At 34.1% G+C, this 72,089-nt stretch overlaps 2 protein-coding genes, 1 long non-coding RNA gene and 1 other non-coding gene across 4 annotated transcripts in view; 3 read left to right on the forward strand and 1 right to left on the reverse strand.

Annotated features, from left to right (window-relative positions):
• Positions 1-8,561: 8,561 nt before the first annotated feature.
• Positions 8,562-8,668, reverse strand: LOC113002071 (small nucleolar RNA R71). Its single transcript, XR_003267599.1, has one exon. It is a non-coding gene; the product is annotated as a small nucleolar RNA R71 (small nucleolar RNA).
• A 16,664-nt stretch (positions 8,669-25,332) lies between these two features.
• On the forward strand, positions 25,333-32,143 carry LOC100818623 (glutamate receptor 2.9). Its single transcript, XM_003525958.4, has 5 exons — positions 25,333-25,583; positions 26,859-28,081; positions 29,351-29,663; positions 30,783-31,180; positions 31,639-32,143. The coding sequence occupies exons 1-5, from the start codon at positions 25,334-25,336 to the stop codon at positions 32,029-32,031; spliced, it is 2,577 nt and encodes an 858-aa protein (XP_003526006.1). The 5' UTR covers position 25,333; the 3' UTR covers positions 32,032-32,143.
• Positions 32,144-40,429: 8,286 nt separating this feature from the next.
• On the forward strand, positions 40,430-46,081 carry LOC100776939 (glutamate receptor 2.8). Its single transcript, XM_041016152.1, has 6 exons — positions 40,430-40,679; positions 41,533-42,740; positions 43,481-43,793; positions 44,269-44,666; positions 45,195-45,288; positions 45,432-46,081. The coding sequence occupies exons 1-6, from the start codon at positions 40,430-40,432 to the stop codon at positions 45,821-45,823; spliced, it is 2,655 nt and encodes an 884-aa protein (XP_040872086.1). The 3' UTR covers positions 45,824-46,081.
• A 23,145-nt stretch (positions 46,082-69,226) lies between these two features.
• Positions 69,227-72,089, forward strand: part of HGO3 (homogentisate 1,2-dioxygenase) — a 6,504-nt gene continuing 3,641 nt past the window's right edge. Inside the window, exons 1-5 of the long non-coding RNA NR_161266.1 lie at positions 69,227-69,305; positions 70,799-70,878; positions 71,356-71,523; positions 71,625-71,800; positions 71,932-72,001. This is a non-coding gene — a long non-coding RNA (homogentisate 1,2-dioxygenase). The remainder of the gene's footprint in view (positions 69,306-70,798; positions 70,879-71,355; positions 71,524-71,624; positions 71,801-71,931; positions 72,002-72,089) is intronic.

The following is a 72,089-nucleotide window of genomic DNA, read 5'->3' on the forward strand; positions in this document are numbered from 1 at the left end:
TCCAGGTCTAGTGCAGAGGATAAATACCGAGGGGTTGCCAATGTAGTTTCAGAGTCATGTTGGTTGCAAAATCTGCTTTTGGAGCTTCATTGTCCGATCCAGAAGGCTACATTGGTTTATTGTGATAATGTGAGTGCGATATATCTTGCGGGTAATCCGGTTCAACATCAATGCACTAAACACATTGAGATGGATATACATTTTGTTCATGAAAAGGTTTCTCGTGGTCAAGTTCGAGTTTTACATGTCCCGTCTCGTTATTAGATTGCAGACATATTTACCAAAGGACTTCCTTTGGTGTTATTTGAGGATTTTCGAGACAGTCTCAGTGTCCGTCGTCCTCCCACTTCGACTGCGGGGGTGTGTTAGAAGATATGATAATATATTCTGATGTTATATAGTTGTTATATCTATTAGATTTATCTTTAATCATATCTTTAGCTATTAGGTTTATTTTCAGTTTTATAGTTGTTATATCTATTAGATTTATCTTTAGCCATATCTTTAGCTTATATATCTTTAGCTTATAACCTTGGGAAAAATGTAAATTATATTAAATCCAAAATGATACAACAATAAATGGGGCATACCCCGCAGCTAGAGAAAATCAAAAACCTCCCTAATACAAGAAGGCCTATATCAAGATGCTAAAACAAATGCAACAGGTGCGCTTGTCTATACAAAAGAAACTTAATCTTGCTAATAACCTCTACTACAGAAAATTGATAATCTTCAAAAATCAGCTTGTTCCTAGACAGCCAGATGCAGTAGACTGTAATTGCTATAGCCAGGCAACGAAATTTTCCTTGAACACCTGATGTGGATCTACCCCTAATTAAAGAGTCAGTAATGCGCTGCAAAGAAGTGAAGCACCTGTGCAAAGGAGCCAAATCACGAATGTGAGCCCAAACTTGGAGAGATTTCCTGCAAGAAAAGAATAAATGAGCATTTGACTCAGCCTCATTTGAACATAAAGGGCAGAGGGAACCCTTGTTCAAAAAAGCAGCTTTGTCAAGAGTAAGCAGTCGGTTCCTTTTAGCAAGCCATAGAATGAAAGACATCTTTAGCTTGTAATCTTGTATATAAGCGAATGGTGCTTAATGAATTATTCAAGGAAACAATTTCTTTTAGGATGTTCAACACCTTTTCAACAACAACAACACAAATAAAGGAGATTTAATGACTATTATATTTATTTTTGTACAAACTTGAATGGATTTCAACAAGTAATAATCAACCTATATCTAGATATTCTTTAAACTACAGGCTCCCTAATGTGTTGCATTAAGGGGGTGGCATGACATCAAGGGCTGGGGGAAGCGGCCAAGTCTCTAGCCATGGAAAGTGATAAGTGTTCATTAGATCATTCATATGCTGACATTTTCTATTTACTATTTTTATAGGAATCCTTACACTGGGAAGAATTGCATCTTATCAATGGCAAGCATATACAGCAAGAGAAATGTTAATCTCAATATCACTAGATAAAAAATATAGGATTGAAATTTTTATTTTGGTTCAGGGCCATGTAATCAATCCCAAATGGTAGCATGGAGCGGATGGCACCAAAAACATCATAGTGGGTAGCAAGAAGGCTGTCATTCCAAGGATTATAAATAATTTATACAATATATATGAACAAAAAATAAAAATATAAAAACTTCAAACACAATTTGATTATTAAAAAAGAAAAAGGGAACACTAGGTATTGAGTGGCAGAACAGAGGGTAAAACAAAGGAATAAGAATTGCAAGCTGGATAGAGGTATGTGGACAGAGTAAGCGTGTATGGTAGAGGTTGAGTAACAGGGATCAATGGCAACAAGTGGGTGACAGTAAATGCCAGGAATGGCTCGAAATAATCAGTGGCGATCAGTGAGCTCAAGCTCATGAGAACAAGGAGATAAGAGGCTTTCTTCAAAGTGAATAATGATTGGAAATGAACTAAGGAGAATAAACAATTTTCTAATAAAAAACATATGTTGAGGAAATGATGAGACATTATATAATTAGGGTTAGAAGAGGTGAAAAATGAGGCTTTAGCCATCATGAGGCAATAATGCTGTAAACAACATTGGATGGACACTGTACATGATTGATAACATTGGTTTAGGGTGTTCTATATCTCGAGTACTCAAGATCTGCTAACATTAAATGTTGTCTAAATCAGGAAGTTGGATTCATCATTAGATTTAGCCATTACAATTTATTATATATGCTTTTTTTTTATTTAAGAGCATGATTTATGAGGCACTCTTTCTCTCTTCCTCCCAGTCTTGTGGAAATCATTCTTTTAGGCTCAACATTAATTTCAGGCCAAAATAGTAGCCAAGATGAATTGTCAAACAAGTTAATGTTCAGTTACCACAAACCTGATAATTTGCTATTATCCTCTCTCTATATTCTTTATGCTTTTGTGCTTGCCAAAATAACATAGAAACTATCATATAGTAAAATAATAAAAAGCCACAAGAGTGTGGTAATAATAATGATAACAAAGATTATTTTTTCAGAAATAATCACTTATTTTTTAAAAAAATTGTTAGACAGCTAGCAAAAGTATGCATTTTTTTTAAAAATAAGTTGAACCAAATATATAGTTATTAACAGAAATGGAAAATTTTCCAAAGGCACTTTAACATCCCAGTCCATAAATATAAGAAAAGGAAAGTTACTAAACCACTACAGCATGGAAATGTTATTAAAACTTCTCATTCTCAGAATCATCCTAACCTCAATAATATTCAAATTTTCATTTTGTTTTTCACTAACATAGAACTAGAAGAGTATCTAAAACATTGATTTCATCCCCAACATTGGAAATTTGGCAGGGTTTTACACTTCGTAAAGCCATGTCCAGCTCAATAACCAGACATGGATCATTCGGTGACACTAAAGAAAAAATTACAACCAAACTGTCACAGAATAACACAAATATTTTTACTCCCCCTGAAGCTGCCTGTCTCAAACTATTTCCAGCACACAAGAATTAGAATTCCAAGCCTAAGGAACCAATAGTTGTTAACAAAAAAAATATAGAGAATTTTTATAATCATGTGATTAATATAAGAAAAAATTAACCTGATTAGAGATATTTATAATAATTAAATAAGTAGTCCAATAAGGGAACCCAAATGAATAGAATAAGTAGTCCAATAAGGGAGACAATAAACCAGCCCATTTGCTTGTGAAATCTTAAAAGACTAATGCATAGGGTTAACTTTTACTTATGTAAAAAAAAAAGGCTCCATCCACAACGCTCACCCTCCTGTACATGTTTCTTTTCTTCCTCTATCGTAGCTCTCTATGTGGCGGCAAACTTCCAACGAGGAAGTGCACGCCCTGTGTGTACCTTGAGTTATATGATATTTACCTTTTCCAAGTACTGAACCATTATCCAATATGACTCCCTGTATGTTCCATCTAAAGCAATATGGTCACTCCCATTTTAAAGATCAATGTGGAAAAAATTCTAGTGTAGTCATTTGTTCTTTTATATTTTAATTTATTAGGCAATAACTTGGTATTATGATTTGATGCTTCAAAACCAGGTGGAACCTGACAGCTAGTGGACCAACACCAAATCCTCAAGGATCATACCACTGTGGATTGATCAAACTGAGTTGAACCATCATGCTCGCAAACTCTGGCCCTTATATCAATGGCAAGCAGAGGTATGTTGTCAATGGTGTCTCCTACAATGCACCACATACCCCATTGCAACTTGCTGACTACTTCAACATCCCAGGATTTTTGTAGGTTGGAAGCATTCCTACCTATCCTAATGGGGGCAATAATGCATATCTCCAACTACATCAACATTGACAACTTTCAAAGTCGTAAAAACCTACCAACGATCTACCTATATAGGTGTTGGGTATGAAAATACAAAATCATGTAATAAATAAATTGGTCTTAAACTCACTTCCCAATTTCATTGCAGAGACAAACAAGGTGGACCATAAAGGACCTTCGGCCAGTACCAATTGTTTGCAAACATTAACCAAGTTCACTACTTACAGCAAACGAGCCATACTAATAGTAAAAAACGTGTGCACACTCCATGAAGGTACAAGGTTATAGGAAAAAATTAAAAGGGGCATGCACACCTTCGATAGAAGGGCAGGGCATGCCGGGGCGTGCGCGGCACAGGAACCACCTTTGAGATTGTGCGGCTGACTTCGGCGGGGTGGCATGGCCACGATCTCATTGACGGCACACGGCGGAGGCAGCACGGCACACGATCTCACCTTTGAGCTTGTGAGCTTCGTCTTCGAATTCAAGAACGCGTAGGCTAATGCTCAAAGGCAGTCTAACAGTGCATGCAAACAACACACGAAATTAATATTATAAAACAAAAAACATTTACAAATTAAATTATACGTACAACTTATTTTTTTCTTATTTTTCTTAATTAACAATGACGGTTTGCTTCTATAACCCATCTTTAATGAAGTCTTCAATTTACAAAAGTGTCATCGCGTCCTACCTACAAAGACGGGTGTGAGAGACCGTCGTAGTTATATTTACATTAATTACACAAATGCCACCAAGTCACATTGTAAGACAATTCCCTAGAACACCTTCTTAGAATGTGCGTCGTAAAAAAAATGTTTTTTTTAGTAGTGTCTAGATTCAATTTGAGATCATTTATATTGTAAGATATAGTAGAATAAAATACTATTGAATGAAATGTGAAAATATTTCTTGAATATTAAATTTTAATTAACGATTTTTGCACAAAAAAAATGGAAGAATAAAATGAAAATAGATAAAAGTCACCTACAAAATTTGCTTAAGGCTAAAAAATATATAGGCACGGCCCTTGACCAAAGTCATGCAAAAGTAGACAATATAAGTTGATTTCATTAAAATAAAGTGTATGCTTAAAATGTGTATACAATAAAAGTAAAATACAAAAACTACTTCCATTTCAATTAATAATTTTTTAGTATTTAAAAAATTACAATGATGGACCTTCCAATTATAAATAAATATTAAAAAATTTATTCTAATTTTATTCCTTTCAATGTTGGGTCCAAGCACATAACAAGGTTCAAAACAAACACAAACATTAGAGAACTTATTTGAATTGCCCTTGCTACCACCCATTATAAAGCAGACTACAGAGTAACTTAATATGCTTTCCAGTCAAACAAACATAGTGTCATGTGCTCCCTGTCCTTCACGCATTATAAGGCATAGTTAACTTTTTTTGCTTCAAATTGAATGCACTATCTCTGTCTTGTAGGTTTTGCTTGGTTTCTACCAGTAAATTACTACAATTGTTCTAATGGATTGTTAAATTACTTCTCATCCTAATATATGTTTTATATTCTTCTCAAGCATTTCAATGCCAACAGGGAAAACCATATCTCTTCAATAATGTGTGATTAATTTCCAATTCCAATCCATTATTGACAAATGAGTATTGAATTTCAAGTTATGATGGCGATGTATAGTAACAAAATAGCCTTGTCACTTAAGTTCTTTAGTGTTTTCATAAGCATAATTTCATACTGTTAGAAATCTGCAAATTATGATGTTCATATCTTGCAAGTTAAACCAGTTAACCAAATTGCATTTTTACATTTATTTGTAATTGTTTTTATAGGAGTATCAGATTGAGGCATTTCAACCTTTTGTACTACATATATAGAATGACAACTCTACTTCCTTGTAGTATTGCTGATTTTATGAATATATGGAAGCCATGCATGAAATACAGGGAGCACATTCCTAGAAAGATAAAAAAACCTGGTTTGAAATGATTATATATTAACAGTTCAAATAATGGGTGGTAGCAAATTTTCCCAAATTTCATGTTTTATTGCTGTGAATTCTACAACTTTAGCAACGCTTGTCTAATCATTAAGCTGAAATTTTGGGAGAAAGAAACACACACGGCCATGGACACATTAACCATCATTAGAATAGAAAATTTAAAGATCGAACACAAAAGGGAACGAACCAACATCTACGCGGCTGATGTGCCATCATTTTCTTCTATTTTCTAAACCCTTTTTGCACCATTTTATTTATTGATTGGTCTTAATTGTCAATTAATTAGGCAGTTTTATTATTTGGGCTCATTTAGCTAATTTGATGTTTTTAATCTAATTTCAGGAATTAATGAAACATTGGGCTTAATCCGGATTTTGGTTGTGGACTTGAAGAGGGCAAATAAAGTAGCGCTTATCTTAGTTAATTTCTAATTAGGAAATTTCGCAATTTTATTTTATGTTGTTCAGTGTTTATTTCGTTTTGGGCCAGAGTATTGTAATAGGGCCCAGTGACTTTGAGTGACTCTTTTTAAATAGCTGCCTTGGGATTCGTGCAAGGCATTCTATTCTGTTATGCTATTCATTATTCAGAGCTTTGTTTTAGGGTTTTCGTTTCTCTGTTTTGATGCTTCTGAGTTCGTAATGCAATTTTACGTTTTCTGCTTCTAATTACAATTTCGTTCTTGCTTCTTCTTCTACTCTCATTTACGTTTCTGTTCCATTTTACATTTCTGTTCGTTTACGTTTCTGTTCATTTACGTTTCTGCTTCATGTTTCAATTGCGTTTTCTGTTTGAATCCATGGAAGGCTAGATTTTCTGGTGTTGTTTCCTTTTGAGGACGAAGCCCAACTCTCTTTGAGGTTTCGCTTGTAATGTGGTTTCCTGGCAGTTCTCCCTTCACCAGTATCCCAAATTCGTGAATATTAATCAATGCACGCTTCGTGTTCGATTAATTGCCTCTGAGCCTAACTTGCGTTCATGCTTAATGGACGAAGGGCTAACTGGTGTATGTGGTGCCTAATCACGTATTGAAAACCCTAAGTTGATTTTCGCTTAGTAAATTGAAATAGGGTTGGATTAAGTGGTTGACTGTTAGGGACGAATTCTCCATAACCCAGGATAAGAGAATGGCTTCTGAATCAGAGGAAACAACCCGTTTTTAATATTAGTAGTTTCGTATTCCAGTTTACTTGTTCTGCTCTTTAATCACAAAACAAACAAACCCCCCCCCCCCCCATCATTACTGTTACTGCAAGTATATTATGAACATTTGGCTTGTCACTGCTCGTTGGGAAACGACCTAGGATCACTTCCTAGTTACTGCATTTTCATGTTTATTTGATTCGGGTACGACCTCGATCAAATTTGGCGTCGTTGCTGGGGAGCAGTGCCCAAAGGTTCATAATAGATAGCTAGTGTTGTGTGTTTAATCCTTTCGTGTTTTATGTTTAATTGTTAGTATTGTGTTAGTATGTGTGTTAGTGTTGTTTAGTGTCCTGGTATTTTGTTTAATGTGTGTTCTGTTTCAGTTTTCCCATTAAGCGTTTCCCCTGTTTCAGTCTTGTGTGTTTTGCTGTGAAGATTGTGCTTGAAAATAGAGTAGTAGTAGAAATCAGCTTGCGGCAAAAACAGAGTAGTAGTAGAAATCAATTAGAGACGGATTTTAGCGACCACCCATGCTGAATTATTTGAGATTTTTTGTTTTAGTAGCTAGGGTTGTTATTTTTGGCTGAATTTTTTTGTGGTAACTTCTTTTAATCCATATTTTGTGGGGAAAATAGCTAGAGCCTTTAGTTTGGTCAGATTTGAAAGTTCCAAAAAACTAGCAAATTTTGTGTTTGTCAAAACTTCAAACGGCCATAACTTTTGCTCCGGTTATCAGAATCGCAATTATTATATATGCATTTGGGGTAGAAAAAAATTTCCTACGCCATGGCAGAAGTTTTTTATTTTTCAAGTTTTATTCACTTATTTTTCTTAACTTACCATTTTTAGCTTTCATAGTTAGACTTTGAATTTTTGTCTGAAATTTTTTGTGCTATCTTCTCATCATTTTATAAGGTTGCTCACAAAATTTCAAGTCATTTGGATGTCATTTGAGGGTAGCTGTAGTTCAAACCTACACCTTTATTTACATGACAAGGCAACTAGTTGTGTGCATGCTGAATGTAGTGTATGACTAGAGGCAATCCATCTGACTTACAACCCTTTGATCCTGAGATAGATAGGACATTTCATAGATTAGTTAGGCATCATTTTATACCTTTTGATCATTCTGAGCATTCCATTACTGGTGAATCTGTGCATTCTGTTATTGGTGATTTTGAACATCCTGATCTTGAGCATTATAATTTTGAGCATTCTGATTCTGAGCATTCTGATTTTGCACATTCTGAGAACATGGCACAACCTCCACCCCGTGAGAGGACTCTAAGGGAAATGGCTGCACCTGATTTCACCTACGAAAGCTTGTGCATCCAATACCCTGATGAGGATGTCCCATATGTTCTTAAAACTGGACTGATTCATTTGCTTCCAAAGTTTCATGGCCTTGCAGGTGAAGACCCGCACAAACATTTGAAAGAATTTCACATTGTCTGCTCCACCATGAAACCCCCAGATGTCCAAGAGGATCACATATTTCTGAAGGCTTTTCCTCATTCATTAGAGGGAGTGGCAAAGGACTGGCTGTATTACCTTGCTCCAAGGTCCATCACGAGTTGGGATGACCTTAAAAGAGTATTCTTAGAAAAAATTTTCCCTGCTTCCAGGACCACAGCCATCAGGAAGGATATCTCAGGTATTAGACAACTCAGTGGAGAGAGCCTGTATGAGTACTGGGAGAGATTTAAGAAACTATGTGCCAGTTGCCCCCACCATCAGATTTCAGAACAGCTTCTTCTCCAATATTTTTATGAAGGACTCAGTAATATGGAGAGAAGTATGATAGATGCTGCCAGTGGTGGAGCCCTTGGAGACATGACTCCTGCTGAAGCCAGAAATTTAATTGAGAAGATGGCTTCCAACTCCCAGCAGTTTAGCGCCAGAAATGATGCCATAGTCATTAGAGGAGTGCATGAGGTAGCTACAAACCTATCTGCATCATCTGAAACTAAGAAGCTTGAAGGCAAACTGGATGCATTGGTTAACTTGGTAACCCAGCTGGCCTTGAATCAGAAATCTGTACCTGTTGCAAGGGTTTGTGGTTTGTGCTCCTCTGTTGACCACCATACAGACCTTTGCCCTTCCATGCAGCAACCTGGAGCAATTGAGCAGCCTGAAGCTTATTGCTGCAAATATTTACAATAGACCTCCTCAACCTCAGCAGCAAAATCAACCACAGCAGAACAATTATGACCTTTCCAGCAACAGATACAACCCTGGATGGAGGAATCACCCTAACCTCAGATGGTCCAGCCCTCAGCAACAACAACAGCAGCCTGCTCCTTCCTTCCAAAATGCTGCTGGCCCAAGCAGACCATACATTCCTCCACCAATCCAACAACAACAACAACCCCAGAAACAACCAACAGTTGAGGCCCCTCCACAACCTTCCCTCGAAGAACTTGTGAGGCGAATGACTATGCAGAACATGCAGTTTCAACAAGAGACCAGAGCCTCCATTCAGAGCTTAACCAATCAGATGGGACAATTAGCTACCCAATTGAATCAACAACAGTCCCAGAATTCTGACAAGCTGCCTTCTCAAGCTGTCCAAAATCCCAAAAATGTCAGTGCCATTTCATTGAGGTCGGGAAAGCAGTGTCAAGGACCTCAACCCGTAGCACCTTCCTCATCTGCAAATGAACCTGCCAAACTTCACTCTATTCCAGAAAAAGGTGATGACAAAAATTTACCTAACAATTTCTGTGCAGGTGAATCTTCTTCCACAGGTAATTCTGATTTGCAGAAGCAGCACATTCCCCCTCTTCCATTCCCTCCAAGAGCAGTTTCCAACAAAAAAATGGAAGAGGCAGAGAAAGAGATCTTGGAAACGTTTAGAAAAGTAGAGGTAAACATACCTCTGTTGGATGCAATAAAGCAAATTCCAAGATATGCCAAATTCTTGAAGGAGCTGTGCACTAATAAGCGGAAGCTTAAAGGAAGTGAACGAATTAGCATGGGCAGAAATGTCTCCGCATTGATTGGTAAACTGATTTTGCCTGTTGATTTTTATATTTTGAATATGGAAGATGGATTTTCTCAAGGATCAGTTCCCATCATTCTAGGCAGACCCTTTATGAAAACTGCTAGAACTAAGATAGATGTTTATGCAGGCACACTGTCTATGGAATTTGGTGACATAACTGTTCATTTTAATTATCTGGATGCTATGAAATACCCATCTGAAGATCTTTCTGTATTTCGTGCTGAAATAATTGACCATGTTGTTGATGAATACATGACTGATCTTTATTGTAATTTGCATGCCTCTCACTCTTCATGCATTGAGTCTGAAATTGTACTTGATCATATGTCTGAATTTGATGCTGAGAGTGAATCTGAGAGTGATATTGATTGCATGCCTGGTGGTGGTGTTTTACCTCTTGAGATTGATTTTATAGAGTCAGATAGGACTAACCATGTTTCAGGAAGTACACATACCTCTGACTTTCTTTATGAGGTAAAGGCTGAGAAACCATCTCCTTCTACCACTGTCCAGCCGACCACACCAGAATTGAAGCCTCTGCCATCAAATTTAAAATACGCTTACTTGGATGATAGCAAGAGTTTTCCAGTGATTATATCTGCCTCCCTTGCTGATGAGCAAGAGGAGAAGTTGTTGTCAGTTCTCAAGAAGCATAAGAAGGCTATAGGCTGGACCCTGGCGGACATTCCTGGTATTAGCCCATCCACATGTATGCATCGAATAAATTTAGAGGATGGAGCTAAACCAGTAAGACAACCACAGAGAAGACTCAACCCGGTGATTCTTGATGTAGTAAAGAAGGAGATAACCAAGCTTTTGCAAGCTGGAATCATTTATCCTATCTCCGATAGCCAATGGGTGGGTCCCGTCCAGGTAGTCCCGAAGAAGACTGGCCTCACAGTGATCAGAAATGAGAAGGAGGAGTTGATTCCTACTCGAGTGCAGAACAGTTGGAGAGTCTGCATTGACTATAGGAGGCTGAACCAGGTTACCAAAAAGGACCATTTTCCCCTGCCATTCATTGACCAGATGCTTGAACGCCTGGCAGGTAAATCCCACTACTGTTTCCTTGATGGTTTTTCTGGTTATATGCAAATTACTATTGCTCCTGAGGATCAGGAAAAGACCACATTCACCTGCCCCTTCGGCACTTTTGCTTATAGGAGGATGCCTTTCGGCCTGTGCAATGCCCCTGGTATCTTCCAGCAGTGCATGATTAGTATTTTCAGTGATTTTTTAGAAAATTGCATAGAGGTGTTTATGGATGATTTCACTGTATATGGATCCTCTTTTGATGGTTGTTTGAATAGTTTGGAAAAAGTTTTGAATAGATGCATTGAAACTAACCTTGTTCTAAATTTTGAAAAATGTCATTTTATGGTTGAGCAAGGTATAGTTTTAGGCCACATTATTTCCAATAAGGGTATTGAAGTAGATCCTGCAAAAATTTCTGTTATTTCACAATTGCCTTACCCCTCTTGTGTGCGAGAGGTGCGATCTTTTCTTGGTCATGCAGGATTCTACAAGCGCTTTATAAGGGATTTTAGCAAAGTAGCCCTTCCACTGTCCAACTTGTTGCAAAAGGAGGTGGAGTTTGACTTTAATGACAGATGCAAAGAGGCTTTTGATTGCCTCAAAAGAGCGTTGACTACCACCCCCATCATCTAGGCACCTGATTGGACAGTCCCTTTTGAGCTTATGTGTGATGCATCAAATTATGCATTGGGGGCTGTCCTTGCTCAGAAAATTGATAAATTGCCCAGGGTGATATATTATGCTTCTAGGACTTTAGATGCTGCCCAAGCAAATTATACTACTACTGAGAAAGAGCTTCTAGCCATAGTTTTTGCTCTTGAAAAATTTCGATCTTATTTGCTTAGTACTCGCATTATTGTTTATACTGACCATGCAGCTCTAAAGTACTTGTTGAAGAAGGCTGATTCTAAGCCTAGGTTGATCCGATGGATGCTCTGGCTCCAAGAGTTTGACTTGGAGATCTGTGATAGGAGCGGAGCACAAAATCTAGTTGCTGATCATTTGAGTCGGATCGAACGTGTCTCTGATGCAGATTCACCTATTCGGGATGATTTCCCGGATGATCATTTGTATATATTGTATAGTATTTCTGACTCTCTTTCTACTCCCTGGTTTGCTAACATTGTCAATTATTTAGTTGCCTCTGTTTTTCCTCCTTTAGCATCTAAGGCCCAAAAAGATAAGATTAAAAGTGATGCTAAGCATTTTATTTGGGATGACCCCTACTTGTGGAAATTGTGCAGTGATCAGGTCATTTGACGGTGCATTCCAGATCATGAGACTGACTCAGTCCTGCAGTTCTGTCATTCTTCCGCACCGGGAGGTCATCTTGGTGTTCAAAGGACAGCTCGCAAAGTGCTTGATTGTGGTTTTTATTGGCCCACCATCTTTAAAGATGCGTGGAAGATCTACAGCACTTGTGAGCAGTGTCAGAGAGCAGGAAATACACTTACATGGCGACAACAAATGCCTCAGCAACCTATGCTATTCTGTGAGGTGTTTGATGTCTGGAGTATAGATTTCATGGGTCCTTTTCCTGTCTCTTTTGGTTATGTTTACATTCTCCTTGCAGTTGGTTATGTTTCAAAATGGGTGGAAGCCAAGCCCACTAGAACTAATGATGCTAAAGTTGTCGCAGACTTTGTCAGGTCTAATCTGTTTTGCAGGTTTGGAGTACCTAAAGCAATTGTTAGTGATCAAGGAACCCATTTTTGCAACAGGACAATGCATGCCCTGCTTAAAAAGTATGGGGTGGTACACAGGGTATCCACACCATACCACCCCCAAACTAATGGACAGGCAGAAATTTCTAACAGGGAAATCAAGAGAATTCTATAGAAGATTGTGCAGCCAAGCAGGAAAGATTGGAGTACCAGGCTTGATGATGCTCTCTGGGCACATCGGACTGCCTACAAAGCACCCATAGGAATGTCTCCTTATCGGGTTGTCTTTGGAAAGGCATGTCATCTTCCAGTGGAAATTGAGCACAAAGCATACTGGGCACTGAAGACTTGCAACTTCTCTATGGATCAAGCTGGCGAGGAAAGGAAGTTGCAACTGAGTGAGTTAGATGAAATCCGCCTAGAAGCCTACGAGAATGCCAAGTTCTACAAAGAAAAGACCAAGAAGTTCCATGATAGCATGATAGTTAAAAAAGACTTCGTGGTTGGGCAAAAAGTGTTATTGTATAATTCTAGGCTTGGACTCATGAGTGGTAAGTTGAGGTCTAAGTGGATTGGTCCTTTTGTTGTTACTAATGTTTTTCCTTATGGTACAGTTGAGATCAAAAGCGACTCCACAAACAAGAGCTTCAAGGTCAACGGACATCGACTTAAGCCATTCCTCACGAACCCTTCTTTAGTGGACGTAGTGGTGGAAGAGACTTCCTTACTCCACCCTACTCTTCCTCCACCATGACTTAGGGAGTTTTTCTTTTCCTATCCCCTTCTTTGCTTTTATTACACTTGTCCGATTCTCTTTGATGATTTAATTGTTTTTAATCTTTTAATTGTGCTACATTGAGGACAATGTGTTTTTTAAGTATGGGGGGGAGTGTTCTTTGGTTTTGCTAGTTTTGTTGGTTTTGTTAATTTGTTAGTTGTGTTAATTTGTTAATGTTGTTAGTTTCGTCGGATTTTTAGTTTAATATTTTGGGTCAATTTTGTGTGCACGTACGACTTTGCATGTTTTTCTTTGAATTATAGGATATGTTCAAGAAATGGGTAATTGTTTTGAAAATAAAAGTTCTTGACATTTTGTGACTTGAAATCCTTGATTCTTCTCTACATGTCATGATAGTTTTGAAAGCTCAATTTGAAAGTGATGATTTTACCTTTGTGAGAATTTGAGCCATCCATCATTATAATCATTTGGTGTGTTTTGCCCCATTGATTGCTTGCACAATAGCCTTGGCTTGATTCTTGTTGATGCGTCCTAATTCACATGCATATTTGGAAATGATTAAGGCAATTTTGTTCTTATAAGCTTCTAGCCAAATGGACTTACCTTGAATTAATTCCTTTGATAGCCCTTTTGAGCCTTGTTTCCCTTTCCTTGTTTTGAAGCTCACTACAAGCCTTAAGTGAAAAACCATGATATTACCATATCCTTAAGGAATTTTGGAGCTTTGGAATTGTTTTGGGAATAAGTGTGGGGGGTTTTTGTTTCATTGGACAACTTGTTTTGTTGGCTATGCTTCATGATGTATTTTGGGCCATACTTGATGTACATTGTATATTGGTTAAATGTTGGACATGTTGAATGAAATGTTGTTTCTCAAAGGCTAAAGAGTAAAAAAAAAAAAAGAGAAAAAAAAATTCGAAAAAAGAAAAAGAAAAGCAATAAAGTTGAGTGAATAAGATCTTAAATGGCACAAGAATGATGAAACTCTTGGTTCTACTCTTCATGTTTAATTTTTATCTTTACTTCTTTTTATTTTTTTCTTAATATGCACTTATTCCCCTTTGCTCCTCTATTCCTTTGGGATTTAGCCACTTATTCCATATTTCTCCATACCTTGTCCTTGGCCCCATTACAACCTTAAAAGACCTTTTGATCCTCATGTGCTTGTGTTTATGGGTTGATTGTCAATTTTAGAATTTTGCCAAGTTTATGTGGTGTTTGCTTTCATGGGTGCTTTGAGGGTAAATAGTAGCCTAGACACTTGAGAGATAGAGTGTATATCTTGTGAGGCTTTATCACTTTTCATTCTTGAGCTGATTAACTATTTTGCCATGATTGGGTTGCTTGGATGATTTTCATGAATGTCTTGACTTTTTGGATCTCCTTATGTTAGATGTTACCCATTCCTTTCATTCCCTGATGTTCATTGAGAAATATGTGAATGTTTTTGTTTGTCTCCCTCTCATATCCTTGGATTTTGTTCTTTGTTTCATTTTGCCCAGGAGTGCAAAAGGCTAAGTATGGGGGGTTTTGATGTGCCATCATTTTCTTCTATTTTCTAAACCCTTTTTGCACCATTTTAATTATTGATTGGTCTTAATTGTCAATTAATTAGGCAGTTTTATTATTTGGGCTCATTTAGCTAATTTGATGTTTTTAATCTAATTTCAGGAATTAATGAAACATTGGGCTTAATCCGGATTTTGGTTGTGGACTTGAAGAGGGAAAATAAAGCAGCGCTTATCTTAGTTAATTTCTAATTAGGAAATTTCGCAATTTTATTTTATGTTGTTCAGTGTTTATTTCGTTTTGGGCCAGAGTATTGTAATAGGGCCCAGTGACTTTGAGTGACTCTTTTTAAATAGCTGTCTTGGGATTCGTGCAGGGCATTCTATTCTGTTATGCTATTCATTATTCAGAGCTTTGTTTTAGGGTTTTCGTTTTTCTGTTTTGATGCTTCTGAGTTCGTACTGCAATTTTACGTTTTTCTGTTTTGCAATTTTATGAGAAGATATGAGAATTATAAAAGATTGAAAAATTATATAGCATCATTCGTTGCAGTTAGTTTTACAATGACTAGTTTTGTAATGGCTAGTTTTGCAACGATGACTTTTATGAATGACTAGTTCCATAATGAGACCAAGGTCAAGGTCAAGGACAGGTAATACATAACAACTAAATTTAAAATAAAAATACAACAATGACCTACATAACTAAAATTAACTAACAAAAGCCACAATAGCATAGACAACTGAAATTAAATAATAACAAAACCACATTGGCCTATTCATTCAAAATCCTCATTTCTGCCTAAGACAGTCACAATACTTTTCGTGGTCTTGGCATTGCTTCTCAGACATGCTAGTGTGTTGTTCACAAGGATTTCATACTCCATACGCCTTTCTTGTGCCTCATTTAACTCAATAAGTTTATCGTATTTGATGTTATTCTCCTTCATTGCACTTTCTATGCCAAACAAATCGAGATTGGGATTAAGGCTTGCAACTCCTTTTCCTTTGATCTTCCTTTTTGCTTCCTTTTGTCCTATTGGGCAGGATAGTGGTGATGTTGTGTCATATTCATCAGCTTCAATGGGCATCTCCAGGTTAGAAGATGAAGAGTATGCACCTAAAGCAAAAAGCTTGCTTCTTTTTTAAAAGTTATCCATAAATTTTACATGCCATTTTGGTTCATCTTTCAACAACAACCAAGCATGCTCAACTTCAATTTTTTTACTTGTATCCTACATGAAAATCTTACGTGCAAAATCCATAACATTCTTCTCTAAACTCCCACTTCTCTTTTGGCTGATTGCTTATTTGTAGTAGTCGATAAACTTCTGAATTATAGGGTGGATTGATTCCATTGAGGTTTTAATGATGTATCTCTCCCCTCTGAAAATTGGACATGCTTATGGTCGTTGTTATATGCCTCTTTAATTTTGGCCAATATTGGGCTAATAACAGGTTAACTCCTATGATTGCATCCTTTGACACATTAAGCCATGGTCGAATAAGAATTATGTCCTCTTGCACTGAGAATGGTTTACAACATTTTTTTCGAGTCAAATTTTCTCCTCCTTCATCTAGTTGAATAGTATATAGACCGATTGGTGATTTAGGTTCATTGTTAGGGGGCTTCACATTGGATGAAGGAGGCCTATAACACATGTTTGGGTTGGTTGGAGGTGGTGGATACATAAAAATGATGGATTTTAAGAATTTTTACCAGTAGGGGGCTCCTCATTGGATGAAGGTGGCCTATACCACATGTTGGGATTAGTTGGAAAAGGTGGATACATATAATGTTGGGGATTTTGAGAATTGCCACCGGTAGGGGGTGGTTGGTTTTGCAAAATATTGTAATAATATTAAAGATTAAGATCCATTCCAAAGATAATTTAGGGCTTAATATGAACAAGAAATAGAAGTAGGAGTTGAGTTGTAAAATGATATGAATTGAACCTACATTTATAGTGATTTTCACATGACGGTAATTTTTTTCCTTACTCTCAACGACACCAAGACATGACCATCAATACATGTTATACATCTTTTCATAGTTTCAAATGGTTGTTTGGATGGGCAATGTAACGGCCCACCTCATCACTACGATATCAAAAATTAAGAAACACAACATTTTTAGTTTTTAAGTGAAAACTCCTTTAATTTGATTATGAAAAACAAGGGTAAATTTTATTTTTCACAATATACATTCACTAAACAACGCACAAATACTTAAATAAATACACACACACACACACACATACATATATGTATATACTAAACCATTATAATTATTCACATGACATAAAGTAATTTAGTTTATACATGTATCTAAGCATGTGATTTACATGTCCAAATTAAAAAGAATCAAGGAACAAACAATAGAGGAGTTGATAACAAAACACATCTCTCTCCTAAAATAATCATAATGTCATCATGTCGGCTTGGCAGCTCTAACAAAAGAATCTCCCTCCTCATCATCCATTGTTGTTCCTCCGCTCCCATGAACAAAGGTTCGCAATCACCACAGGTACCAACCACATGATACAAAATTGCAAGGGCTAGTTTATCATAAAAAAATCAGCAAGCATTAGATGCCAATGATCAGTAGGAAAACAATAACAATAACCATAATCATTCTCAATAATCCATCGGTTCAACATACACTTAAAAAAATAGTCATCAATTTTTCCATAATTCAAATCAATCATGCTCATAATGAGGCATGCACCTGACTCAACTCTCAAATGTAATGTGGTACCATTCGTTTGTAAATAGCCTAAGTGTGCCCACATGATACTCCCACTTAGGAAAACTAGGTAGCAAGTGTCGAGATCACCTTGTCATGCACAGGACACTTCCCCCATGGTGATTAGTCTGAGTCCCAATGAAGTTCCAAACCAAGTGACATGCCCCCAAGTACAAGTATTTTTCCTCATGAAAAACTACAAGTACTTACTAACAAAGTTTATACTATTTCCATGCAATATGAAGTATGAAACATGAGCACCATCAATGCACTAACCATGGATAGTTAAAGATTCTAAGCAATCTCTTTCCTTCTCTAGGGATGCTTAAAATTCTTAAACCACTCTATTTCTCCCTTCAGGGATATCAAACTTGGTCAGTGCACCCCCCATGTACATACACAACATACATCCATCACAATGACATTATCATCCACACCAGTATCATTTCATATCAACATTATCATGAACATCAACATCATCTCAAATCAACATTATCATAAACATCAACATCATCTCAAATCAACATTATCATAAACATCAACATCATCTCATCTATATGTCATCAATATCATAAGTAATCACATTCCACATATATACATATAAATTTCATGTCTTGGATTCACATTTCCTTAATATTTAGACAACACCAGTCTCATACAACAACAAATATCATTCACAATTTCATTCCTTAATAACTAATATATCACATCCCATTAGACAAAAACTCAGTTTTTCTTGAAAATAGCATGCACAGGGACAAACATACATCCCTATAGTTGGGTTCCCTGACCCCAACTACGGCATCAAAAGCAATAAACCAAAAATAAACTTCTCTCACTTATTGATATCTCTCTGTCAACTCCTCTCCGTGTTGCTCGGAGGTCTCTCACGTTCACATCTGTCGGTCCAATCACAGAGTTCTATATACCAAATCGAAGATAGTTTAGTATAGATTTCAAGGAAAAAGTTAATATCAACATTTGGGATCAGATACCCATTGAAATTAAAAAGGGGCTAAGGGGTGTTTCGGGGTCTACATGAAAGAGACGTCATTTTGAAATTCTGATCACACCAATGTGATCAGGGTTTAGCGAAGGTCACAAAAACAACATCAATTTTATAAAAGGATAAATTTTACAATGTCTCATTTTCTAAGGTTTTCCAAAGGAAGTATAAAACATCCTATTACGATGCCCAAGTTAAAAGAGATACTGAGAGAAGCTCAAACTAACTAAGAGAAGGCAAGGAAGTCATGGTTGCCTCGAAGAAACCACAAAGGAAGGGTTGGGAGCTCTGTTCTCTACCAAATTCTTGAGGTGGATTCTGAAGATTCCACTCCGATTAAAGTGTTCCTCTCCATGTGGTGGTCCGGTAGCAAGCAACAACAGCTCGTGATGGCCATCGGTGGTTGTGGGTGGTGGTGGAGGAGGTGTTAGGGTTTTTGGATGTAAGTTGAGAAAGAGAGATGAAAATCGTATTTTTCATGTTGAAGAACATATTTATAATATGTAGATCTTGCTTAATGAGCTTGTCTCGCTAAGTGAAACTCCGCTTTTAGCACTTAACCAACATTTCGCGCCGAGAGAATTACCTCCTCGGGTTGGAATTGTGCTTAGTGTGCTTGTCTCACTAAACAAGTTGTCTAAAGGTGTTATTTGGAAAATCCCAATGATCAAAATGTCCAGACATTAGTCATGAACCTACAATTCAAGTTTGAAGGTGATCCAACGGTTAACGAGTCCGAGATCATGGTCTTACTGAAGCAGGTTTTTGGGTCGAACTTGACATCTCACGAATCCAACACAGGTCAAACAAACTCCACATAATCTAACATCCACACCAAGCAACCATACATAGATAATTCATACAACATCTGAGCTCATCCAAATTAATCAAATAATGCAAGGAATACATCTAACATCTATTTTCAATTATCAAAATTTCAGGGCGTTACAAACAACGATTAAAAATTAGGTCAATATTGAATGAATAATTTGTATCAAATGGATGAATAATCTATCAAGGGTTAAATGCTTTTCTTCAAGAAACATGTTTTCTCGGGTTACGTTGATTTTTTTAAAAAAAAACAAAACAAAAAACCCCTCTTTGATTAAATCGTCTCCTTCTCTTTTCTCTCTCCCTTTATCACCTCCTCATCCTCTTGTTTTCTCTCTTACTTCATACCTCTCCATCTCATTTTCTCCCTCTCTTCAGAGCTCTAATTTCCTCCAAATCTCCTCGCCTCCCTCTGTCACACACTCTATTTTTCACCCAAAATTCCATTTTCATCTCCCTTTCAGTGGTTTTCCTAGATTTGCGACGGAGGTTCAATGATGAGGTGAGGTGCGACGTGGTGTGTTAGAGGTGCGACGAAGGTGAGACGACAAGGAATTATGTGTTGACGTTGTTGCCGATGCTGAATGATATGTTGTGTTGATGTTCTTCTACTTCCATTTCTATTTTTCCCTCTCTTTTTTGGGCAGCTTGTTTATTGTACTTCTAAGTAAAAAATAATCTTTTTTTTTGTCTAGGAACGGTTTCTTGCTGAAGGAACGAATCATGTGATGATGGAACTTTGGATACCACGTAGGTTTTCCCCAATGGTGAAGAAACTACAATATATGATTTCTTCGCCCATAAAATCCTCCACGATACCGTTGATCGAGTTGCTCTAAAGATCTTGGCTCAAGGTCATTATCTTGGCCATTGGAACTTTACTACTTGATATTGTACACTTAGAGCATCTCCAACCGGATGTGCTATGTGGGTTTCTTAGCCTAGGGAACGATTTCTTCTGAGTTCTTCGGCGTTAGAGCAAAGTGACATGGCATAATCGGTTTTTTCAACGAATGGTGCATTCCTTATATCAGGAACCGTTTCTTACCAATAAAAAACCATTATTTTCATAGAATTTATACTCCCTAACCATTAACTAAATTGAGAGGATAAATTTGTAGAAATGAAGCAAAGGAAAAAGATGAACAGTTCCAACAAACCAAATTAAATAGATGAAGCATATGTAGAGATGAATTTTCACAAAAAAATTTGCATTTTTTCCAAACAAATCAAATCACCCAAATGCAATCTCAGCTCAGAATAAAATACAAATCAAATTAAAGAGTACGAACAATTATCATGAATGGAGTACTTCCTCCATCGTCACCGACGGTGGTTGGGCAAGAGAGCGGCAACGGTGGCTTAAGGAGTTGTCGTGGTTGTGAGGGAGCGTCACTGGTGGATTGAGGAGTGACGACGGTTGCACTAGGGAGTGGGGTTGTCGCGGTTGCGAGGGAGTAGCACTAGTTGCTCATGAGGTAGTCATGGTTGCACGAGGGAGTGACGTTGGTGGCTCATGGGGTGGCAAGGAAAGGTGGTTGCCAAACAAGAAGAAGGAAAAGGAAGAAGAAGAAGAAGGAAACAGAGGAAGAAAAAGAAGCCAAAGGAATAAAAAAATGACGGAGCTAGGGAGTGAAAATGGAAAAGGAAGAAGAAGGAATGGAAGATGTGGAGTTTTTTTTTATGAGGGTGGGTGATTTTTTTTGTTTTTGAAACAAACATGAAGTTGCAACGTTGGAAAAGGGGAAGGAAGGTTCTGGAATTGGGTGATGTTTTTTGTTTTTAAAGATGGTAGGTGGTGGGTGGAAAATAATAATTTTTTTTTAAAATATAAATTAATTATTTTATTTGAACAATAATTAAGTTATAATAAAAGATATATAAATGTGTGGATTTTTTAAATTTCTTGTTGTTTCTTAGCATTGGAGTAAAATTTTATATGAATTTCTTAGGAGTGACATGATACTGTGAAAATCACAAAAAATATTGCATGGACCACAAAAAGATGATTAAGAAACTCATATAAAAAATTTATATTAAAGATGTCCCTATTTCCGGGTTGGCTTGGATTCTCTCATGTAACATTGTTTTAATGTGAAATCCTAATCTTTAATAAAAAAAGATAAAAAAAATTTTAAATCTAAAAACAAGGAGGACATATGGTTTTGATGGTGAAAATTTTTACTTGTAAGAATATAGGTGAAAATCCTTGTGCGAGGATCCATTCTCCTCTAGTCCCAAAGTAAATTTACGAAACTGATGTAAATTTCCACATCATTATTAAATAAGTGATCTAGAAAATCCAATGTAGTATCCATCTTTGCAATATTGGATTTTGATCATTAGGAAATGACTTCTTAATTATTTATGTATTTATGCAGTAAAAAAAAATATTTAGGTATTTATTTGTAGTGAAACAAGCCAAAAACTAAAATCTAATCCGCAAAACTTTTAGAATTGAATTGGTTCAAATTTAATATTATTTTTAGTTTGACCCAAACCAAATTGTAAGTTATTTTTCATAACCAAATTAAATATATCTACTATATCATTATTATGAATTTTCAAAGTTCACAATAACAATTTTTTTAAAAACAATGACTAATAACAATTTAACGAGATACTTGTCAGTGTCGTGCATATATCTTCCCCGAAATTTCCATAATAAACCCGTCTCGAATTCTCAGGAACAAACCAAGAAAATATTAAAGGAAATGAATATAAAATAAAAGATTCTCAGTAGAAACTTTAGTACATTTTTGTTGTAAAATATTAAAGGAAAGGAATATAAAATAAAAGATTCTCAGTAGAAACTTTCAAAGTAGTACATTTTTGTTGTTTATCAGTGGACATGTATGTATATATTTATATGTTTATTGTTGTTGAAAGGGAAAGGGCCTAGCCCCGACCTATGTATATCTTACCATCACAACTAAATTTTAAACTCGTGCCATGTCCAAGTTCGTTAAAATTATATATATATATATATATATATATATATATATATATATATATATATATATATATAGAGAGAGAGAGAGAGAGAGAGAGAGAGAGAGAGAGAGAGAGAGAGAGAATTTTATACGTACATAAATAATATTTAATTTTAAATATTTTGTAGCATTTTAGATATATATTATATGATTACATTAAAATTAAGAAGTTTATATTAATTGTATTTTTAATTGAGTAAATGTTGTATACACAAATTAATTAGTGGTCTTGAGGCATATCAATTTCAATTAATTATATTTATTACATCAAAATATTAAATATGCACAGACAATGGACATACACAAATTAGTCCTAATACTTTTTTACTATACTTGTTTATCCTAATTAATAATTTTAGTGCTAATTTGTGTAAACATATGTACTTTAAAAAAGAATATATTATTTTTACATTTAACAGAATTATTTGAACATATTTATTAAACCAAAAAAATGAATAAAATAACAATTTAAAAAATTTAAACATAAAAATATTTTGTATCCTTAATAAATATATAATTTTTGTATTTACTTTCTAATAGACATTCGGACAAGATGAGATAATACAAAAATAACAAAAATGAAAGAGAAAAAACTAATCACATATGCTCGCGATACTAAACTTATCAAACATACCCATTGTTGAAATCATCAAAATAACAAATCAAATATTCCTGAGACAAAATGTGCTTAGTAATGAAACTTAAACCTAAAGAGACAAACAAAAAAGATTCCATTTGTTTTAAGGTAAAAAAAATTTGTGTGCAGCAAAATGAAAAAGATTTCAATGTTATCAAAATAGAGAATATAGAAATTATAAAAGAAAAAAAATATAAACGATGAGCATGAAAGGAAATGATCGTATCACTATGGAAGAAGACAAAAATTTGAGAATGCCATAGATGAAGCTTTAGTGATGCATTATTGAATAGAGAAAATAATGTAAACTTTGAAGAGTGTCGGATTTTAAATGGAGAGTATGAGTGTTACGCAATATTAAAGTTACTAATTGAATTTAAAAGTATCATATATATTGAATACCATCTAATGCAGTTTTTGTTTAAAGAATACCATCTAATACAAGTGTGATGAAAAACACTTTTTAGCGCACACCCCGATACTATTTATTAATTGCTTTCAAATTGTACATTCACAAACTTTCCATTATCCTACAACTATGAATTAAATTAAAATTAAAAAGTATTGAATTCTATTCCTTATCTATGTATGAACATACGTTTGTCTAGTACTCACAACAAAATAATTCAACTTACGTTCCTTTTAATAAGAAAAACATACGCAACAGTGTATATATATATATATATATATATTAGCATTAAAATGATTTAATTCAAATTAATACTTTTTTCAAAGAATGATTTAATTAATATTATATGTTATTAATCAAATTAATTAAATTAAAATATTTGATACAAAACCGAAATTGACAGCCTCTAATCTTGACTACTAACCCCAGTTTTTTCTTAATTGTGGTTACTAATATATATGAATCGGAAATTTTGAAATTTCACACTACATTTTAAAACATTGTTATTATTTTAAAAATTAATCATCAAAAAGAAAAAGTAAAATGTTATTTTATAAAATTAATACTATGCTATTTTTTTTATCTCATTATTTTTCTCTATTTTAATTTAATTAATAAATAAAAGATAATAATTATATAAATAGTAACATTATTTTAAAAAATATATAATCATAAGAAAAATAAAACATAAATAAAATAGATGAAATTTTTCACTAAGTTTTGAAAAATAATAATAATAATAATAATAATAAAGATTAATCATATAAGAAAGTAAAAGTAAAAAATATATATTGAAAAAAATAAATTTTAATTTTTTAATTAATACTGCATATGTCTTATTTTATTAGACTTCTCTATTTTTATTTAATAAATATATGGTTTTATTAAATTAATTTTTCATATTTTTTTAATACACTTACTATTGAATCATATAAATCATATGAACCACTCTAAAATTTATAGTTTCAATATGAAGGCTCTAAAATGTTAAAGGAAATTTTATATAATTAAATCAAATCAATGATTATTTAAAAGTTAAAGTTTTGGTTTAACGACTCTAAAAAGTTCAAGTAAAATCATACATTTAAATTTTGTATAATTGTTAGATTTTTTTCAAATGATACTTTGATTATTTGATTTTTTTAGTTATTAGATTATGAGTTTAATTTCTATAAATTATTAGTATAGAAAATTTTAAGCTATCAATTAATTAAAAATCCTTGTTAATAAATATGACTTTTAAAATAATACAAAAATCAACAAACTTAATTTGACAAAATTATTCTTTTGGTCCTTCTTATTAGAAAAATTGGACATATGGAAAAAATATTTTCTTAAATTGGACAGACTTAAATTGGCTAAATTTGATTCCACGTCAGTTGCATCTTGCATGTAGTTAAGATTTTGTCCTGAACCTTTTTGCTTAGCAAATCATAAGATCCAACGACTTCAACAAGTCTTATATCGACTGAAGTCAAATATTTGGATCATTCGACATCATTGATCTTGATTTAAAAATAAAATAAAACCCTATGGTCTCAAAAAAACAAAATTATATTTGTAATGCAGACTATTCCTATACATCGCTGTTTCTAATTACTTATATCAAATTTCTTGGAAACTTTTGCTTGAATCTTGGACTTTGACCCTTTAAAACTAAAAGTAGCATATGGTCAAGGAGAATATACTAGCTAACTAGTATGAAAGATTGACTTGGACCAAAAGAGAAAGCACGCGTTCTTGATTTGAAAAGTGTTCCTTAAGCAATTCAGTATTTGTATTTATATATAATGCAAGAGTGCCTGCACTAGAAATATTCTACAATAGTAAAAATGCACAAGTTCTCTTTTTTGCTTTGGTTTAGTAACATTCATGTAATTATACTTGGGATCACTGCAGCTAATGAGAGTTCTGAGGTTGAGGGCATAATAGGAGCTATTTTAGATAGTAGTTCCCGCATTGGCCAAGAGCATTCAGTGGCTATAAATCTGGCATTGGAAGACTTTAATATAAAAAACAATCTGAGTTTTGCTCTGCATGTAAGAAACTCTCAAGGAGATCCTCTTTTGGCAGCTATTGCAGGTCTATCTCTCATTCTTTTTCTCTGCAACTTATTTAAATAATGCATGATATGTCCATGCATAATCACATATGTCTCTTAAGCATATTGTTGAAATTAATGCCACTTTAATTGTGATTACCAATATTGATTGTGGCCTCTTTGGGGGCTGCCTTGGTTGCAATCTCAAGGGTGGTGTTTAATCCTGTACCGGCTAGAGATATAGGCATATATAGCTTACATAGAGTTTATAAAGATTTAGTCCCTAAAAGCCCAAATTCTAAGAAATACAATAATTTGATGAGCTTTCAAAATCATATAAGCTATTGAGTTTATCATAAAATCCATATTGCTACTGTTGAAAAGCCGTCACCTTCTCAGTCCATCATCTCTTTTAATCTTTTTCACATTTTGTCATATCTACTCTTCTCTGGTGCGATCTAGGTGCACCCACTACCACCATGTCTCCTTCCAGCGAGTCTAACCATGTAGTCATCCACCATCACCGCCACGTGGAGATTTCAATGTTTGACTGTTTTTGGCTCTTTTCACCTGCAAATTCCATTTCTGCTATCCTCCTGTTGGGTCTCCACAATTGGTTCTAAAGCTTCCAAATCTTGATTTTAAGAAGATCAGAACTTGCTTTGAACCTTCTGAGTCTGATGTGTTTTCTTGCTCTCTCTTTTTTAAGCAATATTCCCCAATTTCACCAAGATTTCTGACTTGTCTTCAAAATATTGGTTTGAAACTTCCCAATGTTGGTTTTAAGAAAGTTGGAATTTGCTTTTCTTTGGTTATGGATATTCCAACTCTCTCTTTCTAGCAATATTCTCCGAATTCACCAACATCCCTGAGTGGTCTTTCAAACTATTGTCTTTTTCAGTGGAACTGAGTTTTATGTTTTTTATTGGGAATGAAATTTTCTTGTAATAAGCTGAGAGTTTAGTAAGCTTCAGCTTGAGGGGGGAGTGTTAAGAATCTGAAAGATATTCTAAATGATATTGTAATAAATGTAGTTTGTAGGCATATAATCCCTGATTTACAGGAAACCAAATATCCTGTATTTATGTGTAATCAATGCTATAAGCCTATATAAACATACACCTGCTGTGTACTCTAAAACAAACGGTTTCCACTCCAAATATCCCTCATTTTACAGTTCATTATTTTAGTTCCTATTGAGAACTGCAACCTTTGTTGTTCTTACCAATATTATGAATTATGAAACAAGAAAACATTGCTTAGATATGATTTTACTCATCTCGATTCTTCTTAAAATGGAATGTACTGTTTGGCAGCTAGAGATCTAATTGATAATCAGAAGGTGCAAGCAATCATTGGACCACAAACATGGGCAGAGACATCTTTAGTGGCTGAAGTATGTACCCAAAAGAGTATACCTCTGCTTTCTCAAGCAGATGCAACTCCAGAATGGGCAATGAAGAAGTGGCCCTTCCTGCTGCAATCCTCACCTAGCCAAATTATGCAGATGAAAGCTATTGCTGAAATTGTGAAGTCTTGGAAACTCTATAATATTACCATGATATGTGAAGATGGAGACTCATCATCTATTGAAGTTTTGTCTCAGCTCTCTGGAGCTCTTAAAGAAGTTGGGACAGAATTAAGCAATGTTATAGCAATTCTGCCTCTAGTTTCTTCTTCGTTGTCTCAACAACTTGAGAAGCTAAGAGAAGGACAATGCAGAGTCCTTATTGTCCATTTGTCCTTTCCTTTGGCACTACACCTGTTTGAAACTGCAAAAAGAATGGATATGATGGGGGAAGGTAATGTATGGATTACTACTGGTACCTTTACAAGCCTTGTTTATTCCTTGAATGCATCCACTATCTCCAATATGCAAGGGATTATTGGAGTCAAGAGCTATATCCAAAGTCTCTGGTACCAAAATGCAAACTTCTACCATAGATTTCGGAAAAATTTTAGCTCAGAGAATTTTGAAGAGTTTAATTATGAGCCTGGGATCTTTGCAGCCCAGGCTTATGATGTTGCATGGATTGTTGTTGATGCAATGAGGAAAACCAACCAAAAAGGGGGTCAACTTTTGCTAGATAAGATATTACTTAGTAATTTTACTGGCTTAAGTGGAACAATTCAGTTCACTGACAATAAATTAACTCCAGCACATACTTTTCAAATAATTAATGTGATAGGGAGGAGCTACAGGGAAATTGGGTTCTGGTCAGATGGACTTGGTTTCTCAAAATCTTTGGAACAAAGTGCCTTTTACAGTTCAACAGTGAAGGAATTAGGAAAAGTAGTCAATCCAACATGTGCCATACGACTAAGAATTGGTGTCCCCTCCACATCAACATTCAAACAGTATGTCAATGTTATTCAAGAAGATTCTGGAAATGACACTTCCTTCAAGTTCGAGGGATTTGCTATAGATCTTTTCGAGGAAACAGTAAAAAAATTGCAAGGGATTTACCATGTGGAATATGACTATTTACCCTTTAATGGCACCACATATGATGAACTGGTGAAGAAAGTTTATTGGAAGGTAAGTGATTTATATATTACCCTTTTATGCTGTTTCTCACTTCATTCTTGCAAATCATTGATAATATACCGTTAAGAAGGAAAGACACTTTTAAATATGATGTAGCAGTGTTTGATATGTATCTATGAGACTATGTCAGCATTTATGTGCCACTTTGAATACTTCTAGCTGCATTTCTAAAAGGTTTAATTAATCATTTGGTTCTTATACCTGTACGGCTGTACAAACTTTTCATTTTAATTCCTATACCTAAAAATTTTACATTTTAGTCCCTATACAATCAATTTTTTTACATTTTAGTCATTACGTGGAGGTTTTACACTGCCAAAAAACTAACAGAGACTAAAACATAAAATATTGCTTGTACAGGGACTAAAACATAGAGCTTTTAGCTATAGGAACTATATAAAGAAGTTGACGTTGGTATATGAATCAAATGATTAATTAAACTTTTTTATAATTTTTTGTATTTCTACTTTTTAAACTTGTCTACCCATACAAATTAGAATACTGTAGTATTTAAAAATTAAATTAACTTCAATGATTTTTTGCGCATACAATAACTCAATCTTATACATTGTATTATAAAACTTTGATGTCCCTGTGATGTTAAAAATTTGTTGTATTCTTGTGTATGTGTCCTATCTTATCTGTATCCAGTATCGTATCCAACACTTGTGCCTCCAAGGACCTGGTTATACTGATACACAACCTAAGATAATAACCTTCGTGAGCTATTTTCTGTAACAGCTAATTTTAATATGGCTTAAATAACTTTTAGATCCATGATATATACTCGATTTCTGTTTTGAGTCCATCATAATTTTTTTCGTTGTTCTGAATCTCTAATATATAACTATTTTATTTCATGTCTTTGTCGCTAGTTAAGTGATAACGAGTTAAGTGATGACGTGACATCATCCTAATGATTGATACATATTGAAAAAGTCCATTAGATAATGTCACATCATCACTTAACACATGGACTCAAAATAAAAGATTTAATTTAATATATAACGGACTCAAAATAACAAAAGAATTTATCAAAAACTCAAAACAAAAATTGAATATATATTAGGAATCTCAAACTTATTTAAACCTTTCAATATTTTATCTTTTACACCATAGCTCTACCTTCATTCCCAAATATATTATATGGTGTGAATCTATCTGGTCCATGTCTACCATGCAGTAAATGGTAGCGCCTAGAAACTTATTAGTCTAATCACATTTGCGTTGCACATCTGGAATGATCTATACTTGATGCAGGAATATGATGCAGTTGTTGGTGATGTCGCAATAGTGTCCACGCGTTATGAATATGTTTCATTCACTCAGCCCTATACTGATCCAGGAGTGGTGATGATTGTTCCTGTTAAATCAAAAACAGGCAACAGAGCATGGCTATTTTTGAAGCCTTTCACGAAGCTCATGTGGGTTCTAATATTGGTCATCATTGTCTACAATGGTTTTGTTGTATGGTTGATTGAAAGAAACCACTGCGCTGAACTTAAGGGCCCTATTCTGCACCAAACCACAACTATGTTGTGGTTGGCTTTCTGTTCTTTGTTCTCTGTGAATGGTAGGTAATTTCTTTCTGCCTTATTCATCTGCTACATCCATCTCATTTCAATATTTTAGGGTCTCTCTCTAAGTTCTATTTGCAATTCAGTTGAGACTTGAAACATGATGTAGCTAATATTACTTAACAAGAACTAACTATTCCGAAAGTCCTAGAAGGTGAGAAGGGTTTTTACAAAGATCATTTAAACTCATAAAAATAACAACTTAAATATGTTGAAGATCCTTAAAATATACCTGAATTTCACAACTAATCCCTAAATATTTTTTGTTTCTCATTGGGTCCATGAAACTTCAAAAATTTTCTGGGAGATCCCTGTCGTTAGTCTCCGTCCAAAATGTGATGTGTGTCTGTTAGTTGGACACGTTTGCAATACACATATGAAGCCACATCAGATGTCCAAACGTGTGAACTGCATCGTCATCTACGATGATAACACGCGTTTTGGATGAAGACATGTCCAACTAACAACAAGTTACCACGTGTTTTGGATGAAGACTAATGACAGGGATCTCTCACAAAACTTTTGAAATTTCAAGGATTCAACGATAAGTAAAAAAATTTCAGGAATCAACTGCGAATTTCAAGTATATTTTAGGGATCTCCAACATATTTAAGCCAAAAATAACTTTGGATTTTCGATGTTTTTTAACATTTTTTTTTTAATAAGCTGCATAAGATACTTGGTAAAATAAGTCTTTTTTTTTTAACTTATTTCAATAAGTTTCGCTCTTGAACTTATGAATAACCTCTCAAGTGTTTAACTAAGTTGTATGCCCAAATGTAGCATTGATTCATATCATGTTGCCTCACACAAGTCATTTGAGCTTAAAGCATCCAAAGAAAACTAGTCAGCACTATATTGTGTGCTAAAATTCAATTTAAATAAGCTATTGCCTATTAGCAATGGGCAAGGGATTATTGAATTGGGTAATCTGCAGAAAGTCATAGATTCAAACCTTTATGAAATAATTTTATCAAGGAAAATATCAATTGAATTAAGAATAGGGACAACAATAATCAAATTTCTGAGAATTTGGTGATTGTGATTAACTAACAAACAAGTAACACTAACAACTATCTCCAGTAACATAGTTTTTGCTTAATCTGCTGACACAGGGGACAGATTACATAGCAATTTATCAAGGGTGGCAACGGTGGTCTGGCTTTTTGTGGCTCTAATCATTACACAGACTTACACTGCTAGCCTTGCCAGCATGTTGACTGTTGAACAGTTTGAACCAACTGTAGACAGCATTCAGCAGCTAAAGAACAGCAATGCCATGGTAGGATATGATAGAGGATCCTACTTGAAAATATATCTCCAGGATGTATTGGGCATCAAAGCTGAAAACATAAAACAATTTGACTCACAGAAGAGCTATGCTGATGCCCTAAGAAACAAAGAAATAGCAGCTGCCTTCCTTGATATCCCTGAGGCCAAAATTTTCCTTGCAAAGAACTGTAAAGGGTTTGTTCAAGCAGGACCTACATACAAAATTGGAGGATATGGATTTGTATTGCTTCAACATTTCTTTCACTTTTTCCCTGTATTTGTTGCTGAGTAATTCTATTGCTATATGCACAACCAGACAAAAGATTAAGATAACATCAAAATAATTTCACCAAGAACATCAGCACAAAACTTTTAGGACAAAACTTAATTCCCATTCCTTAGATGATTTGGGTCCTATTCTCTAATCAAAATTGGTAGTTTTACCTCCGTAATATGCAAAATAAAGATTTACAATACAGATCAGTATAAATTATCAAAGGTGAAACTTCAATTCTAATTGAAGAGCAACACCAAAAGCACCTAAGGAAGTGTATCTCAGTTTTGTCCATTATTAACATGTTATCTTGAGTTTTTAATTGGTTGTTTCTGTAGGCATTGTGTCATGCAAGGACTAGTCGCATTTTCTAGCCCCTCAACTAGAACCATGTTTATGCTTACTCAGTTGCAATATCTTTGCAGGTATTTCCAAAGGGTTCTCCGTTGCTTCATAGTGTAAACCAAGCCCTACTGAACATATCTGAAAATGGCACACTACGTAATCTAGAAAACAATATGCTTGCATCAGAGGAATGTGAAGACATAACTGACCCAAATGTAGAAACTACTAGTCTTAGCCCAGCAAGCTTCATGGTACTCTTCATCTTAACTGGAGGCACTTCAACAATTGTTCTATTAATTTACATATTCTCTGTAAATCATATATACCCTGGACAGAGAACAATGTGGAGTCTAATGATGGCTGTGATTCAAAGTTGGAGATCTCAAAAGAGACTGTTTTCAAGAAGAGTTCACAATGTTGCAGAAAGTCCTTTAAACTCTTCCAACATTTCTAATTTGCCAGCTTTAGCTTAAACGAGAGGGTTAAGTAGCATTGTACAGCTAGGAATTAGAGCAACAAATAACTGAAATAAGTAAGTGTTGGACATTTTAGTGTAATTGATCTCTTTATTATGTTAAAATAAGAGTGCACGTTTGTTTTAATGTAATAACGAGATGTTCGGTTTAGGCAAAGGTTGGAATTTACATGGAAGTTACTAAAACTTCCATCAACGGTTGGAAGTTACATGGAAGTTACTAAAACTTCCATTAACGGCAATTTTTAAAAATAAATAACTTTCATCAACCGCCAAAAACCACCTGTTCTTTGATTATAAATAATCATCCTGGTTCAGAAAGCATAACATGTGAAAAACTCACAAGACCAAAACAAAACTCTTGAATTATAATCTTCTGATTTTATCCGATTGAACAATTTTGGTTGAACCCCGAAATTTGATTCAATCTGAAAGTGTTTATACACGACTTCAGATTTATCCAGGATTATCTCGATTTTCAAAATTAACCAACAAAAGATTGAATCAAATCTTTCGAGATGACGAACGATAGTTCGAAGATGACAAGCAAGTTTGCGAAGTTGGACAAGTTTGAAGGGCAGGATTTCAGAAGATGGCAGAAGAAGATGCACTTTCTCTTGACAACATTGAATGTGGTGTATGTGCTGAGTACACCGATGCCGGTGTATATGGAAGGCGAAACTCTGGATCAAACAAGGAAGCGTTCGAAATGGGAGAACGACGATTACATTTGTCGTGGACACATTCTGAACGGTATGTCTGACTCTCTCTTTGATATTTATCAAAATGTTGAGTCTGCTAAGGAATTATGGGACTCTCTTGAATCCAAGTATATGGCAGAAGATGCCTCAAGTAACAAATTCTTAGTTAGTAATTTCTTTAATTACAAAATGATTGATTTGAGGCCTGTTATGGAGCAATATAATGAACTGCTGTGGATTTTGGGTCAGTTTACTCAACATGATTTGAAAATGGATGAATCCATTGCAGTTTCATCTATAATTGATAAACTGCCTTCTTCTTGGAAAGACTTCAAGCATACCTTGAAACATAAGAAGGAAGAGTTGACTCTGGTTCAACTCGGTAGTCATTTCATGATTGAGGAGTCGCTGAGGGCTTAGGAAATTGACAAAGTCAATGATAAAATCGTAGCAGGTTCCTCTTCCGTTAATATGGTAGAGGAAAGTGGAACAGTTAAGCAAAATTACAATGCTAAAGGTAACAAACGAAAATTTCAAGGAAATAAGAACAAAGGTCCAAACAAACAGACAAAATTGTCATGTTGGAAGTGTGGGAAACCTGGTCATTTAAAGAGGGATTGCCGGGTGTTCAAAGGAAAGAACAAGGCTGGTCCAAGTGGGTCTAATGATCCTGAAAAGCAACAAGGTCAGATTGTTGTGAATAATTTTAATTCGAATACGAATTCAAATTATGTATCACTAATATCTGATGCATTCTATGTGCAGGATGATGACGTTGCTTGGTGGTTTGATTCGGGAGCAACAAGTCATGTGTGCAAAGATCGTCGTTGGTTCAAGGAATTTAGACCAATCGATGATGGCTCTATTGTGAAGATGGGCAATGTTGCAACTGAACCAATCCTAGGATTAGGTTGTGTGAATTTAGTTTTTACTTCCGGAAAAAGTTGTATTTGGATAATGTCTTATTTGTACCTGGTATTCGTAAGAACTTATTGTCTGGTATGGTTTTAAATAATTGTGGTTTCAAGCAAGTACTTGAAAGTGACAAGTACATCTTGTCAAGACATGGTTCGTTTGTTGGATTTGGTTATCGTTGTAATGGAATGTTTAAATTAAACATTGATGTTCCTTTTGTTCATGAATCTGTTTGTATGGCCTCGTGTAGTTCTATAACTAATATGACAAAATCAGAAATTTGGCATGCTAGATTAGGACATGTTCATTACAAAAGATTAAAAGATATGTCAAAAACAAGTATGATTCCTCCTTTTGATATGAACATTGAAAAATGCAAAACTTGCATGTTGACCAAGATCACTAGGAAACCTTTTAAGGATGTTAAAAGTGAGACTAAAGTCTTAGACCTTATTCATAGTGATTTGTGTGATTTGCATGCTACTCCATCATTAGGTCATAAAAAATATCTTGTTACTTTTATTGATGATGCATCAAGGTATTGTTATGTATATTTATTAAATACAAAAGATGAAGCTCTTGATAAATTTAAAATTTATAAGAAAGAGGTAGAACTTCATCAAAATGGGCTAATCAAAACTCTTCGTACGGATAGGGGAGGTGAGTATTATGATCCGGTTTATTTCCAATCTACTGGAATAATACATCAAACTACAGCTCCCTATACACCACAACAGAATGGTGTAGCCGAAAGGAAGAATAGAACCTTGAAAGAAATGGTGAATTCCATGTTATCCTATTCGGGTTTAAGTGAAGGATTTTGGGGTGAGGCTATGTTGACAGCCTGTTACTTGTTGAACCGAATTCCTAACAAAAGGAATAAGGTTACCCCATATGAACTTTGGCACAAAAAGACACCAAATTTGAGTTATCTCAAAATTTGGGGATGTAGGGCTGTAGTCAGGCTTACAGAACCTAAAAGGAAAACCATAGGTGAAAGAGGTATAGATTGCATATTTATTGGATATGCTGAACATTCTAAAGTATATAGATTCTATGTGCTAGAATCTAATGATTCTGTTGCTGTGAACTCGGTTATAGAGTCACGGGATGCTATCTTTGATGAACAAAGGTTTACATCTATACCTAGGCCAAAGGACATGAATTCCATGTCGAAAGTCTTAGTTAATATTGAGGATATACCTTTAACTAGTACTGAAACTAGAAAGAGTACGAGAGTAAGAAAAGCTAAGTCATTTGGTGATGACTTTCAACTCTATTTGGTTGAAGGGTCAAGGAATGATATTGAATTTCAATATCAATATTGCCTTAATGTTGAGGAAGACCCAAAGACTTTTAGTGAAGCAATGGCTTCAAGGGATGCTGTATTCTGGAAAGAAGCAATCCAAAGTGAGATGGATTCCATCATGCAAAATAATACATGGAAATTGGTTGACTTACCTCCTGGATGTAAGCCATTAGGATGTAAGATGATCTTTAGGAGAAAGATGAAAGTGGATGGTACTGTTGACAAGTACAAAGCCAGATTGGTTATCCAAGGCTTTAGGCAAAAGGAGGGTATTGATTTTTTCGATACATATGCTCCTGTTGCTAGGATATCCACTATTAGACTGTTGTTAGCACTTGCTGCTATCCACAATCTGATGATTCACCAAATGGATGTGAAAACTGCATTCTTAAATGGTGAATTGGATGAAGAGATATACATGAAACAACCTGAAGGGTTTGTTATGCCAGGAAATGAAAATAAGGTGTGTAAACTGATGAAATCTCTTTATGGCTTGAAACAAGCGCCTAAGCAATGGCATCAAAAATTTGATGAGGTTGTGTTGTCTAGTGGTTTTGTTATAAACCAAGCAGATAAATGTCTATACAGCAAGTTTGATACTCATGGCAAAGGAGTTATCATTTGTCTGTATGTAGACGACATGTTGATCTTTGGTACCGACCAAGATCAAGTTGATGAAACTAAGGCATTTTTGTCTTCTAAGTTTGATATGAAAGATATGGGGGAGGCGGATGTGATCTTAGGAATAAAGATCAAACGTGGAAACAATGGCATTTCCATCTCTCAATCACATTATATTGAGAAGATTTTGGAGAAATTTAATTTTAAAGATTGTTCTCTGGTAAGTACTCCCATTGATCCTAACCTGAAGCTATTACCTAATAAAGGTGTAGCAGTGTCTCAACTTGAATACTCAAGGGCGATAGGATCACTCATGTATGCAATGATTAGTACTAGGCCTGATATAGCTTATGTTGTTGCTAAACTCAGTAGGTTTACAAGTAATCCTAGTTCTCATCATTGGCAAGCTATGAATAGAGTATTCAAGTACTTAAAGGGAACCATTGACTATGGTTTGACATATACTGGATTTCCTTCGGTTATTGAAGGTTACTCTGATGCAAGTTGGATAACCAATATGGAGGATTATTCATCCACAAGTGGTTGGGTATTCCTCCTTGGAGGAGGTGCTATCTCTTGGGCATCCAAGAAACAGACCTGCATTACAAATTCAACAATGGAATCTGAATTTGTAGCTTTAGCAGCAGCTGGTAAAGAAGCTGAGTGGCTAAGAAATCTGATCTATGAGATTCCATTGTGGCCCAAACCTATACCTCCCATGTCTATCAGGTGTGATAGTCAGGCAACTTTGGCTAAGGCATATAGTCAAGTGTATAATGGGAAGTCTAGACACTTGGGTGTTAGACACAACATGGTTCGGGAGTTAATCATGCATGGTGTGATATCAGTGGAGTTTGTGAGAACTCAACATAATTTGGCCGATCATTTAACCAAAGGGTTAAGTAGAGATCTCGTGAAAAGGTCGGCTGTGGGATTAGGATTAAAGTCCATTTGAAATCTCTTATGTTAAGATACCCAATTCCCATCTAATATGACATTAGGTGCTGAATTCAATGTGGAAAGCTTAACATGTAGAGATTGGAACACATCATCGAAAGTATCCCAAAAGGAATGTGTTCGGTTCTGTAAGTTAAGGAGGTTGAAGTATAACTTCTCAATGGTTCTTTTGAAAAATTGCATTTGCAGGTGCAAGAAAGAAAAGGACTACCTATATAAGCATGAAGTTTAGCCGCTTCAAGAAGCTGGGACTTGGCTTTGATATGCTTATGAAGGATAGGGACACAGGCTAGTAAAACTAGTGTCGAGCAAGAGTAATGTTATAAACTATTGTGCAGATTATCTTCATGTATTCATTATGAATAGAAAGGGTTCAATCCTTAGTGACACCCTGATATTCGAATATTTGAAACGTGTAATTTGCTAAGATGAAATTCAATCGTCACGATATTTCATCTATGCAGTAGTTTGTGGTATGTTATGACTTTGGTGATTTGATCGGTAATTACACTAAAATGGGGGAGGTTTGTTGGACATTTTAGTGTAATTGATCTCTTTATTATGTTAAAATAAGAGTGCACGCTTGTTTTAATGTAATAACGAGATGTTCGGTTTAGGCAAAGGTTGGAATTTACATGGAAGTTACTAAAACTTCCATCAACGGTTGGAAGTTACATGGAAGTTACTAAAACTTCCATTAACGGCAATTTTTAAAAATAAATAACTTTCATCAACCGCCAAAAACCACCTGTTCTTTGATTATAAATAATCATCCTGGTTCAGAAAGCATAACATGTGAAAAACTCACAAGACCAAAACAAAACTCTTGAATTATAATCTTCTGATTTTATCCGATTGAACAATTTTGGTTGAACCCCGAAATTTGATTCAATCTGAAAGTGTTTATACACGACTTCAGATTTATCCAGGATTATCTCGATTTTCAAAATTAACCAACAGTAAGTAGTCAACACTGCTTTAACTGCATAACTTTCATTGCTAGTGTGTTCCTATATACAAGGTTCTTTAACAAAGCATTGTAAATCTTGTAACCTTTACTGTGTTATCTCATGTAGAAAAGACATAATTATTAACGAATGATACATCGACACCGTCGAAAGCTACTGATGGAGATAGTAACATTGATTCCACAACATGACCATGTGTCATGCAAAGAGTCAAAGAAACTTTTACCTCATATGTATGGAATAACAAATCAAAAGCTAAAGCAAACTGAGAAGATATGAAAAGGCAGGAAAATATAAGACTAAAATTTTATAATTGCAAGCACACAAATTACAGGAATGTTACTGCTCCTTATGCAGAGCTAAAGCATAACTGACAATAAAAAAGAAACATATTAAAGATCTATTAAAAGTAATAATGAAAGAATATTTAGTTGAGGTAACAATTTCTAATTAGAGAACAGAGAGAGGTTTCACAAAAAAAACAAAAAAAGGAGGATAGAGAACAATACGGGGAAATCATGAACACGGCTATACTCTTTAATTGAATGGGTATATTCTATACAGTTGAATATTCAGCTCTGCATACTTTTTTTTTAAGCAAGCATTCAACTCTTTATATTAAAAAAATTACAAATTAAATAATAGGGGTAGTTCTGATGAATTTTTTAAAATAAAAGGTTTTTCTTCAAAACTTACAATAAAGATGTATTAAAAATTATAGTATAAATACTTTAATAACACTTCATAGAAAAACACTTAATTTTCCAACTAATGTCAATCCAGGTTACTTTTTTTTAAAAAAATCAATGCAGGTTAGTATTTACCGTTAAAATAATATGATAAAATATAACTTTTTTTCTCTTTGATTTTAACTATTCACATTGGTTATTGATTTTTTATCAACAAATATTAGTTGTTAATTCTTGTTAGTAAAAAGATTCAATCCCACAACTTATTCCTCCCTCCCTACCAACCTTATATCTCCCTATTCACATCCTGACCGTTTGAGTTTCACTTAACTTCACGAAGAACAAGTGGGACAAACTAAAATACATCCTTTTATGAATTTATATGCATCATAAACTTCACGTGCCATGTGAGGATGCCAGCTTCACATAGTAAGGAACACGATATGTGAAGCTTTGAATGTTGTAAAATTCAAGTTCAAGGTTCTTGTATTGCAACTTGCAAGGTTCTTGTCTTTATAAATACCAAACATACAAATCAATAGGTATTAAATAGAACTTGTTGCCTTCTAGCCGATAGCTGATAGCCGATTTGAGCGTAATTACTTCCAATAAAAAATATTTGTGATCTATAAAAAGAGAAATAATTCTTGTCATTATTGCATACCCTTCTTTCTCATTTAGCCGTGTATGTGAGGTACAGTTTGAAATTTGAATAATAATAATTGTTTTATCCGTAAGAATTGAATCCAATACCAAATGAGTCTAACTCAATTGGTTGAACAATATGCGAAAGTGTTATAAACTTTCTGATACCATATTCAATACATTTAAAATCCACAATTTTGGGTCTTGCATTTTAAAATAAAGACATTTAATCATCATATTTTTTAAAATTCATAATTTTAATCCCTTATTTTAAAATAAAGATATTTGGTTCTTCAATTTTGTAAAATCTGTCGTTTTGATACTTTCAACAAATTTGACAAGTGTTGATTGATAAGAAATAAATCTGGTGTAACCCAAATTTAGTACATGATACAAGATTATTTGTTTGATTTACATCATTGTCAATGCTAATGTCTTAACAATCAGCACTACCAAATTGATAAAATGACCAAAATCACAATTTTTACAAAAGTGAGGGACTAAATATTTTTATTGTAAAATAAAGGGGATAAAATTATGGGTTTTAAAAATTTAAAATAAAGAGATCAAAATTAATTGTAAATTTTGAAATAAAGAAGTACTAAGATTACATTTCAGCTTATTAATAATAATAGAAATAGTCAAATAGCCAAGTCTTCCTTAGTTTCGTCTAAGCCTTACTCTCCATCCCGCCCCGAAATTTCCACAATGAATCAGTCTACTCAGGATGAGTTGAAAACAAAGGAAGCGAATATACTGTAAAAAGAAAAGTATCGTAACTTCGAATTCAAATAAAGTATTCTTGGAAGAAACTTTCTAAAGTGAAATAGTAAGTGATTAGCAGAGTAAGTGCGTGCATGTTGCATAGCATAACATGTATTCAAGTCTAGTGGTCATCAAGTTAATTTTCAAAATACGAATGTGTACATTAATATTTTCAAGTCGGAGGTCTTTAGTTTGATTCCTGTAAAGAAAACAATACTTGTGGAGGGGTGAACCAGTACCAGCCTTTGCAGGAGGGATCCAAAATATGAAAATCTTACCATGGCATTCCAATACCCATATCTGAAATTCACTTTTAATATAATTGTTATATTTTTTTTCCCAAATGTTATTTTTCCAATTTTAAATAGTTATTAGAATTTTTCCAAATGTTACTTTGGAAACAAGCTAACCCCATGACATTAGCACCGTCATTTACTAATATAAGTTGAAATCAAGCTAATCCCATGCTTTGAAGACAACTATTTTTATACTTATTTTTCCTATTTACAAAATTCAAACCAAAATCAAGTATTTATTTATTGCCATCAAGAGTCAATTATAGATCGACAAGCCAAAAGAGCTGAGAAATGGAATTGCTTTGAAACTTTTGCTAGAATCTTGGTGTTTGACACATTAAAACATAAAATTCCTAATAAACAAAATGTTGAAGTAGAATATCTATACAAGTAACCAGTATGAAGCTTGACTTCAACCCAAAGAAAACCACACATTCTTGGTTTGAGAAGTGTTCCTATAGCATTATAATATTGGTGTTTATATAATGGCTAGAGTGTGCCTACAATGTTAATATTCTACTACAGTAAAAATGCACAAGTTCGCTTTTCTGCTTTGGTTTATCAACATGCATGTAATTATACATGGGAACACTGCAGATAATGAGAGTTCAGATGTTAAGGGCATAATAGGAGCTATTTTAGATAGCAGTTCTCGCATTGGCCAAGAGCATGCAGTGGCTATAAATCTGGCATTGGAGGACTTTCATCAAAAAAACAATCTGAGTTTTGCTCTGCATGTAAGAAACTCTCAAGGAGATCCTCTTTTGGCAGCTACCGCAGGTCTATCTCTCATTCTTTGTCTCTGCCACTGACTTAACATTCATAACTGTGCATAATCCCATGTCTCTTAAGCATACCGTTGGAAAGCCACCTTAATTGTATTTACCCCTACTAAGTACTGACCCTAATTGTGGCCTCTTTGGGAGCTGCCTTGATTCAGTTTGAAGGGTAGTGTTTAGTCTCCTATGGACTAGAGATATGACTAAAGCAAAACTTATAAAGATCGAGTTAGGCCCTAAAGCCAAATTCTAAGAAATACAATGATAAAACCTTTCGAAGCTCAGTTTTAGTTCTTCTCTCTATAATGTGCTATCTAAATTACTTGAAGGATCAAAAGTGGTGCATTTCAAAAATTAGCGACACCAAAACTGAACAAAAATAAAATTAGAGGAACTAAACTGAATTTCTAAAATTTAATGGGCTTAGAACATAGTTTATCTTAAATTCAGTATAGCTATGTCCCTAGTAGGTGATCATTCAACAACAGCTTAATGAATAAAGTAAATTTGAAGTCATCATTGCTTCATGATTTACACTTTTATCAGCATCTCATAGTAAAAAGTGACAATTTGACTGTCAAAATTTTTATTTTTTATTTTTTAAATTATGGCCAATTTACTGTCTTATGTTTGAATAGACACTAGAGGGGTAAAAATAGACAAATTGATTAAATAAATTAATTAAAATAAATAAGTTGTCCTATAATGTTGTCTTATGGCTCATTGATTCATTTCCTATTGAGAACTGCAATCTTTGCTTATCAATTTTATCAAATATGAAACAACAAAACACTGTTTAGATGTGATTTGACTCTTTTTTATTCTTCTTACAATGGAATATATATTTTTGGCAGCTAGAGATCTCATCGATAATCAAAAGGTGCAAGCCATCATTGGACCACAAACATGGGCAGAGACATCTTTAGTTGCTGAAGTTTGTACCCAAAAGAGCATACCTTTCCTTTCTCTAGCGGATGCAACTCCAGAATGGGCAATGAAGAAGTGGCCCTTCCTGCTGCAATCCTCTCCTAGGCAAATTATGCAGATGAAAGCTATTGCTGAAATTGTAAAGTCTTGGAAACTCTATAATGTCAGCATGATATATGAAGATGGAGACTCGTCATCCACTGAAGTTTTATCTCGGCTCTCTGAAGCTCTTACATCAGTTGGCACAGAATTAAGCAATGTTCTAACAGTTCCACCTCTAGTTTCTTCTTCATTGTCTCAACAACTTGAGAAGCTAAGAGAAGGACAATGCAGAGTCCTTATTGTCCATTTGTCCTTTCCTTTGGCACTACACCTGTTTGAAACTGCAAAAAGAATGGATATGATGGGGGAAGGTAATGTATGGATTACTACTGGTACCTTTACAAGCCTTGTTCATTCCTTGAATGCATCCACTATCTCCAATATGCAAGGGGTTATTGGAGTCAAGAGCTATATCCCAAAACTATGGCACCAGTATGGAAACTTCTACCATAGATTTCGGAAAAAATTTAGCTCGGAGAATTTTGAAGAGTTTAATTATGAGCCTGGAATCTTTGCCACCGAAGCTTATGATGCTGCAACGATTGTGGTTGATTCAATGAGGAAAACCAACAAAAAAGGGGGTCAATTTTTGCTGGATAAGATTTTACGTAGTAATTTTACTGGCTTAAGTGGACAAATTCAGTTCAATGGACATGAAAGAGCTCCAAAACATACTTTTCAAATCATTAATGTGATTGGGAGTAGCTACAGGGAAATTGGGTTCTGGTCAGATGGACTTGGTTTCTCAAAATCTTTGGATCCTAATGCTTCTTACAGTTCTTCAGTGAAGGAATTAGGAAAGGTAGTTAATCCAACATGTGACATACGACTAAGGATTGGTGTCCCCTCCATGTCAATCTTCAAACAGTATGCCAATGTTATTCAAGATCACTCAGAAAATGTTACTTCCTTCAAGGGATTTGCCATAGATCTTTTCTATGAAACAGTAAAAAAATTGCCATACCATCTGGAATATGATTATTTTGCGTTTAATGGCACATATGATGAGCTGGTGAAGCAAGTTTATCTGAAGGTAAGATTTATTACCCCTGTGTGTTGTAGCTCACTCCATTATTGAAAGACACTTATAATTGATAACCATGTCATGTTGCAACTGTGTCAGAAACATGCCTATGTTAGCTGTTTTATGCACTTTGATTACAATTAGTTGCTTTTTTATAATTTCTGTTATTTTTATACCAATACAAGTTAGAATACCATAGCATTTAGATAAACTTAAATGTTTTATTGTGCCTAAAAGAACTCAATCTTATACATTGAATTATAACTCTATCATGTCCTTTGCAATTTAAAATTTGTTGTATTCTGGTGTTCCTGATGTATCATATATGTATCCAGTATTGCATCCGTATTTGTGCTTCTTAGGACCTAGATATACAGGTTTGAATCTCATTAGAATGATTTTTTTTCCTTTATATTATTAGAATTCAGCCAAAACTATTTAGTTCATTAAATACTGATTCTAATATGGAAAACATTTTCTCCTATTTTATTGATTTTCTTTCATCTATATTTGGATACCCTTATTTAGCATACAACCTAAGATGAAGAATAACCTCAAGTGAGCATTTTTGTTTGACAACTAATTTCAATATTTTAACTTTTACTCCCTAGCCATACCTTTATTCTCAAATTTATTTGGTGTGAAATAATCTGGTCCTCTTCTAACATGCAGTATATGGTAGCCCCTTGAAACTTTTTAGCCTAATCACATTTTCTTTGTACATCTTGAATGATCCGTGCTTGATGCAGAACTATGATGCAGTTGTTGGTGATGTAACAATAGTGTCCACGCGTTATGAATATGCATCATTCACTCAACCCTTTACTGATACGGGACTGGTGATGGTTGTTCCTGTAAAATCAAAAACAGGTGGTAGAACGTGGCTATTCATGAAGCCTTTCACAAAGCTCATGTGGATTCTAATATTGGTCATCATTTTCTACAATGGCTTTGTTGTATGGATGATTGAAAGAAACCACTGCCCTGAACTGAAGGGCCCTATTCTGCATCAAACCACAACTATGCTGTGGTTGGCTTTCTGTTCTCTGTTCTCTTTGAATGGTAATTTGTTCTGCTTTGTTCATCTGTTGTATCCATCTCATTTTAATATCTAGGGGTCTCTATGTTCTATTACAGCTTTAGTTGAGGTTCATGGTTTAGCTAATATTACTTGACAATAACTAACTATTTCAAAAGCGTACATTCTTCAAAGCAACTTCTTTGTAACTTTTGGCAGTGTGCTTGGACAGGTGCCTGAATTTTTTTTTTCCAAACAAGCTATTAATTGTTTGTTGAAGACTAGTTTTAGGAGTTTTTGCAAAGATTATTTGTGCTTATAAAGATGACTGAATAAATTTTTAAGTTCCTTTTAACCTATTTCAACAAGTTTCACAGTGAAACTTATTATAATAAGCCTTTTTTCTTAAAAAAAATAACCTAGAATAAATATTTAATCAAATTTTACTAAATACACCCCTAATTCATATAATGTTGCCTCACAAAAGTCAACATCACCCTGCTTAATCTGCTGACACAGGGGACAGGTTGCATAGCAATTTATCAAGGGTGGCAATGGTAGTATGGTTTTTTGTGGCTCTAATCATTACGCAGATTTACACTGCTAGCCTTGCCAGCATGTTGATTGTTGAACAGTTTGAACCAACTGTAGACAGCATTCAGCAGCTAAAGAACAACAATGCCATTGTAGGATGTGATAGAGGATCCTACTTGCAAAGATATCTGCAGGATGCATTGGGCATCAATGCTGAAAACATCAAGCAGTTTGACTCACAAGAGAGCCATGCTAATGCCCTAAGAAACAAAAAAATAGCAGCTGTCTTCCTTGATGTTCCTGGGGCCAAAATTTTCCTTGCAAAGTACTGTAAAGGGTTTGTTCAAGCAGGGCCTATATACAAACTTGGAGGATATGGATTTGTATTGCTTCAAAAATTTCTCTTATTTCCTGTATTCATTTCTGAGTAATTTTATTGCCATATGCATAACTAATCAAAAGATTAAGATAACTTTAAACAATTTCTTCAGCATGGACATCAACACAATGTTTATTACTCCATCCATCCCATTTTGTTTGACATTTAAGATTTTGATAAACGTAATTAATATTTTAGATTTCATAAAAAAATTTATATAATTTTTAATATATCCCTTGTCTTTCTTATTAATTAGATTCTCTCATCTATATTTCTCTTTTAAAATGGAACAATAATTTTTCCTAGAACATCAAACAAAATAGGATGGAAGGACTATTATTCTAGGATAAGACTTAGATGCAACTTCTTAGGTGTTTTTTGTGTTATTCTCCAATCAAAATTGGAGTTTCATTCGGGTAATAAGCATAATAGAGGCCTACACTAAACATCAGCATAGGATAGGCAAGAACATCAAACAAAATAGAATGGAAGGACTATTATTCTAGGATAAGACTTACATGCAACTTCTTAGGTGTTTTTTGTGTTTTTCTCCAATAAAAATTGGAGTTTCATCCGGGTAATATGCATGATAGAGGCTTACACTAAAGATCAGCATAGGTTAGAAGGTGAAACTCCAGTTCTGATTGGAGAACACTAAAATCACTTATGAATTTGCATCTATGTTGTCTATTATTTTCATGTCGCTTAAGTTTTTAATTGGTTGTAGCTAAAGGCAATGTATCATGTAAGAATTACTATTAATTTCTAGCCCTTCAACTAATGTCTTTGCAGGTATTTCCAAGGGGATCTCCATTGCTTCCTGGTGTAAACCAAGCCCTGCTGAACATATCTGAAAGTGGCACACTTCGTGATCTCGAAAACAGTATGCTTGCATCAGAGAAATGTAAAGACATAATTGACCCAGGTGCAGAAACTACTAGTCTTAGCCCTGCAAGCTTCATGGTGCTCTTCATCTTAACTGGAGGCACTTCAACAACTGCTCTCTTAATTTACATATTTTCTGAGAGTTATTTATGGCCTGGACAGAGAACAATGTGGAGTCTAATGATGGCTGTGATTAAACATTGGAGATCTCAAAAGAGACTGTTTTCAAGAAGAGTCCACAATGTTGCAAAAAGTCCTTTAAACTTTGCGACCTAGGAAAGGCCAATATCTGATTCAGTTGATGATCTGTTAAAAGCTGTTGCGTACTATTAGCAAAATAGTAAAAAGCCAAGTCTTCCTTGGTTTCCTGGAAGTCTTATTTTTTTCCCTGAAATTTCCACAATGAATCAGTCTACTCAGGAACAGTTGAAAACAAAGGAAGTGAATATACTATAAAAAGAAAAGAAGCGTAACTTCGAATTCAAATAATAAATTCTTGGTAGAAACTTTCCAAAGTGAAATAGTAAGTGATTAGCAGAGCACATGCATGTTGCATAGCATAACATTTATTCAAGTCTGTCTAGTCATAGAGTTAGTTTGCAAAATAAGAATGAGTACATAAATATTTTCAAGTCGGAGGTCTTTAGTTTGATTCCTGTAAAAAAACAATACTTGTGGAGGGGTGAACCAGAACCAGCTTTTGCAGGACTAACTCTGAAAGAGGGGTCCAAAAAAATCAAAAGCTTACCATTACATTCCAATACCCATATCTGAAACTCACTTTTAATACAATTGTTATATTTTTTTGGCTAAAATATGTTTGTGATCCTGATATATATCCAAATTTTTGCTTTGATTGTTGATAAAAAATTTCTTGGCTTTTACTCCTTGATATATGAAAAGTTTTGTTTTTTATCCTTATCATTAGAATGTGGCTATTAACTTAACTCTAAAAGATCCGAAAATAAAATCTCCACGGATAAGCAATTCTAACATTTGGCCAAGGAAATGCCATCACAGATCGAGAAAAAAACGACACAGATCAAACAGATTTAACGGTCTAACAAGGTCTATTTCGGAAAAGAAAAAGAAGAGTGAGGGAAATCGAAATGCGAAAGAGAAACTGGTTAAGGAAGTAATACCGTATATTCCAATGGTTGTATTCAAGGCATAATCATCGGGATTGTTCTCCATGGGTTAACTAATTTGTTATTCCCTTATTTATTGTAAATATTAGCTAATCAAATCAAGGATATCAATGACAGATGTAAATGAGACATTATAGGCATTAGTTTAGGACACGTAAACCTCATGTAACTTGTATATATTTGGTATCTGTTCAATGGAATGATGCACACATTCTTTCCACCATATTCTTGTTATGGTATCAGAGCCATCACGGTGCTGGTGAGAACGTGTTGAAGCAGACACATTTTCCATGGCGGAGATGTCGGAAAAGACTGAAGCAGAGAAGAAAATTGATTTGGTGAAAAAGATCCCTTCACCATATGATCTGAACTCTAGTGATAATCCAGGAAACCTGATTACTAAGGTTCAGCTGAAAGGGGAAAATTATGGTGAGTGTTCTAGAGCTTTGCGTACTTCTCTTCGTGCAAGATGCAAATGGGGGTTCGTGGAAGGAAAATTCCCGCAGCCAAAGGAAGGTTCTCCTGATTTGGAAGATTGGTGGACGGTGCAATCCATGCTGGTCTCATGGGTACTGAACACAATAGAACCAAGCTTGTGTTCTACCATTTCGTATCAAGAGAACATAAAAGACCTATGGGAAGACATTAAGGAGCGGTTCTTAGTAGTGAATGGACCAAGGATTCAACAGATAAAGGCAGAACTGGCAGAGTGTCGACAAACAAAGATGAACATGGTAACATACTATGGAAAGCTGAAAAGCTTATGGGATGAATTGGCAAATTATCAGCAGATTCCTCTCTGCACTTATGGAGGATGCAAGTGTGACGTTGGGATCAAAATGGAGAAACAACGAGAAGAAGAGAAAGTTCATCAATTCTTGATGGGTCTAGATGATGTTTTGTACGGTACGGTCCGCTCTAACCTTCTTGCAACTGATCCCTTGCCTACATTAAATAGAGTGTATGCCACTTTGGTGCAAGAAGAAAGAGTGAGAACCATATCTCGGGGAAAGGAGGAACGAGGAGAGGTTGTTGGGTTCTCTGCACAGGCCCGTGGAAGAACCAAAGGACTCGCTGAATCAAAAGACAGAAATATGGTATGTTTGAACTGTAATTGAACAGGACATGAAGCTGAAAGTTGCTTCCAGTTGATTGGTTATCCTGAATGGTGGGGAGATCGGTCACGAGGTGAAGAGAAAGCCAATGGGAGAGGAAAAGGACGGCAACGAGGAGGAGCTGCACCTAGCAGAGGCAGAAACGGGGGTGTTCGAGCCAATGCAACACTCACTAATGGAGAAACCAGTGTTGCACCAACTAATGCAAACAATGCACTGACCGGGCTGAGTACTGAACAGTGGCAAACACTAGTGGATTTTTTAAATAGCCAAAAAGGGAACATAAATGACAAGATGACAGGTAAACATAGTGTGTGGATTGTTGACACAGGAGCTTCCAGTCACATGACTGGGAACTTGAAATTCTTGCATGGGCTGAGAGAAATAGCAGGATGTCCAATTGGACTTCCAGATGGAAAACAAGTGTTAGCCACCAAAGAAGGGACAACAATACTTGGTGGAGGATTGAAAATTAAGAATGTTCTTTATGTGCCAAAATTGAACTGCAATTTGATATCTATCTCTCAACTGATTGATGAAAAAAATTGTATTGTCCATTTCACTGATACCTTATGTGTTATGCAGGACCGCACTTCGAAGATGCTGATTGGAGCGGGTGAACGAAGAGATGGGCTTTATTTTTTCAAAGGTATCCGAAGTGAGAAGGCACACAAGGCTAGTGGAATTTGTCAGTTTAATCTATGGCATCAACGCATGGGACATCCATCTTTGAGGACTACTTAATTAGTTTCCAATATAAGGTGTGAAGAAAGTGAGTTGAAGAATAAAGCATGTGATGTATGTTTTAGGGCTAAACAAACCAGGGATGTTTTTCCTTTGAGTACTCATACTGCTACTAGTAGTTTTGGTTTAATTCATTGTGATCTGTGGGGACCTTATCGGACTCCCTCTTCTTGTGGTGCATCATATTTTTTGACAATAATGGATGATTTTTCTCGTGCCATATGGATTTATCTATTAGTTGATAAAAGGGAAGTGTCACGTACATTGATAAATTTCTTTGCCTTAGTAGAAAGACAGTTTGATAAAAGGGTTAAGATGATGCGTAGTGATAACGAGACTGAATTTACATGTTTGAAAAATTATTTCCATGAACATGGAATTTTGTTTCAAACTTCTTGTCCTGGAACACCGCAACAGAATGGAAGAGTAGAAAGAAAACATAGGCACATTCTTAATGTTGCCCGTGCTCTACGTTTTCAAGGTTGCCTTCCTATTTCTTTTTGGGGTGAGTGTGTCTTGACTGCTGGATATCTAATTAATCGCACACCTACTCCAATGCTGCATGGAAAAACACCGTATGAGATGTTGCATGGGCAAGCTCCCTTATATAGTCATTTGAAGGTTTTTGGATGTTTGTGTTACGCACATAACCTAGGAAAAAAAAATGATAAGTTTGCCAGTCGAAGCCGGAAATGTGTTTTTGTTGGATACCCTAATGGTAAAAAGGGTTGGAAATTATTTGACTTAGATACTCAACGTCATTTTGTGTCACATGATGTTGATTTTTTTGAGACAGAATTTCCTTTTGCTCATACAAGCAAGGAAAGGAACATTTCATCTGTGGTTTCTCCTGTAGTGTTCCCCTTGTTGGTTGGTGATAATGATAGCAGATCCCATGATCAAATTGACATAGAAGAAGAAGTAAGCCCAGACAATGGTGTTGATATGGGTCCTACCGTAAGGGGGCGTACAAATGACTCAGACAATGAGGCAAGTGAATATTCAAATCCAAATAATCCTTCTGTCGATCCTCCTACATTAGATTTGGTTGCTCACAACAATGTGGAGGAGTTGGGAAGAGGTCACCGCATTAGGATGCCTTCAGTCAAGTTGCATGACTATGTCACTCACATTGTACAGAAGTTAAGCCCATCTCCCAGTCCGCCCTCTCCACAGCATAATTCAGGTGCGCCTTATCCCTTAATACATTATGTGAATTATGACAAATTCTTTGTAAAGCATCGCAGGTTCATTGCTGCTCTCACTATGGAACATGAACCTGTCCATTTTTTTGAGGCAGTGAAAGATGCTAAGTGGAGACTTGCAATGCAACAAGAACTCGAAGCACTGGAAAGTAATGGGACCTGGACTCTGCAACCCTTGCCGGATGGGAAGAAACCTCTTGGTTGTAAATGGGTGTATAAGATGAAGCATAACTCTGATGGCACCATCGAAAGATACAAGGCAAGGTTGGTCATTCTTGGGAATCATCAGGTAGAAGGGATTGACTATACTGAGACATTTGCTCCTGTTGTTAAAATGGTCACTGTTCGTCTTGTTCTTGTCATAGCAGCAGCAAAGAAGTGGGAAATTCATCAAATGGACGTCCATAATGCTTTCCTCCATGGTGATCTTCATGAAGATGTTTACATGAAGTTGCCCCCAGGCTTTCGCACATCTCAACCAGGATTAGTTTGCAAGTTGCGCAAATCATTGTATGGCTTGAAGCAAGCCCCTCGATGTTGGTTTGCCAAACTATCATTTGCCTTCACGAATTTTGGGTTTCAACAATCATCCTCTGACCACTCGCTCTTTACTCTTCTTAATCATGGAGTGCAACTGGTAGTTTTGGTGTATGTGGATGATTTGATCGTGTGTGGGAATGACTCCACTACAATCCAAAAATTTAAAGTATATCTCAGCAAGTGCTTTCACATGAAAGATTTGGGGACCCTGAAGTATTTTCTTGGTGTAGAAGTTGCAAGGAATCCAAGTGGGATATTCTTATGCCAACGTAAATATACTTTGGACATAATTCAAGAAACGGGTTTACTTGGTGCCAAGCTTGTGTCCACACCTCTTGAGCAGAACCATCAGCTTAGTCTCGCTACTAGACATCTTCTTGATCAACCTGAACGTTATCGACGTCTAGTTGGTCGTCTCATCTATTTGTGTTTCACCAGACCAGAGCTATCTTATTGTGTTCACCTCTTGTCACAATTCATGCAACAACCTCGTGAGAAACACTGGAATGCAGCTCTTCGAATTGTTAAATACCTAAAAGGAAGTCCTGGTCAAGGCATACTTCTTAGCAGTACGGCTAAATTTCAGTTGCATGGATGGTGCGATTCTGATTGGGCAGGCTGCCCTTTAACCCGACGCTCAACCACCGGCTGGTTTGTGTTCTTGGGTCACTCTCCTATCTCTTGGAAAACCAAGAAACAACACACTGTTTCTCGTTCCTCGGCTGAAGCTGAATACCGCTCTATGGCTACCACCACCTGCGAACTTAAGTGGCTTAAGAGTTTACTATCTAAACTTGGCATCTTCTATAAAAGGTCCCATGCGCCTTAATTGTGACAATCAAGCAGCTTTGCACATAGCCCAAAATCCAGTTTTTCATGAACGCACGAAGCATATCGAAGTGGATTGTCACTTTATTAGCAATGAGGTACTTCAAGGTAATGTTCAGCCATCTTATGTCCCTACGTCCGAACAATTAGCAGACATTATGATGCAATCCTACCTTGCAAGGGCATTGGATAGAAGACTCCAAGTAGAATGGGCCAAAGATGCAAGAGAAGGCCCTAGGGTTCTTATGAGCCTTAGGGTAGATTTCGGGCCCATGGACTAAGTACGAGCCCACTTATCATTGTACATATTAGAATAAGGTTTCATTAATTTTGGGTCTTGTATTTTGGGCTCCATAATGTAGGTAGGGTACCCTAGAAATATAGGATTTTTCAGCCCTTGTATTTTAGGGCACCTAGACTAGTGTTTGTATTAGGGGTAGTTTTGTAATTTCACATGCACTAAGTGGATATTTGATGTGTGTGGTTGGAAATAAATTTAATTGAATTGGTAGAAGCCCAATCCAATTAAATTTTAGAGGGGGAGGTGAGCATTTGCTTACTACACCTCATTGCCACATCATATAGTCACACTTTGTGCATGTCCTTCATGCTTTTCATGCCTCATGACACCTAAGCACACTTAGTGGAGAATCTTGGAATTGATCTTGGATTAGTGGGCTGAACCATAACTAAAATTCACTAATCATAATTAGTGAAATTTTGGCTCCAAAGTTTGGCTCCACAAATTCAATTTCAAATTCAAGTGAAATTTGAATTTCCCTCCAATTTTGTGTGACACTTAGGCTATAAATAGAGGTCATGTGTGTGCATTTTTTTCAACTTTGATCATTTGAATATTAAAATTCAGATTTCAAAGCTCATTTAGAGCACAAAATTTCGTGTTCTTCTCTCCCTCTCCCTTCATTCATCTCCTTCTTCCTCCAAGCTTTTATCCATGGCCTCCTATGGTGGTGAGCTTCTTCTAGACTCATCTTCTCCTTGAAGTGGCGTCTCCTCTCTCTCTTCCTTTCTCCATTCCGCTGCCATTCATCTTCCAAGAAGCAAAGGAATCCATTGATGAAGAAGATCCTAGGCCTACAAGCTCCAATGGAGCTTGCATCACATTATTACCAAAGCATTAGGAAGGCATCAATTTCAGATTTTGCTTGGCAAGCTGGGCATTCGTAATCCTCATGCACCACCTTGAGGGGGGGGGGGTAATACCGTATATTCCAATGGTTGTATTAAAGGCATAATCATCGGGATTGTTCTCCATGGATTAACTAATTTGTTATTCCCTTATTTATTGTAAATATTAGTTAATCAAATCAAGGATATCAATGACAGATGAGACATTATAGGCATTAGTTTAGGACACGTAAACCTCATGTAACTTGTATATATTTGGTATCTGTTCAATGGAATGATACACACATTCTTTCCACCATATTCTTGTTAAGGAAACTGACTGGAGAGATGAGAGGAGCCTTTGAGCTTCTTGGCGTGGCCACCGGTGGCGGCATCGTTGGGGAGCCTCCTTGACGAGGTAGAAGAAGGCGAAGCCACCTTTCCGAGCTAGCGCACAATGCGGAAACGGTTCTAGTTGATCCAAAAATAGCCTCAGTTGTTCACAAAGTCGTATAAGGCATTCAGATCGGAGAATGAGCACCCCATTTGCTTTGCTTGTTCCCTCTGTGTGTTGTTGTGTTTACAAAATCAAATATTCTGGCGTTTAATTAATAGAATGTTTGTTTCACTATTACTGTGGCTTTTGTTGTTTAGTTGATTTCCAAAAGGCTATTGTGTTGTTTGATGCGTGTGGGTGAGTCTGATAAAGGTTGGAAATGAAGGCTGGGGAGAGAAAGAGAATGGTTCATACTAAAGACTCTTCGGGTCTGAAACTTTTTTTTAGTTTTAATTGTTTCTGGCGGTTAAAAACCGCCAGCAATTCTAATTTAAAATCTATTTATAAGGTATAAAAGAGATTTTTTAATATCACGCGCTCTCACGTCAATAAAATTAATAATTTCTAGAGCATAAGTTGAGTTTTTCATTGCCACGTTATCACATCAATAAAATTGCTCATTGGAAGGAAGAAAAACCTTTATTTTATGTCACTATATTAATTAGAAGGTATATTTTAATAAAATCAATAATTTTTCATATTAATAAAATTTTAATTATTTATAACATTTAATTCTACATATTGAATTAACATGAAGTAAAAATTATTAAATAAAATAAATATAAAAGTTTACACTAATTTAATATTATTATTTTTGCATAAATTTATTTATTTTTATAATTGGTGATTTTAAAATATATTTCTAAAAAAATAATAAATTAAATTTATGACTTTAAAGTTATAAATAATATAATAAAATATGAACACAAAAAATATAAAAATTAGATATATACATATATATTTAAATATAACATTATTAATAATTATATTCAATGTTAATTATTTAAATTATAACTAATTAGATAAATGTAAATTAATGATATAAGAGTAATAGTTAATATAAATATAAAAAATTTTGCATTATTTTTATTGTAAATTTTATTTTATAAAATATTTTTTAAAAAAACTATAAATGTAATAATTAAATAATAAATATTATTGGCTTCTCTTTTATATAAAAATATTTATATATAAAAATATATGTTACAAAATTTATCGTATCATAAAGTTGACAACATTTTTTAATTTTAAATTATGTTTTCTAAAATAACTCTTTGTTTAATGATAAAAAAATTAATTATATTTTAGACTATTTTAATACAACATCAAAGTTACACAATGAATACCAATAAGATTTAATAGTTACGTATATTAAAATACTATTGAATCATATAAAACAAGATTAATAGGAAACTGTTATATATACATAAATGAGTTTTAAGATTAAATTTTATGTAAAATAAATAAATAAATCTGAACTCTAAGTTAACTTATTTGTCAAATATAATTTTCAATTAAGTTCGTCCACAGTCATTTAAATGTATTTGTCCTAATTATATAATTTTGATACTATTTTAAATAATAATTATCACATTAATAATAAAATAAAACTATTTGACTATGCTTAATTTTATTTTTAAAAGAATAAGTTACATTAAAGTATATATGTCACAAAATTACTAAAAATATTTATAATATTATATAGTGTAAAATAATACATATATTAAAATTTTCTAAGACATTATTATTATTATATATAATAAAGTAGTAGACACTATTATTATTATATATTAAAATAGTATAATATATTATTTGTTTCTTGTTTTTCTTCACTTTGTTTTTTATCAAAATTTACTATTATTTAAAGCTTTTAATAATGAAATCATTTTTAAAATTAATAATATTTATAACCATTGATTATAATTAAAATTATATTATCATTTTCACGTTCATTCTCAAATTGATTGTTTCATTTTTTTATATAAACTGTACCTTAAAGGGTTGTAAATATCCACCCAATTTTTTTTTAGTGTGCTTTCTATCTTCTTTTTCTTCTTTTCATTGTTATAATATGATTTCTTTCATTCTTTTATTTTTATTTTTATGTATGAAAAAGTATACTTGAATGTGTTATTGATCATCAAAATTGACAATTTGACTCTTTTAGATCGGTAAGGTATAAGGTGGATCTATATTCATAATTGATAAAAAAATAATATATTTAAATTTTTATTTTTAGTGTTATTTATATTTATATTTTTATTTTAGGTTTAACTATTTCTTTGAATGATTTTTATGAGATTGAATAAACATTTGAATCAACATGATGTTTTTATTATAAAATTCTTATATAAATCATTTATCCAATATGTTTTGTGAAGAATAACAAGTGAAAATTAGAAACCATATTTGATAGGTATATCATTTTACTCTTTGTCTTTTATCATTATTTTTTTCTTCACAAGTATCACTCCCGTTATTTTTATTTTTTTCAGTTTATTGTTATGTTATTATATGTTTTGATATAATATCATAATTTCTTTTATTCTTCATTTTTATGTATGGAATGATACTTTGAACGTGTTATCGATCATCATCAAAAATCAAAATTTAACACTTTTAGATTAGTAAGATATAATGTGGATCTATATTCATCATTCATAAAAAAAAATTGTTTAGATTTTTATTTGTAGTATTTTTTATATTTATATTTTGATTTTATGTCTAGCTATTTCTTTAAATAATTTTTGTGAAATTGAATAAATATTTGAATCAATATCATGCTTTAATTACAAAGTTCTTACATGAATCATTTTTTTTCTTTGTCTTTCATTATTATTTTTTCTTTGCAAGAATTGCTTCTGTTATTCTTTTCTCCTTCATTTTAGTGTTATGTTATTATAAGTTTTAATTATTATTATTGTTCAAATTTTTTATATATGCTTCATGTTTTTTCTTCTATACCTATTATATTAGAAATCTTACTTTTACATTATATTAGTTCAACAAAACATGAAGATATCCAATTATTGTGACAATTTTATTTTATTTTATCAATCATATTTTGAATAATTTCATTACAAATTTTTATTTTTCCTATTCAAATCAATTATTGAATTATATGAATGATAATTTGTAACTATTAATTGGCTAATTTATTTTTTTTAAAATACACGTTATCAATGTAAATAATTTAATAATTATCATTAACACAATCAATTTAATAAAAATATTTTTAGTTTTGAAATGTATGCTTAAACTTACAATAAATAATATAAATAATTAAATGGATAATAAATATACAGCAGAAGCAGTTATTTATGAAGGTCAATCATAAGAAACTATAACTTAATATCATTATAAATTTAATTAGACCATAAAGAATAATAAACATCAATTAAATATCATTAATTTGAAATAGTTGTAACAATATAATTATTATTAAAAAAATAATAGAATGTAATAGTTAATAACATATTAAAGTTTAATAATAAATACAAATAATTGGTGGCATCTTTAATGAGTTATTAAATATGTACAAAATAATATTTAAAGTTTGAAACATATAATTATTTTTATAAGTAACTTTTGATAATTATTAAGCAATGAAAATAAAACTAAAACTAAGGGGAAATAAATAAATAATAATAATAGTATTAAATCAAGATTATTCAATTTATATTATTTCATAGTGAGGTTAATTAATTCAAACTTCAAAACTTTAAAAATATTACAAAATATTAATATATTCAAAATAAGTAAAATTATAACTTTAAAAATAATTAATGACCATATCTATTTAATAGAATTCATTCTATTTCAACAAATTAAAAAATGTTTAATTTTTATCATAAATGTACACTCAAATTTAAATAAATATTATATATATATATATATATATATATATTTATATATTATTCTTTATCTTCTATGTTTCATATTGATATTGCATTAATATTATTACTTGAAGAAAAAATAAATTATAGTAAAATTTAACAGACTTAATTAGTTTAAAGAACACATATGTTCATTAAAAATATAATATTTAACATTGTTTGTAAATTTAATATTTATATACTTGTTTCACTACTAAAACTATTTAAAATGGATGATTTTATTTGTGTACATTTATTTTTCAAAAGATATTGCATCACCATTATTACTTGAATAAATAAAAAATTATAAATTTTTTTAATATACTTAATTTTTAACATAAAATTAACTCAATTAAAAATATAGTTAATCAATTTTTTCATTAATAATATAATTATGTTTAGCATAGTACAAAATATTTAAAAATGATTATTTTTATTTATATAAATTAATAAATATAAAATGATATATAATATATAATATTTTAAAAAACTCGTGCAATGCACGGTTCAAAGTCTAGTTTAAACTAAATACGGAGTTTTAAAACCGTCACAGGCACCGATAAAAAATGAAACTTTTCAAATACTAACGAACAAAAATTAAGAAAAAATTTATTAGAGATAAAAAAATATAATAGTTATATATATATATATATATATATATATATATATATATATATATATATATATATATATATGAGATCACAAAAATATTTTAACTTCTTTTTTTCAAATATTTTTTTCCAATTTTAAATAGTTATTAGAATTTTTCCAAATGTTACTTTGGAATCAAGCTAACCCCATGACATTAGTACCTACTAATAGAAGTTGAAATTTAATCCCATGCTTTGAAGACCGTCATTTTCATACTTACTTTTCGTATTTACAAAATTCAAACTAAAATCAAGTATTTATTTATTGCCTTCAAGAGTCAATTATAGATCGACAAGCCAAAAGAACTGAGAAATGGAATTGCTTGGAAACTTTTGCTAGAATATTGGTGTTTGACCCATTAAAACAAAAGGAAAAGTTCCTAATAAACAATATCTTCAAGTAGAATATATATTAGTAACTAGTACGAAGATTGACTTCAACCCAAAGAAAACCACACATTCTTGGTTTGAGAAGAGTTCCGATAGTATTATAATATTTTTGTTTATATAATGGCTAGAGTGTGCCTACAATGTTAATATTCTACTACAGTAAAAATGCACAAGTTCGCTTTTCGGCTTTGGTTTATTGACATGCATGTAATTATACATGGGAACAATGCAGCTAATGAAAATTCAGATGTTAAGGGCATAATAGGAGCAATTTTAGATAGCAGTTCTCGCATTGGCCAAGAGCATGTAGTGGCTATAAATCTGGCAATGGAAGACTTTCATATAAAAACAATCTGAGTTTTGCTCTGCATGTAAGAAACTCTCAAGGAGATCCTCTTTTGGCAGCTACTGCGTGTCTATCTCTAATTCTGTCTCTGCCACTGACTTAAAATTCATAATTGTGCATAATCCCATGTCTCTTAATCCCATTGGAAAGCAGTCTTAATTGTATTTACCCCTACTAAGTACTAACCTTAATTGTGGCTTCTTTGGGAGCTGCCTGATTCAGTTTGAAGGGTAGTGTTTAGTCTCCTACGGACTAGAGACATAACTTAAGCAAAAGATTCAGTCAGACCCTAAAGTCAAATTCTAAGACATACAATGATATGACCTTTGGAAGTTCAGTTTTAGTTCTTCTAAAAAAACATCTGTTTTTTGTCCTTTTAATTTGGAAAACCACCATTTTTGTCCTCAAATTCTTCCTTCTATAAAGTGCTATCTAAATTACTTGAACAATCAAAAGTGGTGCGTTTCAATAATTAGCGAGCCCAAAAATGAAAAAAAAATAATTAGAGGAACTAAACTGAATTTCAAAAATTTAATGGACTAGGTACATATTTTATCTTAAAATCAATATAGCTACGTCCCTAGTAAGTGATCATTCAACAACAGCTTAATGAATAAAATAAATATGAAGTCATCATTGCTTTATGTTTTACACTTTTATCAACATCTCATAGTAAAAAGTGACAATTTTACTGTCAAAATTTCAATGTTTTATTTTTTAAATATTAGTGCCTTTCCTATTATGGGCAATTTACTGTCTTATGACAATTTTACTGTCAAAATTTCAATGTTTTATTTTTTAAATATTAGTGCCATGCCTATTATGGCCAATTTACTGTCTTATGCTTGAATAGACGCTAGAAGTGTAAAAATAGACAAATTGATGAAATAAATTAATTAAAATAAGATAGTTGTCCTATATTGTTGTCTTATGGCTGATTGATTCATTTCCCATTGAGAACTGCAACCTTTGTCTTTCTTATCAATTTCAGCAATATGAAACAACAAAACACTGTTTAGATGTGATTTGACTCTTCTTTATTCTTCAATCGAATATGTACTTTTGGCTATAGAAGCAAGCTTCATGACAATGAATCAAGTTGATTCAAATAGTTTTGATGATGACAAAAAGTTCAAGAGAATGATTTCAAGATTGAGTCAACAAATTCAAGATCAAGATTAATTTCAAGTTTCATGAGAAGATTCAAGATTCAAGAAAAGTTTGATTTTAAGATTCAAGAGAAGATGAATTCAAAATTCAAGGGAAGAAATCAAGAAGACTTCATAAGGGAATTATTGAAAAGATTTTTCAAAAAACAAACATAGCACAGTTTCGTTTTTCAAAAGAGTTTTTCTCAAAATTTTCTAAGTTACCAGAGTTTTTACTCTCTGGTAATCGATTATCAATTACCTATAATCGATTACCAATGGCAAAGTTTAATTTCAAAAACTTTTAACTGAATTTGCAACGTTTCAAATGTTTTTTAAATGATGTAATCGATTACAATATATTGGTAATCGATTACCAGAGTATCTGAATGTTGAAATTCAAATTCAATTATGAAGAGTCACATCTTTTCATAAAATGCTTTGTGTAATCGATTACATGGCTATGGTAATCGATTACCAGTGATAAGTTCTGAATAAAAAGTCAAGAGATGTAACTCTTCCAATGGTTTTCTCAAAGATTTTCTCAAGGCTATAACTCTTCCAATGATTTTCTTGACCAGACATGAAAAGTCTATAAAAGCAAGACCTTGACTTGCATTTCAACAACTCTTACAACTTTTATAATTTCTTGAACTACTTTTGAGAAATCTTGAAACCTTTGCTTCTCATCTTTCTTCTTCTCCCTTTGCCAAAAAGCTTTCTAAGTTTTCTGGTTTCCAAACCTTGTTCTTTCACAGAAAAACAAAAGTGTGCTGCTATATCTTTTCATCCTCTTCTCCCTTTGCCAAAAAAAATTCAACAAGGACTAATCACCTGAATTCTTTTTGTGTCTCTCTTCTCCCTTTTCCAAAAGAACGAAGGACTAACCGCCTGAATTCTTTTGTGTCTCCCTTCTTCCTTTTCAAAGAATTCAAAAAGACACAGTCTGAGAATTCTTTTGATTCTCCCCTTTCCCTTAAACAAAAGATTTCAAAGGACTAACCACTTGATATATCTTTTGTTTTCCCTTCACAAAGATTCAAAGGACTAACCGCCTGAGAAATTTGTCTTAACACATTGGAGGATATATCCTTTGTGGTACAAGTAGAGGGTACATCTACTTGGGTTGTTGTAACTGAGAACAAGAGAGGATACATCTCTTTTGGATCAGTTCAAGTGGAGGGTACATCCACTTGGTTGTTTAAAGAGAACAAGGGAGGGTACATCCCTTGTAGATCTTTGCTTGTAAAGGTTTTTACAAGGTTGAAAAGAAATCTCAAGGACCGCAGGTTGCTTGGGGATTGGATGTAGGCACGGGTTGTTGCCGAACCAGTATAAAATTCTTGTGTTTGTCTTCTTCTTTCCTACACTCTTTAATTTTCACTATGCACTTTAATTATCGCTTTTACTTTTGGTTAAATTTCTATTTTTGTTCTTTACTTTCTTAACATTATAGTAAAAGCCTAATTGAATCTAGTAACATTAAGAAGGATAGATTTTTAATTAGTAAAAGTTCATTAATAATTAATTCAACCCCACATTCTTAATTATTCTGAGGCTACTTGATCCAACATTGGCAGCTAGAGATCTCATTGAAAATCAAAAGGTGCAAGCCACCATTGGACCACAAACATGGGCAGAGGCATCTTTAGTTGCTGAAGTTTGTACCCAAAAGAGCATACTTTTCCTTGTTAGTTTTTTTTTCACGTAAGTACCCAATGTCTTCATAAATAAGCATATGCGGTTTGTTATCTAAATATTTAGTTATGATACTTTGTTAGCATGTGGAAAAAACTGTTTATGATGTGTTTCATATTTTGTTGTAACCATGTAACCATTATCCCACAATTATCTCTCATATCTACACACTTGAGTTTATTGATGGCCACAACTCTATATAAAGTGTGTGTTGCTGCTCTAATAGGTCATCGAATCCACTCCTCCTTTCATATACTAACACCATCAAGTACGAGTGAGCAAGGATTTGCAACCACAATCAGTTACGAAGTTGCCGTGGAGCAAAACCGCATGTTGCCGTGGAGCAAAACCGCCACCCCCATGAACGTTCATAACAACAATAGCAATGACTGGAGGTTGGTCATGTCTCTTTTAGCTTTCGCTGATCATTTAGACCCTTTCATGATAAATTACATTTGGTATCAGAGCTTGTTTGTACCTCTGCCTTGCTTGTTGTGTCGTTTCTATTGTGCACTTACGGAATTTATTTTTTGAGTATATGGGTGTTGTATTTTTGGCCTTCTTAATTTGAAATAACATCAAAATTAGGAATGATATGAGTTTTCTAATTTTTCTGTTATTTAAAACGTGTTTTTAGGTGTCTAAAATGCATATAATGGTGTGGGTTTTCATAACCGGGTTCGCGGGTATTAATCGGATCTTTATGACCCGGCCGGAGATTGAAGATGCACATGCACGGGTTTTGTTTACTAATATGAAATTGTTAATAGATATTTTTTTCTGAGAATATTAAACAAAGCAAGTGACTTGATCCAATGGTTGATGCGTTTCATATTAGCTCATTGTTACGGGTTCGAATAATTGCATGTTTTCATTTTTAATAAATAAAAAGGAACCCATAAATGGAAACACCTTTAGCCAGTCTCGAACCCTTGCCCTAAAGCATGTAATAACATCCTTTGCCACTAAGTTTTATTCATTTATTATGTGTAGTTCATATATATATTCATAACCGCTGAATGATAAATCATTTATGTACTAGTTATTTAAAAAATTGTGTGTCTCTAAGCTATGCTCAACATGCAATATTATGTTAAATACTAGTATGTGTTGGATTCGATCCTTTACCTTGTGTTTGGATCAGAAATTTCAAAATTTCAAGGAATTTGAAATGCTCAGAATTTGAATTGCTTTGATTTTAATTTTCTTCATTTTTCAAATACTTTGTTTGGATAAATCAATTCAAATTTCTTCCATTTTAAATTCTTTGTTTGGATAGGGCAATTCAATTTCCTCCATATGCAAAATTTTAATTTTATATTTTAAATAGATGAAATTTTAATATTAAACTTTATAGAAAATAAACACAATCTAATTTTGAAATATTAAGTAAAAAATATTTTCAATTTTTAATAATTTATAATACAAAATATTGATAATTTTAACTAGGGTTGTTATTCCTAACCACAACCAGTGATGTTTTTAAACCGACATCAACCAAGACTATTTATTGGTCGACATCAAATAGGGTTTTTTTTGTCAAAGTAGTCGGGAATATTTGTCAGCTGATGTTAGTCGGGGCTATTTTTTGGCTGACGTTAGTCGGGGCTATTTTTTGGCTGACGTTAGTCGGGACTATTTTTTGGCTAACGTTGGTTGAGGCTATTTTTTAGCCGATGTTGGCTAGATTTTTTTTACCAACGTCAGCTAGGGTTTGTTTGGCCGACATCGGCTAGGGTCTTTTCGAACAACATTGACCAAGGCTATTTTTAGCCAACGTCAGCCTAAACAATCCTGGCAGGCGTTGACAAAAAAATCTACCCAATATCGGCTAAAAAATAGCTTGGTCGATGTCGACCAATAAAGCCTACCCGATGTCGGTTGAAAAACATCATTGGTCAACATTGGCCGAAATATACCTAGTCGAAGTTGACTAAAACAATAGCTCTGACCAATGTCGGACAAAAAACCCTACCCAACATTGACTATAAAATAGTCTTGGCTGATGTTGACTAAAAAATAGCTCTGACCGATGTCAACCGAAAAAACTCTAGTGGATGACGATTGTAAGAACCTAGTCGATGTCGACTAAAAATATCATGTCCGATGTTGGTCAAAAGTACCTAGCTGGTGCTAGCAGAAAAAACCCTAGCCAACATCAACCAAAAAACCTAGCTAATGTGGTTAAGAAATAGCTCTGGCTGATGTCAGCCAGAAAACCCTAGTCGATGTCAGCAAAAAAATCCTAACCGACGTCGGCTAAGAAAATCTAGTTGACATAAGCCAAAACACCATAGCTAACATCGGCTAAAAACTAATCCTAGTCGATATTGACTGGAAAAATCTAGCTGACGTCAGTTGAAAAACCCTAACATGTGTCTACACAAAAGTTAGTCATGACCAATGTCAGTAGAAAAAATCTAGCCAACATCAGCCAAAAAAATCATTGGTCAACATCAACTGAAAAAACCTGGATGACAACGGCAAAAAAAATCCATGGCCGACATTAGCAAAAAATTTCCATGACCGACGTCAGTGAGAAAATAACCAACATCATCTAAAAAAAATCTTAGCTGATATCAACAAAAAATAGCTTTGGTTGACATCATACAAAAAAATTCTGACCGAAAAAATCTATACCAATGTCAAGTGAAAAACAACTTATGTTGATATCGGCCGTAAAAACTTTGGTCACCCGTAGTTGTGAGTGTTGAGCGAGAAAAAGTCGCAAGCAAGAACGTGAGTTAGAGTGAGCATCTCTGAAAAAAGAATTTCAAATTCTATATTTTTTGAGAGAATTTGAAATCTCACTATTTTAGTCAATTAAAATGATTCATAAAAATACCAAAAATTAAATCTCCTTTCAAATACTCTATCCAAACAAGCTATTTTATCATAAATCATTTTAAATTCCTTGAAAAAATGAATTCCTCTGTTAAATTGCTCCATCCAAACACACTATTAAAGTTTATTACATGTTGAATGAATATACATACAATATTATTTTGAATTGGTATGATTGTTATACATGTAACTTTTATGATTTAATATTGAGCACATTTGCATTATTAAGTATGTTATGCAAAGATTATTTTTAAATGTTAAGTGATTAATATAATTTTATTAAATTAGAGAGTAGCCACAACATGTTTAATTGAGTAAAACTATATGCTAAATTTATAATCACATTAGAAATATTAATTGTGATTAATCATATGTAATGTGATGAAATCTACCCACAAGAATTTTGTTGTATTTGTATGATTAATTACGATAAAATATTAGATTATATTTCTTAATTTACCCACAGGAATTAAGGAAAAGAACATGATTTAATAGTTTTATCATAAAGTTGCATGATGAATCTAATTGAGTAGGACTTTAGCCCACAGGCAAGTTTTGTGTCACTAGATTCATATATTGAGACATGATTTGCATTGGCAAAACATGACATTTGTTTAGTCTCAAATTTGCTTAATGAGCATGTGTGTTTGTTTGTAGTTTCACAATTTATGAATATTTCTTGTGACCTTCCCATATTGAAAGGTGATAATTATAAGGTTTGGAAGGAAAGAATTCTCCTTCATTTGGGCTGGATGGATATTGACTATGCTATAAAGAAGGATGAGCCACCGGCTATTACTGAAACTAGCAAACTTGATGTTGTTGACCTTTATGAAAGGTGGGAGAGATCTAATCGTCTCTCCGTTATGTTCATAAAAACCAACATATCCGCTAGTATTCGGGGTTCAGTTGACCAGCATGATAAGGTCAGAGATCTATTAAAAGCTATTAATGAACAGTTTACGACCTCTGAGAAGTTGCTTGCTAGCACACTCATTATGCAATTCTCTTCCATTAAGCTTACTGGAACGAGAGGTGTACGTGAACATATCATGCGCTTAAGGGACATAGTGGCTCCGTTGAAAACCCTGGAAGTTACCATGTCTAAATCCATCCTAGTACATTTCATTTTGTGCACCCTACCTCAACAATATGCACCCTTTAAAATCTCCTACGAGGTGTACGTGAACATATCATGCGCTTAAGGGACATAGTGGCTCCGTTGAAAACCCTGGAAGTTACCATGTCTAAATCCATCCTAGTACATTTCATTTTGTGCACCCTACCTCAACAATATGCACCCTTTAAAATCTCCTACAACACACATAAGGATAAATGGTCTGTTAATGAACTGATGACCAAGTGTGTTCTAGAAGAGGAGAGATTGGTAATGGAAGAGGGTGAAAAGGTAAATTTGACTACTTCTGCTTTTGGAAAGGATAGGAAGAAGTCTCTAGGCACCAGTAAAGGAAAGATTCTGATTCAACCAACAATTAAAAAAGATTCAAAGTGTTTCTTCTGTAAAAACAAGGGACACATAAAGAAGGACTGCCCCAAATTTAAAAGTTGGTTTGAGAAGAAAGGTACACCATTTACTTTCGTTTGTTATGAATCTAATTTGATTAATGTGAATCATAATACATGGTGGATTGACTCTGGTTCTACAATCCATGTTTCTAATACCTTGCAGGGTATGGAAAGCCTAAGGAAGCTAGTGGGAAGTGAGCAGTGCATCTACTCAGGGAGTAGGATGAGCTCGCATGTAGAGGCCATTGGAACGTGCATCTTAGTTTTAAGTAGTGGCTTTAAATTACATTTGGAGAAATTTTTTATGTTCGTAGTTTTTGTAAAAACTTAATTTCTATTTCTAAACTTGCACCCTTGGGATTCTATTTTAATTTTACAGACTTTTGTTTTAATTTACTGAATAAATCTGAAATTATTGGTTGTGGTCAATTGATTGATGGTCTTTATTCGATTGAATTGAAAAGCGACACTACTTATAATTCTATGCACGTTTCTGTTGGGTTAAAATGATGTATTGTGAATGAAGAATCCTCTATGTTGTGGCACCGAAGATTAGGACATATCTCTATTGAGAGAATTAAGCGATTAGTGAATGAAGGAGTACTTAGTACTTTGGATTTCGCTGATTTTGAGACTTTTGTAGATTATATTTAGGGTAAGCAAACTAACAAGTCTAAAAAGGGTGCAAAGAGGAGTACTAATTTATTAGAAATCATACATATAGACATATGTTGTCCAGACATGGATGAAAATAGTCCGAAATACTTTATAACCTTTATAGACGATGATTCACGATATATGTATCTCTACTTACTTCATTCTAAGAATGAAGCTTTAGATGCCTTTAAAGTTTTTAAGGCTGAAGTTGAGAAACAATGTGAAAAACAAATTAAAATCGTGAGATCAGATAGAGGTGGAGAGTACTATGGTAGATACACAGAGGATGGACAAGCACCAGGTCCATTTGTGAAATTTCTTCAAGAACATGGGATTGTTGCCCAGTACACTGTGTCTGGTTCTCCGGATCAGAATGGTGTGGCAGAACGAAGAAATCGAACCTTATTAGACATGGTGAGAAGCATGAGGAGTAATGTAAAGCTTCCTCAATTTTTGTGGATTGATGCACTTAAGACGGCTGCGTATATATTAAATTGAGTTCCAACCAAGGCTCTCTCAAAGACACCTTTTGAGTTATTCAAGGGTTGGAAACAAAGTTTGTGACATATACATGTTTGGGGATGTCCGTCTGAAGTAAGAATTCATAATCCACAAGAGAAAAAACTAGACCCTAGGACTATTACTGGATATTTCATTGGATATGCTGAAAAGTCTAAAGGGTATAGGTTCTATTGTCCATCCCACAACACTAGGATTGTGGAATCAAGGAATGCAAAGTTTCTTGAAAATGACTTGATTAGTGGGAGTGATCAATTTCAGAACATTTCTTCTGAAATGGATCACTATGAAGCTAAACCTTCTGGGACAGGTAATAGATTGGTAGTCATCCCCACCCCTCAAGTTAAAATGGGTGTTAGACAACCAGTGATTGAAGTTCCACAAGCTGTTGAAAGTGATCATGTAGATCAAGTTGTTTGTGAGGAACAACATGATAATGTTGAACAAACTGGTGAAGAACCGGTTGAACAAGATCCTCATCAGGATGACCAAGCAGCATTAAGAATATCTACTAGAGTAAAAAGACAGCAATTCCTAGTGATTATGTAGTGTACCTACAAGAATCAGACTACAACATTGGAGCCGAAAGTGATCCCGAGACGTTTTCACAAGCCATGAGTTCTAAGGAATCAAATTTGTGGTATAATGTTATGAGGGATAAGATGGATTCTATGGCATCTAACCAAGTTTGGGATCTCGTTGAGTTGCCTATTGGTGTAAAAGCCATCGTATGTAGATGGGTCTTCAAAACAAAGAAAGACCCAGAAGGCAACATTGAGAGACATAAGGCAAGACTTGTTGCTAAAGGGTTCACTCAAAGAGAATGAATAGATTACACAGAGACCTTTTCCCTTGTATCTAAGAAAGACTCTCTTCGAGTAATTTTGGCATTAGTAGCTCATTTTGATCTTGAGCTGCATCAAATGGATGTGAAAACGGCATTCCTGAATGGTGATCTAGAAGAAGAGGTTTACATGAAACAACCTGAAGGGTTCTTATCTAGTGTTGGTGAGCACTTAGTCTGCAAGCTTAATAAGTCCATCTATGGATTGAAACAAGCCTCCCGCCAGTGGTATTTAAAATTTCATGAGGTCATTTCTTCATTCAGCTTTGAAGAGAATGTCATGAAACACTGTATATACCAGAAGGTCAGTGGGAGTAAGATTTGTTTCCTTGTATTATACGTAGATAATATTCTACTTGCGGCTAATGAAAAGGGTATGTTATATGAGGTGAAACAATTTCTCTCAAAGAATTTTGATATGAAGGATATAGGAGAGGCATCTTATGTCATAGGCATAAAGATCCATAGAGAAAGATCTCGAGGCATTTTAGGCTTGTCTCAAGAAACTTATAACAACAAAGTTTTAGAGAGATTTAATATGAAAAGTTGTTCACCAAGTGTAGCTCCCATTGTGAAAGGTGATAAACTTGATTTGGGCCAATCCCCAAAAAATGATTTTGAGCAGGAACACATGAAAAATATTCCATATGCTTCAGCAGTTGGAAGCCTTATGTATGCTCAGGTTTGCACTAGACCTGATATTGTGTTCGCTGTTGGAGTTTTGGGAAGATATCAAAGTAATCCAGGTATTGACCATTGGAAAGCTACAAAGAAAGTTATGAGTATTCAAGGGACAAAGGATTACATGCTCATGTACAGACGGACTGGTTGCGTTGATTCACGAAGATCAACATCTGGTTATATTTTTATGTTAACCGGTGGAGCTGTATCTTGGAGAAGTGCCAAGCAAACCTTAACTGCTACTTTCACTATGGAGGCTAAGTTCGTTTCTTGTTTTGAGGCTACCTCTCATGGTGTATGGTTGAAGATTTTCATGTCTGGCCTTAGAGTTGTGAACTCTATTTCTAGGCTTTTAAAGTTATACTGTGACAACTCTACTACGGTATTTATGGCTAAGAACAATAAGAGTGGAAGTCGAAGTAAACACATCGACATTAAATACTTAGCTGTAAGAGAACGCGTTAAAGAAAGGAAAGTTATCATTGAACTCATTAACACAGACATGATGATTGTTGATCCCTTAACTAAAGGCATGCCACCAAAGAATTTTAAGGATCATGTAGTTTGAATGGGACTTGATTCCATAATGTGACATTCATTGTAAGTACATTTATTGTTTTGATGAAATTCTTATTAAGTTTGATGTTTCTCATTTGTTTTGTGAACTTATTTATTTTGAGAAGTATCATTTGAATTTTGACTTAGAATAAGCATGTGGTTTATTCATTAAGTTAAGAGCATTGAGAAACTTGGTATATTGTGATACATGGAAGATAACACTTGTTTTCAGAGGACTTATCGCCATGATTCATATATTTTGTTTCTTGTTGTGATTAGTGATGGGATAAATGGACCAGGTGGGAGAATGTTAGTTTTTTTTCACGTAAGTACCCCATGTCTTCAAGAATAAGCATATGCGGTTTGTTATCTGAATATTTAGTTATGATACTTTGTTATCATGTGGAAAAAATTGTTTCTGATGTGGTCCATATTCTGTTGTAATCATGTAACCATTATCCCACAATTATCTCCCATATTTGCACACTTGAGTTTGTTGATGGCCTTAGCTCTATATAAAGTATGTGATGCTGCTCTGATAGGTCACTGAATCCGCTCCTCCTTTCATATACTAACACCATCAAGTACGAGTGAGCTAGGATTTGGAACCACAATTAGTTATGAAGTTGCCGTGGAGCAAAACTGCAACCCCCACGAACGTTCATAACAACAATAGCAATGGCTGGAGGTTGGTCATGTCTCTTTTAGCTTCCGATGATCCTTTAGATCCTTTCATGATAAATTGCATTCCTTTCACTAGCAGATGCAACTTCAGAATGGTCAATGAAGAAGTGGCATTTCTTGTTGCAATCAAAATAGGATGGAAGGACTATTATTCTAGGATAAGACTTAGATGCAACTTCTTAGGTGTTTTGTGGAGGAGCAGATTGAGGCTAAGGACATGCTCAACATTCAGCGTTAGGTTGGTGGGTGGGTTGGTTTGTTCTTGCCAAGGTTTTTGAAATGCAGTCACAAGGTTTTTGAAATACAGTCACAATTGCAGTCACAATTTGTATTCTTCTTTATCTAATGGGTGTTGTGCCAGTCAGTTATTTTTCTTTTGTCATTGATTTTCTTTTTTTTTTGGGTTGGCTTGGTTTCTTAATCAGAATGGCATAATTTGTGAGCTTTAAGTCTCTACAATTATAATATGATGCCAATGCCATTGTTTAATGACTATAAATTGAAATAATATATATTTTAGTTGATGTTAGATGTTGTCAGTTAGCTGTGGTAGTTGACATTTGTTAGTTGGTTAGCTTGTTAATTGTTAGTTATTACTACAATAAGCTCTACAAATAGAGCACATATCACAGTAATTGGTATATTTTCATTTTGATCAATATAATGAGATACTTTATGGAACTCCTCTTAATATGTTTTTACGCCTCACGAAGTTGGGTTCATCTGTATTTGCTTTCAGATCTATGGTGGACAGTTGATATCACACCTAACATAAGTGGTGTTTTAGAATAACCTTGTTTTAATGTGAAGTTTGTACTTCTGATAACTGTTTTGTCCTGGAGTCTGGATTTGGGCTTACTTTCAAAATACACTAGCAGGGGGTGAGACTCCAATTGCTGCGTCAAAGATAAGAGTGGTATAACGGTAAAGACACTCTTGACACTTGGATTTTACATTAGGTGTATATGAAGGTGGAAAAGATATGTAACTAAGTGACTAAAATCCTTTATTTATGGTGAGGGGTGGTTGCTTGGAGAACAATCCATTCAAGATATAGTTCCCCTGCTATGCACGTTTAAGTTTCCTTTTTTCTAGGAGTTGAGGGGTTGACTAATGTTAAGAAGGCATGTTATCCCCTCTTTCCTCACGAATACTAGGAGATGCTGTTGAATTATTATGTTTAGGCTCCGAAAGCTATGTCGTCATCATAGTGTGACTGTGTGGTATGGGTCTCATAGTTCTCTTGTGCTACTTGCATTGATTTGTAATTGTGGGTTGGGTTGAAGGGTAGAGAATGAAGATATGAGGTCTCTGTCTGAAACAATAACTTTGGTGTGAACAAGAATAAGATAAGGCAGTGATTGACACACTAAACAAAATAAAATAGGACATTTGTTTTTATTCTCTTTTTAAAAGAAACCCACATAGAACACAATTGCTATTTTATGTTTCATCCTGTTCTAGTCTGTTTACTTCCAAACACTATCTAAGAAGAATCAAGTGTTGTTTCATCTGTTTGATTTGTGTACTGTGAAAATTAATTTGTTTATATGATATGCTGTTTTATCTTTGCTCTAAGTAATGCTATTGCTACCATGGCCTGTTGCATAAATACACCTCCAGCCATTGATTTTTCTTTAATTTTGGTAGCCTATGCAAAATAATACTAATAGCGTATTGGTCATAGATATTGATGCCAAGCTTCCAGATTTGGTATGACAAAATTTAAATTTTTAAGGTAACTTTAACAGTTTAATAAATGGGAAAATATTATATCACTTATAGGTACAATGCCAACAAATCAATGGACAATTGTGCCTTTTGCAATGCTGATGGTGACTTCTTGATAGTTCCCCAACAAGGAAGTAAGTCACTAAAACAATTTCCTTGATGGTTCAATGTTAACTAAGAAAGTTGTGTTTGGGTTTAATTTCATTATACTTGTGTGCATATAGTTCTCTCTGCACCTGTATAATTTCCTTGTTGATCTGTGCCAATGAACTTGGCTGGACTTGAATATAAAAGAAATTTCTTAATTGAAGGATGCAATGCATATGAATGACAAATATTGTTCTTTTCCAGGGTTGGTGCATTAGTCTTCTGAATGGGTATTTAAGAGTTGTCTTTGATTTTTTTGTGTAGAATTTTATAGTTAGAATGACAACCAGTTCTCACCATGTTTTTGAATTATTCCATGCATGAATTTCTTCTTTGGCGTTGTGGTTAAATAAAGTTTCATGATGCTTAAGAGTACACTCTAATCCGTCCTGTGGATCACATCTTTTTAGGAATATACCTTTCCCTTTTATTTATATTTTTCATACTGTCTGCTGGATTTGTAGGACTCCTTATCACTACTGAATGTGGAAGATTGAAAGTTTCTCCGGGTGAAATTGCTATAATACCTCACGGTTTTCGTTTTTCTGTGAATCTGCCTGATGGTCCATCCCGCGGTTATGTTGCTGAAATTTTTGGTACTCATTTTCAACTTCCTGATCTGGGACCAATAGGTATCTTTTCTCTTTTACTCTTAAGAAATTTAAGCTACCATATATGTTGCTTGAAAATTCATGGTATGTGAAATTAAAAATAACTTTTTTTTACACTATAGGTGCTAATGGTCTTGCTTCCCCAAGGGATTTCCTTGTTCCTACTGCTTGGTTTGAAGATAAATCTTATCCTGGGTACACCATAGTGCAGAAGTTTGGTGGTGAACTCTTTGATGCAGTACAAGATTTCTCTCCCTTCAATGTTGTTGCTTGGCATGGTAATTATGTTCCATAGAAGGTGGGTGTTTTTCCCTTCTTCATTGTGAGTTATGATTACAATCATAGTATTTTCAGTTTGATAGGGGCATAATTCCTGTGAGATAATTTATGCATCTTAATTAATTTGGCAACTATTATTTTCACTTGCAGTATGATTTAAGCAAATTCTGCCCTTATAATACAGTTCTGTTTGATCATAGTGACCCATCTATCAATACTGGTATGCCTTTTTTGAAAATGAAATTTGTCTTAACCTTCTCTTCTTTTTTTATTTTTTGTTTATGGAAATTGTTTGTTTTTTTTTTTTT

Source organism: Glycine max, chromosome 6 (genome assembly GCF_000004515.6).
Source record: "Glycine max cultivar Williams 82 chromosome 6, Glycine_max_v4.0, whole genome shotgun sequence".
NCBI lineage: Eukaryota > Viridiplantae > Streptophyta > Magnoliopsida > Fabales > Fabaceae > Glycine > Glycine max.

What these genes read in the sequence shown, in the direction of transcription:
- LOC100776939 (XM_041016152.1), top strand. Translation starts at nt 40,430, where the DNA reads ATGCACAAGTTCGCTTTTCTGCTTTGGTTTATCAACATGCATGTAATT. An exon ending in TGAAGCAAGTTTATCTGAAG is followed by an intron (nt 42,741 to 43,480) that starts GTAAGATTTATT and finishes TGCTTGATGCAG; the next exon opens with AACTATGATGCAGTTGTTGG. An exon ending in AACTTGGAGGATATGGATTT is followed by an intron (nt 44,667 to 45,194) that starts GTATTGCTTCAA and finishes GCAACTTCTTAG; the next exon opens with GTGTTTTTTGTGTTTTTCTC.
- LOC100818623 (XM_003525958.4), top strand. Translation starts at nt 25,334, where the DNA reads ATGCACAAGTTCTCTTTTTTGCTTTGGTTTAGTAACATTCATGTAATT. An exon ending in TCTTTTGGCAGCTATTGCAG is followed by an intron (nt 25,584 to 26,858) that starts GTCTATCTCTCA and finishes ACTGTTTGGCAG; the next exon opens with CTAGAGATCTAATTGATAAT. An exon ending in TTCTTTGTTCTCTGTGAATG is followed by an intron (nt 29,664 to 30,782) that starts GTAGGTAATTTC and finishes CTGCTGACACAG; the next exon opens with GGGACAGATTACATAGCAAT.